Source organism: Melozone crissalis, unplaced genomic scaffold (genome assembly GCF_028551555.1).
Source record: "Melozone crissalis strain CALT ecotype California unplaced genomic scaffold, PUWL_Pcris_2 ptg000006l_1, whole genome shotgun sequence".
Classification (NCBI taxonomy): domain Eukaryota; kingdom Metazoa; phylum Chordata; class Aves; order Passeriformes; family Passerellidae; genus Melozone; species Melozone crissalis.
In genome coordinates, this window is record NW_026535784.1 from 54,322,525 (window position 1) to 54,381,609 (window position 59,085).

At 40.0% G+C, this 59,085-nt stretch overlaps 4 protein-coding genes across 10 annotated transcripts; 2 read left to right on the plus strand and 2 right to left on the minus strand.

Moving 5' to 3' along the window:
• Positions 1 to 9,642: 9,642 nt before the first annotated feature.
• On the minus strand, positions 9,643 to 30,628 carry LOC128949147 (glycerol-3-phosphate acyltransferase 3-like). Of its 3 annotated transcripts, XM_054293973.1 has the most exons (12): positions 30,454 to 30,628; positions 16,995 to 17,067; positions 15,219 to 15,489; positions 14,760 to 14,834; positions 14,366 to 14,455; positions 13,950 to 14,043; positions 13,548 to 13,663; positions 12,774 to 12,829; positions 12,344 to 12,429; positions 11,522 to 11,650; positions 11,032 to 11,111; positions 9,643 to 10,590 (listed from the first exon to the last, which is right to left on the minus strand). In XM_054293973.1, exons 2-12 carry the CDS (start codon positions 17,020 to 17,022, stop codon positions 10,476 to 10,478), a joined length of 1,140 nt encoding a protein of 379 aa, XP_054149948.1. In that variant the 5' UTR covers positions 17,023 to 17,067; positions 30,454 to 30,628; the 3' UTR covers positions 9,643 to 10,475. The 3 variants fall into 3 exon arrangements, with proteins under 3 accessions (XP_054149948.1, XP_054149965.1, XP_054149957.1); XM_054293990.1 differs by lacking the exon at positions 16,995 to 17,067; XM_054293982.1 differs by lacking the exon at positions 30,454 to 30,628 and having other exon boundaries at positions 16,995 to 18,147.
• A 507-nt stretch (positions 30,629 to 31,135) lies between these two features.
• Positions 31,136 to 37,039, plus strand: ABRAXAS1 (abraxas 1, BRCA1 A complex subunit). 3 transcript variants are annotated; one of them, XM_054295858.1, is made up of 9 exons: positions 31,136 to 31,239; positions 32,295 to 32,385; positions 33,275 to 33,311; positions 33,754 to 33,820; positions 34,468 to 34,661; positions 35,241 to 35,360; positions 35,676 to 35,760; positions 36,240 to 36,348; positions 36,493 to 37,039. In XM_054295858.1, exons 1-9 carry the CDS (start codon positions 31,153 to 31,155, stop codon positions 36,918 to 36,920), a joined length of 1,218 nt encoding a protein of 405 aa, XP_054151833.1. In that variant the 5' UTR covers positions 31,136 to 31,152; the 3' UTR covers positions 36,921 to 37,039. The 3 variants fall into 3 exon arrangements, with proteins under 3 accessions (XP_054151833.1, XP_054151835.1, XP_054151834.1); XM_054295860.1 differs by having other exon boundaries at positions 31,216 to 31,239; positions 32,299 to 32,385; XM_054295859.1 differs by lacking the exon at positions 31,136 to 31,239 and adding an exon at positions 31,898 to 32,039.
• Positions 37,040 to 37,619: 580 nt separating this feature from the next.
• Positions 37,620 to 40,006, minus strand: MRPS18C (mitochondrial ribosomal protein S18C). The gene is made up of 6 exons (XM_054295861.1): positions 39,942 to 40,006; positions 39,776 to 39,837; positions 38,660 to 38,743; positions 38,171 to 38,228; positions 37,800 to 37,859; positions 37,620 to 37,719 (listed from the first exon to the last, which is right to left on the minus strand). The coding sequence occupies exons 1-6, from the start codon at positions 39,991 to 39,993 to the stop codon at positions 37,643 to 37,645; spliced, it is 393 nt and encodes a 130-aa protein (XP_054151836.1). The 5' UTR covers positions 39,994 to 40,006; the 3' UTR covers positions 37,620 to 37,642.
• Positions 40,007 to 40,213: 207 nt separating this feature from the next.
• On the plus strand, positions 40,214 to 54,663 carry HELQ (helicase, POLQ like). Of its 3 annotated transcripts, none has more exons than XM_054295831.1 (18): positions 40,214 to 40,405; positions 40,766 to 41,504; positions 41,851 to 42,029; positions 42,575 to 42,775; positions 43,813 to 43,885; positions 44,379 to 44,476; positions 45,038 to 45,136; positions 45,805 to 45,950; positions 46,631 to 46,870; positions 47,544 to 47,685; positions 47,988 to 48,092; positions 48,599 to 48,818; positions 49,551 to 49,708; positions 50,082 to 50,180; positions 50,467 to 50,640; positions 51,154 to 51,267; positions 52,929 to 53,063; positions 54,471 to 54,663. In XM_054295831.1, exons 1-18 carry the CDS (start codon positions 40,253 to 40,255, stop codon positions 54,555 to 54,557), a joined length of 3,162 nt encoding a protein of 1,053 aa, XP_054151806.1. In that variant the 5' UTR covers positions 40,214 to 40,252; the 3' UTR covers positions 54,558 to 54,663. The 3 variants fall into 3 exon arrangements, with proteins under 3 accessions (XP_054151806.1, XP_054151807.1, XP_054151808.1); XM_054295832.1 differs by having other exon boundaries at positions 40,299 to 40,405; positions 40,771 to 41,504; XM_054295833.1 differs by lacking the exon at positions 40,214 to 40,405 and having other exon boundaries at positions 41,157 to 41,259.
• The last annotated feature ends 4,422 nt before the right edge of the window (positions 54,664 to 59,085 follow it).

Sequence of the window (59,085 nt, forward strand, 5' to 3'; positions counted from 1 at the left end):
AATCATAAAATACATGCATTTTTCAAAGAAACTTGGTGGCACCTGGCTGGAGGAGAGTTTGCCTGCCCGGCCTGTGCACAGCCTGTCCTACAGCACTTGGCGTGACGCAATCCAGGAAAGCGGTGTTAGCAGAAAAAGGCTGAAGAGGGATGTCAGCCCAAAGCATCCCAGGGAAAGGGAATAACATAGTCCTCCCAGAAAAAGGCAGTCAGCATATTTTCTGTGTGCATCTTTCATAACTGTTTCAATAGAAATGGGATGTTTGGTGTGCCTCTCCACATTTGAGCGATCAGAAATATATCTGAGAGCCAAGTGCTTAGGATTCAATGAAAAACCTGAACTAGAGTCCAAGGAGAGTTCCAGGAGAGTCATGTGGACAAGGGCATTGCTTTCTGGCTCCTGTTTTTGGCTCTGGTGTCTCTCCTCCTACTCTTTGCCTCATCTGGTTAAATAATTTCTCTGAGGCAGAAGCAGGATGATCCCTGATGAAGCCTCTAGACACAACAGCCACAACTGTCCAGCTAGATCTGACATTGCCGAACAGCACTTCAATGTCTTCATTCTTCTGAGTGTTTAGTTATGATCATGCCCAAAAGGCCCAGTAAGGATCAAGGCAATAACCTGTCAGTGCCATACATAGGATAATAAAGAGTTCTTACTATCTGCATTACAAGTGCTTTTTAAATATTACAAAGATGTGTGGATTCAAGTCAATTAAAAGTGCCCAAAGCCCACAACAGAAACCAATCAAAAGAATATTACTTTCCAGACTGGCTGATATTTATAACACACACATATTTTAATTTTGTATTTTGTCTGTTGCTTCCCAAGCAGAAAGTGATATAGGTTTTTTAGTACTTGCTTGTGAATTTTCATCTCGGGTGCAAATGACAGTGGCCAAAGGCTTGGTTAGTTTGTTTTCATCTCGTGTTAAGGAACAAAATGCTTCATCCAAATGACAGATGCAGCCCAAGCAGCAACAGTAGATGACGTCTAGATCCTGAGGAAAACAGTACTGTTCACAGTAATGGGTCGGTCATACAGTTTTGTATCTCGCTGATATTTCAGTACCTTATTTAGACAGCAACCAAAGGCATCTAATACTGCCATCTGAAGCAGGAATTGCAATATAGATAATCCTGTGCAAGGCAAGTGTTGCCTTGTGGGTTTGTTGAGAAAACAAACCTTCAAAACTGAAAATAGTTTGGCTTAGTCTATGTGCTTGTTAACTTCTGCTTTAGTGAAATGGCACACCTTTTGTCAAATTCCTGAGTCTCAGAAGGCTGGAATCCATCAGTGTATCTGGAGAAACAAAATAAGATTCTGGAGACCTCTCCTTGTAATAGTCATCACATGGAATTAAGGCACTGCTTTTTTTGGCTGCAATGCCTGGCTATTGGACCTGTTGGCACTGTTCTCAGGCTCCATAAACAAAGAGTAGGAAGGGAGCAGTCTCTACCAACATTTGTGTTTTAAGAGTAGGGGAAGGTGGCTGGGTTGACTCCTGCTCTCACTATGTAACAGTGGGGTAAAACGCTGTGAAAATGTATCATGACAGCAGGCAGTTTTAGGCACAGGCAGCCATCCTGTGTGAGCTAAACAGACCAAGACAGGTGAGACTTACACATAAACACATACTCTTATTTATTGCATTCAGGCTTCCCCTCCATGCTTGCATGAATAATTCACAAAATCATTAATGTTAAATGGGAAGGAAAAAAAATCAATTCTGTTACTGAGTTGCTTGAAAAATGACCTTCTCCACCTGGGACAGCAGGAAGAAAACCTGCCTGCTCATCCAATCGCCTCCTGGTGACGGTGCTGCTACCAAAGTCCTGTCATAACCACGCTGAAGTTTGTCCTTTGCACAAATCTTGCACTCCCATTGAAGAATAGTTGGCTGTTGACTGCAAAAACTATTGACTTATTTTAAAAAAGAAACAAACCCACTTGTTCTCTTTACTAAGTGGCCTTTGCCTTTTAAAGATAAAGCTGTTAAAAACTGCTGATCACCTATCTACTGACAATTTCATTTCAAATTGATTGCATCATCATATTTTATTTGTTTGCACTGTAATCTGTGAGGGCATAAAATTTCTCTGCCTCACTTTTACCAGTGAGCCTGTTTTCCTAAGAGAGAAGGGATTTTTTTTTTTGTTCAAGCACTAAGACCATACTTTCAGTATGGGTGAAACAGTATGATATACATTGAAGACAGAAAAAGTGCCAGTTTTAAAAATTTTCCATGCTTTAATTTTTTGAAGGCCTATTTCATGTAGAAAGGCTACAGTTAGTCATGTTTCTAATGGAGTATTTTTCAAAAAGAAACACCCCATGAGAATATACCAGCGTTGCTATACTTGAAAGAAAACATTTTCATATATCCTTCTTTTTCAATTTGTTTCACCAAGTACAGTGCATACCAAAAAAGTTGTGGTTGAAGTGATATGCTTCAAGTTTACCTAAATCAGGTGCTCCAAATGCATGCAAAAATTTTTGTTGGTTTTTTTCCTTTAACTTTGTGAGAAGTTTCTGAGATTCTTAATTTTTGTCCTATTAATACTAGCAATAGTGTATTTTTATGTCTGTAGCAAAAGTATGTTCATTGTCCAAATAAACATGACCCTCTGATGTAACACATGCTTTTAATGGGAATTGGATTGAATCAAAGACAGAGGAAAAGGATCAGTCTTACCACAATGCTTTTCTGAATTTTTTTGTCTTTTTTTGTTTTTGTTGTTGTTGTTTGTTTGTTTGTTTGGCCACACTTATTTTATCCCCCCTAACTATGAGCACCTCTCAAGTTTTGGTGGTATGGAACATGGCTACAAACTTGGTTTCCAAGGTGGGGGAAATCTTGTTAACCAAGCTGGGAAGAGAGCCTGTACCTCATGAGACAGTCTCAGGCTCCCTTTGCTAAGTTATTGCATGTGTTACTGCCTTCTGGTGGGTCAGACTAATAAAAAGTAGCATTTCATTTGTCTCTTGTCACTGGAGCTGGGCAGCTTCAGAATATCAAACAGTTTCATCTCATGTAAATATCAGCATTTTATTGCTAGTAAATAGGGTCAGGGTGGTTATCCCAGGGCTTGTTTTTATCTTGTGCAGTTGAGGAATGGCAGGTAGCCAGCAAACCACTCGGGGGAATTCTGCACTCTCTCATCTGTCTTCTGGCTGCAGGCACGGCATGCTTTCTCTCTAGCACTGTGTTTGCTATAACTCACTGTAAAAATTGATATCTTTTGTAAAAGGAGTCAGATCTTTTCAGCTTCACTTTGTATCCTAAGTGGAATTTTACTGCCTGCTGTCATGGACTTCCAATTCTTATTATACTGAAAATAAATAGAAGTAGTTTGGCTTCCACAGAGCCTTTGAGCCTGGCAACATGCCCTGATGGAGCTGCAGCCTTGTGTGTTGTCTCCAGCAACAGCAAGGGCTTGTAAGCACTGTGTGCTTCATGAGCACAGTACCCAGGTGTGCCCCATAGTTTAGAAATTTAGATTTCTAGGAATTAATCAATCCAACCCAATTAAAACCAACTGACCCAGCAGACATGATAGAATTCGTGACACCAATACAAGGAGCAGGCCACAAGGATGGTACCTCCTTTGGCTGTTCAGCATGACCTGGCAGCCTGGATTTCCACTGCATTGGGAGAGAGGAAACAGTGAATGAAAAAACGTGGAAGTATGAGTCCAGAACTCCATGATCTCCTTAATGGCCAAAACTTCCAGGGCAATAAAATTAACCACTTAAAAAGAAATTTTTTCCATTCACAGCAGGATTTTAAGGAAGGAAAAAACATGCTGATAGCCAGTAAGTTATCTTTACATCTTGATTTGTTTGCTTTCTTGTTTGTTTTTTTTTTTTTCCTTGAGTGATATTAAAGCTTGCATTTCCCAAAGGAGCATTAATAAGGTTGTAGTCCTCATGGCAGCTCAGACACACACACAGGGGTGCCACTTCCTAGGGCTGCTGCACAGTGTAATCCTTGAGCTCGATGCACCCACCAGATCCTTGTGTCACACGGACACTGCAACATGCAAAGAATAACTTAAAAGCCCAAACGTCTTAAGACAGCATCTGGATAAAAATCAGCCTCAGCTCAAATCTAACAAGAATGTTAATCCTTCTAATCCCTTGTAGGTGTATTTCAGAAAATTATATTAATAGAACACTGGACAGAGTGGTTATTTGAAGTGTAACAAACTTCAATTATTATTTCATTGAATGCATGTATATACATCTTATTAAAAGTCATAAATTATATGAGAAAAGGAGGCTGTCCATAGCCACATACGATGAGCATTTTAGGAGAAAAAATCAATTAAATAATTGATAAATGCAGTATTTAATGTATGAACTAATGAATGCTTGCAAAAAAGGCTGTTTAACAGATGTCTGTATAAACTTAAAAGATAGTTATTAGTAGCTATCCTTTATAAAAAGAAATATGTCTTTTCAAATTATTTAATAACCTACTTTTTAAAAGTTTGATATGCAAGGATATAGTACGTTTCCCAATTATACTCTAATTAATAGCCACAGTTTAGATATTGCACGTCTTTCATCACACGCATCTTTCATACTGTCAAATAGGAATTCTAGGGGACATCAACTGATATCAATAATCCACAACTGCACACAAATCATGACTACTGATTAGTAAAGCAATTATCATATTAAAAGAGTTCAACAGGGCTCAACATACTGTAAAATTAGAAATCAGTCAATACCACAGCCATTGTATAGAATAGCATTGATTGAATGTACTAAATGTGAGCCTTGATGACAATTGATCACAATGAACTCTGCTCACAGAGGAGTCTGGTACGCTAATTGAGGAGCCATCCTTAAATAGAACAATAAATAGAAGAGGAGGGGAGAGGAGAAATGGCTACAGAGCTAAGGTGCTGCCTGTCTGTGCAATGAAACAATAAAAAGCAAAGAACCAGGAAGGCCTCTGTATGCTGGATGTCCTCTAACTTCCAAGCCCCCTTTTCAAACACCAAATGAACCTGTCAACTCTCACAGGTCATCTCCACAATATGTGCCACAGCTGGGAAACCTGCTCAAAAGTGTCTGAACAACACCTCAGAAGGAGCATTTCCAGAAGCAAATCCCACAAAGAGGCCATAAACCCCAGAAATCTCATCTGTGACCAACCTCCATTGGTCTGTCTGAAATCAGGCCTCAGACTGCATGTGTAACCAAAATTTGTTCTTTAGAGTGAGCAGCTGCCTAGGCTGCTTTTACTGGGTTTGTTCACGGCAAGCTGAGCATGGAAGTGTTTGAAACACTGTGTTATTAAATTTGGCACTAACAGTTTGTAGTTCTCACTACAGCACAAGGAAATGTATGCCGGTAGAAAACAAGTTCTGAACATCTTCATTATCCTGAAAACTTATTCTGAAAGTGTCCCCAGCCCCAGATCAAGATCAAACAGTATCAAGGTACTGAAGAAACTCATCCCAGGAAAAGCAAATGTTGTACTGCCTCCAGGAACATCCCAGATTTGTTAACTCTACAGAGTGTTAAAATGCAAAAAAAAAAAAAAACCTCCAAAAAATCTCAGGGGCTAGACCCCTACCTGATTTTGAATGAACTAAAGGACAGAAGCAGTTCTGATTTTGGTTTGTGACATGGAAGAGATGGCCTGGAGAAACCCCACACAGCAAAGGCTGCTGACACTTCAAGCAAGCACAAGTTTTGCGGGTAGTAAACACTATCAATGTTTGAAAATGCAGTGTTCGGAGTGTGCAACGTTATTTCTACGTTTTCGTGGTTTCCTGGAAATGGGAGAGCAGGCTGTGCGAGGCAGTGTGCTGCCAGTGACTGGGCGCCACCAGAGGGCCCCCGATGCATATCTCTGCTAACGCTCAGCCACGCACCTTGCACAGCCAGCCGACGGGAAAAGTCAGAGATGAGCATTTAAACAATGTTCCCAAATGTAAGACAGCGGTAGAAAAAGACATTTGGAGCCAAGGGAATAAAGGATTTGAGCTACATCAATCAGTTTTGCAGGTATGGTACAGGGAAAGATCATTATAATAATGAGCACACTGCCCAAGTTTCAGCAAAGGAGAACTTTGTAAAATAGATCTGGTTTTCTATCCACACAGCTGTTAAAGCAGTGCTATCTTCAAGAATTAGAAGCAGCAGCTATTTTTGTTCTCTACCCCACCCACATAGCAGGAGGGAGTTATTTTATTCACTCATTCCAACCTGCATTTATTTTCAACTCATGGCTCATTTCCTTAGGCAGCTCAAGTTTGGGATGAATGCACCCTGGACCACTGTGGTTTGTTTCAGTTTCCTGATGTATTAGTGCCACAGCAAAAGTTAGCATCTCTCACATGCTTCATACAGAGGTACCAGCTAGCAACACCAAATTAAAAAGTAAGGCTACCTAGAATGTAGGTCTTCCCTGCATTTGTTAGCTGTACCATATTTAACTTGGGGATTAGGTCCTCCAGTCAATTAAAAGAACAAGGCTCCTTGGTTAAGGTGAAATATATTAAATGGTCAACAGTAGAGGAAATTTGTGCTCTGCAGGAAATCAGTGTTCACAGGCTTGTCCAAGATGATGATACATCTCGTCTATGTTGTTTGCACAGCTATCAGATAATAAATACATTAAAAAATATAACAAGCAAAAACATTACTTACACTGACAGGGTTTGTCCTAGGTTGATTATATGATGCTTTTTTCCCCAATCATCTTGTTCTGTTTATGCTGAGTAATAAATTTTGCACCTTTAAGACTTGTTCCAGAGAGTGAAGGGGGCAGAGAAGAAGCAGCAATTTGTTTTCAGACACTGCACTCACTCCTCCACATTCCTGCTCCTGGACTGTGTCGCCTGCAGATGGACAGACGGTGGGACGGAGGTCTCCTTTGCTTTTAGTTAGTTTAGCTAGCTGAGGCAAAGAAGTTCCCTGGACTGTGGGGTTTTTTTCCTTTTTCTTTGGACCTGTTCAAACCTGCTCTGGACTGAACACCAGCAGAGCACTGGCAGCGGCACCTGAGGCCCACCAGGCCAGGCCTGGGCCACGACATTTCCAGTGCCGGAGGGAGTGATCAGAGACTGAGTGAGCTGAGCTGCAACCCAGGGAGGGGACTCTCTCAGTTGGTCATCTCATTTGGAGCAGCAAGGGGTTTTATGATTAATAAACAGGTTTTTTCCACTTTTCCCCAAGGAGGTATTTTCTCCCAGACTGGTTGGGGGGAGGGACCGATTGAATCTGCTTTCCTAGAGGAGCCCCTTTGGGGGTTCTCTCCAAAATTTGCCCTGAACCAGGACAGGGGTTTTTTGGTTTTTTGGGGTTTTTTTCTTTGATTGGTTTTGTTTTGGGCATTAATTGCCTGGTCCACCCAAATACTCCACTTGCTTCCATTTCAGCCTATCATTTCTCACAAATGAGCACAAGACCATGCTGCATTTCATCCTGCAAAGGTACATGGTCAAAAAGAGGAGCTCTAATGATATAGTATTTCCTCTAGCCAGGTTTTATGAGCTCTCAGAGAAACATCACACTCGAGATAGCCCAGCTACCTCAGATGGCAGAAAAGCAGCAGAATGGCTTCTGTGGTAGTGTTGGAAACAGAAAAGTTTTAATAAAAGGCAAAATAACAAAGCTCTTTACAGAGAAAAACCGAGCCAAGTCCAAGAGGCTCTTACTCCTGGTATAAACACCCCACAAAAGCAATGACTTCCTTTGCTCTCTTCTTTTTCTAGTGAATTGCTTAAGTAGGACCTTTTGGCTTCTGTCCAGTTGGGTATCCTTAGGTTTGAGGTGAAGTCCTCAAGGTTCTATGAGGTGTCTTTTACAAAATGGAGGAGAGAAACTTCTGGGCTTTTTTCCTGTTTAAGGAGACAAAGGATCATTTGTTCACTCTGTCAACAGGGGCACATTCCTACACTCTAATAGTTTAGAAACCTGGTTCCTGCAAGACCAGTGAAAGATAAGAGGAGGAGTAACACAAGTGCAAGATCCTTGATTGTGAAAAATAAGCTGTTTGTCAGCTTCCCACTCATGTTGTTGTCATAAGAACATGTTCTTTTCTACTATCACCATGCCCTCCTAGTAGAGGAGGAAAACATACTTATCTGTGGAGACCTTCTGGATAATAATCAATTCCTCCATAACCTTGGCAGTCTAAGGGCAATATACAATTTCAGGTAAAAGCAATTGCCAAGGCCTCTGCTGATATATTCTGTATTTCATTTGCATTTCAAGAGAAAAGAAAGGAGGAGATGGAATGTAAGTAGAGAAAATAACACCAGAAAATAAAAATCAGAAACACTTAATTAAAGCAGGGCAAGACAAAGTAGTCTCTATTTCAAGTCAGACTGGCATTTTTACCAGCGGGTGACAAAGTACACTCCACTTGTAACTGGCAAGTTCTTGGGTTCATCACTTGGTTTTATTTCCCCATTCTATATGCAAGTACCCACTTCACAGAGGTTTCCGCTTGCTTTGTTAAGACAGCCAAAAAATGACTGAGAAAATACTGACAATCCCACAATCCTCTCACAAATGATACATAATACTCATACATTCAGAGGTCTGAGCTTTACTTTTACACAGCTTGGACTCATAACCATAATGAGGATCACACATTCTAAGACTCCTCTTGATGAGCTGGAGAAGTGTTGCAGGACAGGAAAAAAAGGCATATCAATCTCCTAATTTCTTATAGAAGCAGAAAATTTCTCTTCCAGCAGTTGTTCTTTATCTCCCCATATTTTCCTGTGTCTGGCACCTCTTTTTGCCTATTCAGTCTCCCATTTTACCTCTGAGAATAAAGAAAGTACAGAGTAGCGCAGGAAGAACACTCTCAACACTTCTCTTACTGCAGTCTCTGTTAGCAACTCTCAGAAATAAGTCACATAGAAAGACAATCTCCCAGTTTTAAACACTGAAAACATTTGAGAGTTATCAGGATTTCCAATCACATTTCTTCACATTTTTATACCTAGAAAATAAATCAACAGCTTAAACAGCCACAGAAGCACATCTTACTATAGTTGGGAGTAAGTAGACCTGTTCCAAATCAGGAGAGCCTGAAGCAATTTTCCTTACTGCCTGGTGGCTTTCCTTTTAGCCTGTGTGGCTAAAAGCTGTGCAAAAAGGCAGATTCTCCTACTGCTTACCCATGACACCAGCACTTAGACTGACTGATCCACCAAAGGAATTCACACAATGCCAGGCCTGGCCAGAGAAGAGGAGAGCTCAGTTCTGTGCTACTGTTAGCTCCTCCATGGGATATTGTTTTTCTAGACTCTCTAGGGCTAGGTAGAGTTGCATCTGTGCATCTGTCCCTCTGTAGGATGTATTTGTGCTCACCAAGACTGATCCTCTGTCTTTTCTGAGACTTCAGCCAATGGGCTGCTGTCATGTAAACATTATTAACTGTTCTTACCAAGGTCTGTCTTTAGAGCACCTTGGCCAAAACAGCAGCTATTTGTGTGTTTCATTAGGGACATTCAGATGGTCAAAGAAGACTGATCTTTTGATATGAGAGCTACTTAGCATGAGAGCAAATATTTTATACCAATAAATGCTATAGGAGACAGAAATATTCCCACTCCTTAAGTGCACTTGCTCTGTTCCTGGAGGGTGGGCTTGGGCTTGTCAGAGGCCAAATCCCCAGCCTTCACACCCAGTGGTAACACAAGCAGGTAGCTATCTAGAAATAACAGCGGCAGAGGACAGTGGATTTCACATCATAGGCTTTCTTTAATTTGTGTAATGCACACAAACAGACTCAAAAAGGGATCTAACAAAACCACAAGATATGATTTTAAAACACAGGATATTTTCTATTACACTGTCCTTGGCTGTGATTAATTTACCTCAGCTTCACACACCCAGACATCAGGGACATGATGCCCTGGACACTGTTCTGCTCTTTGTCATAGCAGAAAATATTCTACAATGCCATCCCTGGTTTTGTGACATGGAGGAGAAAGTCAGCATCTGCTTTTTCCCTCTGACATAAAACACTTCTTCTCCAACATGCAATTCAGAAAACATATTTTGGTGAAATGCTTCATGTCTTTTGACATCAGGAGATCTATCTCTAGAGCAACATGGTTACTGTGGCTCACAGGAGCATTGCTAGGCTAAGTCGCTGAGAGAGTCTAGCAGTACAGGGGTGATTTATTATAAGTAACCATTTAAGTCCTCAAGGTATTGCAAATATTTTAAAGTCATACTTTCATGAACACAATTAATTTTACTGTAGATTCTTCTCAGCATCAGGGAGAACTTTATTAGCATATTTTATGTTTTCCTATTTATAAAATTATAGTACTTTGCTTTAAATAAGGATATTTCTTCATTGTCTCCCTGCTGTGTCACATGCAAAATATCTTATGGGAACAGAAGGAAAACATGTTGGGCTTAATAAAAAGCCCGTCTATTTTCTGGTAGAAATAAGTCATGGAAAAATGAGATAAAATAAATAGCATTTAACAAACATTTCCGTTTCCCACAGATCCATTTTCTATTACTATCCGGCAATATTTTTTCTGTTGCTCTTCCTTGAAAGATTCTTTGACCTTTTTCCTTTTCAGTCCTCCATCCCTGAAAGATACAGAAAAGAAACAGCCTTAAACTCACTTCAGGGTCAAGGCAGAAAAACATTACTATATTTAGACTATGTAGTCAAAGCAGTTTCCACTCTTAATGTTGACATCTGTAAGACAATGCTAAGTGATTTATACTGCCAAGATTTACAACACCACAATGCCCTTCTTTTAACCCAGCATTTAACAGGCAAGTAATTAATTTTCACCTAATACTGCCTGCTGTCTAGATCCACCTGTCAGCTCTGTTTCTCTCTATCTACCATATTATTCTAATTATTCTAATGTAATTGTTCAAGTAATAAATAACATTTTCTGAATCAGAGTCAGTAAGGGTGGTGGACTACAGTGTAAACAAAGCAGGTTTTAAAGGATTCCATGCTAATATTTCAGAATACAGAGCGCCTTTAAAAACAATTCCAGAGGTGTTGCTTCTTACCAAGGAAGCACAGACATTCCTGCCCGAGCAGCAATGACAGCCTTGACTCTGTCAGCAAAGTGAACAGCATCTTCTTCTTCCTGAAATAAAAAAAAGCATTAATTGCTTTACAACAAACATTTTCTCTGGGCCTCACTTAAAAAGAGAGGTTTTGTCAGACAGCAGGCAGTAGGATTTATGCCTGACCCATGAGCCAAATGTAAGCAGTTCCAGCTGATCCTGGTTTGCCACTCTTTGGTGCCAAAAAGAACTACATGGGAGGCTCTCTGGTTTCTGGGACAGCCTCAAACAACACACAGCCTGAAGTCCCATGTCTGGCCAGAGCAAGGGATGCATCCTAGATAAATCCAAGACTTGGATTGTAGTGTTGCTTCCTAGCCTCTGTCCATTAAGTTATCAATAAGGATTCAGAGCACCTTGTGTAGTAATGCACACCTCCTTCCAGACAGCATTTCACAAGCACTTTCAAAACATACAAAAGTGTAAGAACCTCTTTGACCATCGGTGGCAGGTACCACACATTGCAGACAATAGCCCAGCTGGTTAACACATTAAAACCATAGGTCATAATGGAATGCTTTGTGCTGTTCCAGAAGGCATCTCCAAAGCGGGGGTCATACTGGAAGACAAGAAGAATAAGCTGCCTTGGTTTAAATCACATAAAAGATGCTCTTACTACAAAGGCCATCTTTTTTTTTTTTTTTTTTGGCCACAAAGTTACAATTCAACTTATTAAATAACAGGCAAATCTAATCACACCTCCTGAAAGCATCAGTAAATTCAGAGTAAAGTTCCAACATTCATGACAAGTTTCTAACTGTTAGCATTTACAAGCAATGCATGATGTAAAACTGTAACAGCAATGCATCATGTCAAACTGTAACTGCAACACAACTGTAGCAAAAGATTTATTCAAAATGTAAAATCTTGTCATCTGCATATATGCTGACTACAAAGGTTTCCTTGACAATGCTCACACCAGTTTTAAGAACTTCCATAAGATCAGGTAACATTATAGTGCCAGAAAAGTAACTAATATTTCCAGATCTAGAGTGACCTGGCTAAAGCTACTCAGAAAGACTTGAAAGTGCCAAGAAAACTGCCCTTATCCTCAGAGCACATAAGAGCCAGGACAGAAATTACACGTTTCCCATATTGCTCAAAACCACAAGTTTCTGTCTCTCAGGGCTTATTCAGTACTTTATGCACACCAAACATATCCCTTTTCAAGGTTTACACATGAACAGCTTCCCTGATGTGAGAAGCATTTGCAACCAATCCTTCCATGTTCAGAAAAGTGCAGTTACAGTACCTTGATTGCTACTGGATGGATGGTCCCTCCTACCTCAAAGCTTCCCTTCTTAAACATCATTACAGATGTGTTGTTAATGCAGGTGCCTGGTCAGAATTAAAATAGATGAAGGGCTTAATCCACTCTGAGAAAAGTATCAGGAAATTAATCCTAAACTGTCTTAAGGAGACTTAGTTCTTAAAGAAGAAAGTAAGCTTTAGTTCTGGAACATAATCCCAGAGCCCTGTATGTCTTCATTCTCTTATATGCTAAAGCAAATAAACTGTCATAAAACTGTTGTAAAATACTAGAACCTGACCTTTAATATCTCGTAAGAACTAATTAATTCTACAGACTAAAAACAACCACAGTTCTAAAGGCTGGATATCATAAACTGCACTCAATGGCAAGAAGTGAGATGAGCAAAAAAATCAATACAGTTGATTCTTACCTTCTGGGAAAATTAAAATGGGTAACTTGGCCTTATCTGCAATGTGTTCTCTAAGTCTGTGGGGAGAAAACAAAATTTCAATGTATACTTCATATTTGTTTTGTTCAAGAGTCTAAACATTCATTACCTCTCACATAGGACAAGAAAAGCCCTTGCCCAATTGCCTTTCACCCAGTCAGTTGCCTCATCTGGAATATGTTCTGGTTTCAGGCCTGTATCTCAGTATCTCTTGAATTAAAAAAGTAGATTTTCTACAAAGCTCTATGAAGTTCCATTTTAACCAGAGAATGGTGGTTCTTGAAGCATGTGAAAATAACTTCCCAGATTCCAGCTATGAATGCAGTCAAACTTTTTTTTAGACTGAAAGATATTCCAAATTTCTAGTTTTCATGCTTTCTAGGTTCCCAACATCAGTTTTACATGTATTTAAGGATTCCCCACATTTATTTGACAGATCACTATCTTACTACATTTGCTGCATCACTTAAAACCACAAATATCACCACTAAGCAGATTACTGACACTAAGATCAGTCATTTTCCAAGACAACTGTCTTTCGTACAACTCAAAAGCATGGAGCTCCTCTTTGGCCTGCATTGAAGGACAAAATCAAACCACCATACATTAAAAAAAAACAACCAAAAAACCAAAACCAAAACAAAACCAAACCAAACCAACAACAACAACAAAAAAAGACGATGACAAAAAATGTCAACACTGATGACATATTACCACACCTGACCAGACAATGAAGCAAACACCTCACTACCTTACTTTTTCCTCACCAGGTGACGGTCTTTCATTTCCGAGCGTTCAAACAAGACATGCTGAGAGGTTCTCATGCAGGATTTTTGAATAAGTCCCATAAGCCCTCCATGTACCTGGCCAACCTGCAAGTCCAAAAGAAACTTGTTACAAAGCAAACACACACACACACTTAAATTATTAAATTCTAAACACAAATGCAACCATTTCTAAGCTTATTGAAAAATTATACCAATCCCCTTGGTCATGCATGTGCGCACACCTGCTTGCATCTAGTTTTTTGCAGTTCAGACTGTGAGTTTGAATGCCGTCAAATCCCAAATATTCTATGAGGAAGTTCACCCTCTTACCCAATGCTACATCTATGGACATCTCAACATTACTGATATTTACCAACTGTCTTGCTCATACCAAGGAATAGCATCCATCACTGGCCAGGATTAGGACATCCAATGGAGATGTGTGGTTGGCTACACAGATGCCTCCTTTCTGTGGTTTGTTTTCCCTGCAATGACAACCATAAAAGCAATTAATGTTTATTTTCCAGTCTACAATTCCAATCAGGTGGCAAGCACTGAAAAATATCTAAGTGTCTGAAGAGTACTACATCATCTACGCACACCCTGCCAATACACAGCAGGAAACACAGGAGGGCATGTGAACATCCTGAGAGAGTCTGGATGATCCAAACAGCTTTTTGGATCAAGTTGTACCATCACCAAGTATCCAGGCAATAATGGAATAAGAATCCTGCTCCGAAACTTGAGATGTTAAATACTGCAAGAAACAAACTCCAGACTAATAAAGGGCAAGGTGGCAGCACTCACCTGTTATGGAAATGAACAAGGCCACTCAGACATCGGACACCTAAGGTGGCACATATCATCTGGACCTGGTTGCTCAGCCAGCCTTTAACTCTAAAACAAATGAAGTCATAGATACATTTCTAGTTCTATGGAGCCACACATGCAATGTAAACTCTCTGAGTTATCCCAAATTGCTCTTACTACAAAGACCATACTAAGGTTCACACTGCATGTCTGCTTTCAGATGCCATTGCCATAACTTTCTCTCACAACACTCTATAATTTTACAGGAGAGAAAAAGTCACCCCATGATAGTCCACATCAATCCTCTGGACTTCAGCAGACTGTTCCAACTACTAGTTCAAATCCTTAAAGAAATACAGAAGAACTGAAAGAGCCCTCAGCAAATACCCACCTGCCATTTGGAAACTGTCCCACTACAGTAGTGGCCAATACCAGCAACAGGACGCTGAAAACAGACAAGCAGATGCTACAAAGTAAAACAATCTTAATTAAATGGCAAGAAGCAAAACTGGAGGAGTAAGCAAGAAGGTTTTCTTACTTGGCTCTTTAATCCACTTCACAATGCTTCCTTCCAGCATTTAATAGCATCTAACTAGCAACAAACTACTAGCTAACCAGCACACAAACCCCTTAATCCAGCTTTGCTGGATTTTAAAAGCAAAAGAATTACTAATAAAACATATGGAACACAAGAAATTCACTTTTTTTTTTAAGGGATATTTGAGTTTAGATGGCTTCTTGGAAAGGTCATGCCAGATTCTCCTTCCTCCACCAGCCAAGAGTATATTATTTCATACCTTCTGTAAAAAGTACCGTGAAATAGGATCCCAGCAAACCCTGTGTGGCTCACCGGAAAGGCAGCAGGAGGCAATACCGAATTAGGATGCCGGTGACCCACACAGCAGCCAGTTTCCAGCTGACATGATGCAGGTTGGCATTGGTTCTGCTGAGGAGATTCCAGGACAGCAGCTCCTCAGAGGAGAACCGTCGAGTGACTTCATCCTCCGCAACTGCCTCACAGCCCTTCTTGGAGAAGTACATGACATCAGCAAGGCTGAAACATCCTCGGCATCGGCCCACAACCTCCTTTTCCATGGGAGTCTCATCTCTCTGGATGATGCCTGCATGAGGAAATGAGCCTTCCTTCCACAAGGTGAAACGAACAACATGGATTCCAAAGAGAATATCAAGAAATACATATGCTTTTTAGAAACAGCTCTCCTACTCAAGCACAATAATGCATTGCTATGCCTCATTTATGTACTGACAGTTCATTCCACAAGTTACTTCTCTAATCCTATGCCATATATCGCCCCTAAGTTGCTGAGGAAGAAGAAAAGGATTCTGATCAAGCTGCAAATAAAACCTTGAGCACAGCGCCTACTTCATTATTATTTACCAAACAACATAGGCACTCAGACCTAGAAATGTCATATATACACTGCCAAGACAGCAGATCCCTCCTGGTGCCTTGACTCAAATTCAGGCAGAGTTTGTATGATTGTTCTTGCTGATGTTGATTAGCTTTATTGTTTCCCAGCTGTAAAAAACACTTTCCTCTGCATTTTTTTTCTTGGAACCTTCTATCTCCCCCCATCCCTTCTCTGCTTAGAGTCGCTTCCCTACCAAAAAACTTGAAAGTGCCTGAGTTTCTCCCCTCCCAGACATACAAAGCATTACATAGACACATTGTGCAGGAAGAATAACAACACATTCTTGCTCTGCTATTTGTAAAATCACACCCCACAGGACAGCAATGCAGCAAGTCTGCTGAGGTCACTCCGAGACCAGATTCTTATCTGGCTGGTTACAGTGACTAAAATTCTGTTGGTTCATACCAGCTAACACTTGGCTTTTTTGTTTGCCTCCCCCACCTCTTTTTTTTTTTTTTTCTTTTTGATGGGGTATATTGGATGACATTAAATATGCACTATAAAAATACATTAATTTATCTTGATTAACCTACCTCCCCCTGAACAGAATCACAAAGTTTTCTTCCATCTGCACTTCAGTAAAACCTTCAACTCCCAGGAAATCATCAGAACAGAAAATTATTAGCTGACAAACCAAGCAGCCTACATGACTAATCACTAAAAATGGCACTACAAGTAAAAAGCTAACTATGAGAACTTAACTCTTTGATCAAAGAAGGAGGGAAAAGTAGTTGGGGAAAAAATTATTTGGATTTTATCCTCACGTCTAGAAAAGAGTACAAATTCTATCTGTGATCCATGGGATGCTGTAACTCTTATTTGCGAGCTTGGATTTTTTAGGTGCTAGGAGTTACAAGAAGCAAAAGATAACTATGCAGAGCCATGTCAAGCACAAAGAACACTAATTTATCCCAATCCAGTAAAGAGAGAGCTGATGGAGCCCAAAAGCAAAAAACACTTATGAAAACAGGGATGCTTCCCAAATGCTTATCAGCAATGTCTTTCTTATCCACACTAGTCTCTAATTCCTTTTATTTACAAAACTCAGAGATTAGATATTTTATAATATGCTTATGTAGGTTTATAGCTTCAATGGATATTTGCTCATCAAACTCCTTTCTAAGTAAGATTGTTAAATAGCTGCCTTTTTACATGATAAATAGTGCTGTGGCCCCTTCATCCAGAGATCTTACCAGTGGAGATTAAATTTTCAAGTGCCATCGCCTTCTGCTTTTTTACTCCCTCCTCAATCTGCAGGGTGGCCCACTGTTCCCAAAACAAGAAAAGTAGATGATGATGGTTTGCATTTCATCATTTCCAGACATTCTGCAATTACCTCAGGTGAATTGTCTGAGCCTCTTTTACCCCTGCCAGGTCTAGGATTTTCATTTTTCAAACTCAGTCTGAAGGGTGCCCTGCAGGCCTCCTGTTTCATTTGTTACACAGACTACCTTCTGCCATTTCCAGGAAAAATTGTTTGGCTCAAACTTCTTTTCAGGACACAGGCAGTTGGTTTTTTTTCTTTTCTGTAGGTCCAACAAATTACTGAGCTACCTATGAGACTCTATAAGATCCAACATACCCAAAACTCTATCTTCTCTAGTTAGCTTCAGGCAATAAGATTATACAAAATAATATCACTGACATTAGAGGTATGCCAGAAAAATAGAACTGAAAATTTGATTTTAAAGAATAAAAGAGATGAATTCATTTTGAGGGCATTCAAGTGGTTTCTGTTGATGGAAAACAGAGCTGGCAACATTGTGTATCAATAGTATTTCAGAAGAGCAGCTGTGGTAACGAGCTTTCACCCTTCCCTGTATTCATTTTTTTGGGCTAAACCATTTCTTCTCCTTGCATAGAGCATCATAAAACTCTCCATTAGCAAAATCAAATATAAAATTATGCCTGATTTTTGAAGTTTTCCTAGTTTTGAATGTTTTCATCATACATACATAGACATATAAATAGTAGCTCCCATGAGTACTAAAATCTGGCTGTATTTCTGTCAAGGTACCTGCCCTAACAAAGGGCATAGGAGGCTTGAGTATAGGCTCTGCTCATTATTAAAGGCTCAGTGACCCACTCAGTTTATGCCTTCACCTGCTATTAAGGGTTCCCATCTACAATAGATAAGGATCCATCTGTTTCATATAAACTCTTGCTAAACAGTGTATTTCCCTCTAGCTATGTGCAGCCACGCAAGTCACCACAAGGCTGATCTCAAACAGTCTTCACTACATTACAACATGTCTCATGTGCAAACATCAACCAGCTTTTTGCCACCCTTAAGTTTTGCATGCTCTTTCTGTAGCTATCAAAGTTAAGTCAGTAACAAAATCAAAATGGACACTTTGCCTTTACATATCTAGGATATTTTAGTTACCTATAGCTGACCTTTTTTTTTTTTTTTACCAGCCATCATAAAAGAAAAGAAAAAAGTGAAGGCAGAATAGGCTTTAATGTAGTATTTTAAACTCCATACAAATCTTCTTTAGTAACACCATAAAGCAAACAACCTCCCCAAAAAAAACCTGCACCACAGAGCATCATCTTGTCTATACTTCCCAATTATTCTCCTGAAAAGGTCAACAGGTACATCATCCCTCAATCTTTTGCAACACAAGGAGAGTCATTCAGAATGGTGGAGCCAGGTGGAACCAGGGGATGTCATGAAAACAGCAGCCCACACACTGAGAAATGAAAGAACATACAGAACAGGTACAGGAACGTTGCAAAAGAGAGTAAGCAATGGCAAATTTACCCTCTTTACAAAATACTGCTGGTCCTCATCTCTTCCCAACATCCTTTAGGATAGTTCCATGGCATTAGGGAAGAAAAAATATAAAACATAAAATATTTGAGACTGACAAATAAAGCCTTCTGCCTTAGTCTGTGCTTTCCTGTTTCCTGTCTACCACCCTTATCTTGCCTATCATTGTCCTCCTACATAAAAACCACCTGTCAGCTGGCCAGGACTGCCAGAAATGAGCTTGCTCATACTGTCTTGAAGGATCTGGAATACCTCCAGGAGGCTGGCTTTTGATGCCCAGACAGAAAAAGGGTGACAGCCACTGACCAAGCTGGCTCCAAAAATACATGTTAACTAATCTAAATGAGCAAGACATGTCAAAACCCACAAAAATTTATAAAGCTCACCAGTAAATTATAAAATCTTGCCTCCTAGCACAGAGAAAGAGTGAGGCAAAAGTGGCAGACTTAAACTAAATAGTCAAGGCTACAAAGGCAGCGTCCCAGAAAGATGAAGAAGAGCTTTCAAAGGCTGAACAGTTACACAGGGCTCATTAGCTTGGGAAAGCTGGCTGAGATGACTGAGACAGGCATCTGCAAAGTCTGGACTGGCACGGAGCAGTTGCTTAAGGAGCACTTATCCATTTTCTCTTCTACTACAAGAACTGAAGCTTACCATGGGAAAGCTTTGGGCAGAGTATGTGAGCAAGAAAAAAGGCAATATATTTCCACAAGCCATCATGGGACATGAAATTCTCCTAACTCATGGCTTGGCATGGGAGACTGAAGAACAAGCAGCGAGGAGGGAATACAGCTGTAGAGTCACCCAGGCCTTAGGCTTTCAGTCCAGCCATTGAATTGACACCTGCCAAAGCCATCTGTCTGGGTCAAACTCTGGACTGACTGACTCTGCAGTGGCTACTGTGCTGTTCTGCCTTTGGTAGCATCCGTATGCAGAATTTGTTTTCCAAAATGAAGTAAGGCTTTGTGATCACCTTTGTATTGCACAGTATTGAGACAGAGCTGTCACGCTGGTCTCTGTTGCAAAACAGTAATGAAAGGATGTTTTAAATAGCTTACAAAAAACCCCACAGATGTTGCAACTAACACAGAATTTAAGTATTAAATGTAGCAACTTCATTCCTACACCTGCTGACTGAATGATAACTCTCATGTTGTGCTTTTCCTCACTCCCATTTCTGAAGTGATGAGGATACCAGAAGTCCAAACACCCAATGGTTGTTCCTACCTGAAATACTGAATACTTGACAGCTTAACTCCAACAGTGCAACAGTCATTTGTTTGAGCTTCCTGTAATTACATTCTAAATAAAATTAGGGTGCCTAATACTGGTTTATGTTAATTACTGTCTTCACAGGACATGACATGAAAGACAATGTGGAATGTTCATTTCCTGAAATCTCATATCTTGCACGATTTTTCCTCCTTTTTTGCTTTTGTATTGAGTACAGCTCAATACTCCATCTTTCCATACTAAGTAATAATTCAGTTTTGCCTCTCTTCCCATATTTTACTACCTCTTCTCCCATATTCTCACAAAAGGTTTTTCTAATCACTCATTACATGAACTTTTCTCAATCTTTTCCTCATGTGTGACAAAAGCTCAGGGGCAATTCCTCCATGTAAAGTCTTCCACTACAGTGTCAAAGAGAAGTTTGCTGGGTTTTCAGCATGAACTAAAATCACCATCTAAGATCAAGCACTTGTGACCTCTTCACTCAACAGTGGTTTCTGCCTGGCATTATTTCCCCTTGCCCATTACAAACATGAACACAGATCAAATAGTGTGAGTGTTACACTCAGTGTCTGAGATGATGTGACTGTCCACCCTCAGGCTGAGAAAAGGACTCACAAATCTCCTGGCTGCTCCATGGGGACTGATGAAATGGGTTGAGAAGGGGTTGTTTGGGATAAAAGCACTGATATAATTTGTTTGGGTTTTGATGGAGAGGCCAGCTAAGGATAGCCATGTATTTAAAAGCACAGCAGTGCAAGTTTTCACCAGCTGAAGTGTCAGCAACATCCGCCATGCTCCAGTAGGAGTTCACAGCATACGAGCTACCTCCATGTACAAGTGAGCTCTCAATGCAAAAACTACTCACAACTTTTAGATGGCTGATTTCTTTTTCTCATGAAGCAGCAATGCTCCAATTTCATACAGAAGTTCAGATCTTGTAGAACTCTAGAACATTTCTTGGCAAATAGAGCTACAGCTGTTACACGTGTTTCTTTGACTCTTCACAGGGCTCTGAGAGCATGGCATAGATTTCATCCTAGCAAATGCATCTTCTTTTGCAAACACTAGAGTAACATTCCTGGAACAGCTTTGCTAATATCCTCATTTCCAACAAACCCCAGGATGGACAAAGCTCAGAGAAAAGATATTATTTACAAATAAAAGTTTACAAGCATATGTGAAAGAATAACCCTAATGACACGCAAACCAAGTTCACCTTTATAATTTCTATAAATACTTGAAGGATAATTTAAGGGTAATAATAAGAAGAATTATGGGCTAATATATATGCAATTGAGAAATTACTGTATTGGAGGTCTTTTGCAGTTATATTGTCCATATATCCTAAAAAAAAAAAACCAAAACCCAACAAAATCCAAACAAAAACCCAAACACAAAAAGCACCTGCAAACAAAAACAGTCACCCCAAATTTTCAAACCTTGAATCTTGCTTTTATAAAATGATTTATTTTCTTTCTAAAATAACAAGTATCTAGATTCCTTGATGGAAAAGCAGCAGAAGGTAAAAATTATTTCCATGCATGATTACATTTTCCCCATTTATTCCAAGCACCACTCATAGTGCTATAACACTTCAGTGAAGTCAACAAATCAAAGCTACTTATCTCATCACATGCCACCATTACTCATTGCTTAGTGATAGATCTGAACATTTGAGTTTTATTCTGAAACACCTTTTTTGCTCCCAACAAATTAAGTAAGGTCTAAAGATACATTTTCTTTGAAAACAAAATTTTAATTTTTTTTTTTTTACTTTGAAGTCCTTGATTTCAGTCTCCACTCTTCTATTTTTCTCAAGTTGCCAAACATGGAGGAAAATAAAACATGCTTTTCCTCTGCTCAGCTGTAAGAAACAGATATAAAGAAACTCCTCAGGCGAGAAGGTTTCTATTGATTTTGCTGGTCTACATAACAGACTAAGTCAAATGCAACACAATGGAGTGACCAACCATAGTGCTCAAGGTTGGATTTTTGCTGCAGCATCACCCAGTTCTTTGGCACTCCCTCGAGCAGTGATATTCCTGCAATATAGACAGCAGTGTGCTAATACATGACTAAGCATCTTCAGCATTTCCAGCTCAGCTCTCTGGGAAGGCATCCTGTTGCACCATTCCAGAGGACAACAGGAACCACAGATGGTCTCTGTGCATTATCCCATTAGCAATATTGCAGGAACACAACACCACATCTAGAAACCAGCCAAGACCTCTCCAGGGTTTCAATGTCAGGTTTTTCTTATCTCAAACAAGCCTGTCTCAAAGCTGACTTCTCCCAAGCTGCAATTTTAGCTGTATTCTGGTGAAAAAGCCCCAGGACTTCAAGAATAGGCTCAGCAGTTCCATGCACAAGCTTTAACCCAGAGTTTTCCAGTCCTACCCTTTCTTCCTAAGAGCCTAGTGGGCCACATTACAAGCAAAGGAGACCTAACACCCCCTCCATTCTTTTTCCCTCCCATTTTCCACCAAGATAGCTCTTAACTACTTTTGTGGCACAATGAGAAGCATTTGACAATACTTCAAAGAAAACCACTGGAATTAATTGTAAGATGAAAACAGCAGAAACTCCTTTTTTTTTGCCCACAGGACAATTAGGGAACAACTTTGAACAAAAGAACAAAATGAGCCAGCCTAAATAGCAGCGCATGGAGTTTTGCTGTTCCTGTTATTAGCTGCTGTGGCAACAGGGAACAAGACACAAAAGGCTGTAGCTGATCACATAACAATTAACTTATTTATTTTTCAGTACATTGATCCTCCACATTGTGAGCACAGAATTATCACTAATAACCTGTTACAAGAACTGTGGAGAGAAAAATACTTCAAGTGCTTTACCAAAGAGAAGTACCTTCCTACATAAAACACACACTGAGTGGGTCAAACATCTCTTGGAGTTGGGAAATGCACAGGGAAAAAAGAAATCCAGAAATTATTTTGATGCCCACCAACTGCAGCAGCGAAGTTGTCTAAAGACAGGTTTGATATTAGAGAAGCTCTTAATTAGGGATTTAATTAGCGTACTACTGTCTGATTAAAAAATATTTCACATATAAAGGCCAATATTACATACATCCACCACAGGCAGTCACTGCCCACTGACATCAGCATCTGAAAAAAATAACTAACCCCTAAATTTTGCAGTCATCTGCACTTATGCTAAATGATGTTCATACAGCTGAAGACAGACACTGCTCAAGAGCTCCTAATCAGTATTAAAACAAACAAACAACCCCCCCAAACAACAACAAACAAAAGAGAACATAAGAAGGATAAGACAGAACTGGCAAAGTAAGATGGTCATGATATTAACTGTATCACACTGCTACAGACATGTTCTACTGCAAAATTACTGCAGACTACTCCAAGGGCTTAATAATAATAGCAAAAATAATAGTAACATGTTTTCCACCACAAGTAGAAAGTATATTCACAGAAAGCAGGTTTATGCCAGAAGCACAAAGTCAATCTACTGGAAAATGGAAGTGTTTACTGTTCAATATGATGAATTCACAGCACCTACTTCTGGCTAATAATGGATATGAAACACCAAACTTGAAAAACTAAACGAGATTCTGGCTCACAAAAAGCCCCAGAAACCTTTTATTGATAAAAGCAGGATCAGAATCTTAGCCATTATCTGTTTATCTCTAGAAAAATTCCACTTTTAGAAAGTTGCACACAGATTCCTTTAAGTCATCAGAACAAGTACAGCAGAACTTGTAACTGCTGGATCCCCCAGATTTATAACTGCATGAAGCAAACACACAGAATCAGTGTTCTTACCTGGAATACTAATTCCATGCAATTAAAACAATCCAAACAAAACCACTGAAACTTCCATACATCTAAAATACACATTTTTATTACTTACCAACTCCACAAACTAATAGATCTTTTTTTTTATACTTCACTTGTCACAAGTATTCTACTTGCATGAAGCATTCTAACAAGCATGAACTAGAAGAAAATACCATGGAATCTTTACTTTAACCCCAAAAAACCTCAAACCAGAAGCAATGATAAGCCAGCACATAACCAGATACCATTAAAGATGCCCCTCAAAAGATTATCATATGAAATAAAGCTGCAAATAACACATGCAAGTTAATGGATTTGGTTCTCTTCTGAGTTTTATGGCATTTGATATAAATGCCATAAAAGTCAGAAGAAAAGGTATGTGTTTGCTACAGAACATGCTTAATAAAAATTTTATTTTTATTTTTTATTAAACATGTCCTGTAGCAAACATACACCTTTTGAACTCACATCTCAACTTACCTCTAACATTTTAATTACAATTTTCACATAGCAATGACAAATCCCCAGTGACACTCGAAATATCGAAGGCAACAAAACGAATGCCACAAACAAAATCATCCAGACAGACAAAATCTTGCCTTCTGCAAGGCCATGACCTTCTCTATTTTCTTCCATGTTTGCCCTTCCAAAATGACAATCAGCTGCCTTTCTGAGAATATATGCTCATCTGTAGTGGAGAATCTAGCAAGCTTCAAGAGACAGAGGCAAAGGAAAATGACACAATCTAAGAGCCAGAGCTGTCTCTAGGGGAAGGCTGTTGCTCACTGAAGACTGACACTACTGATACTCTCAATGATAAAAGTAATTTCTACCCTTTGTCCCGCCCTAACTCCACCCACTTCCTTGTAATTGATAAGCGTTTGCTCACCAGGTGAGAAGAAAGAAAAAAACATGATAAGTAATAATATATGTTAGATAATTAGATGCTGCCAATAAGGAACCTTGTCAATGTGACAACTGGTTTTCACAGGGTGTCCTGCCAATAAATTACAATACAGAACTAGGTGGGTGTGTTTTTCAAACTGCCTAAAATCTTCTCTTATTAATACACATGAAGCATTTCTCCAACTGATGTTTGCACAAATCTGTGACTTATTCACTCAGATTTTCTATTTCATGGTGAGATAACTGGCTTGTTTTGGTATTTGAACAAATGAATGAAAGAGAAGCTTGACATGCAAGTCAGGCTTTTTCTATTTTATTTTGTTTTTTAATAACACATTTGAAATGAAGATGCAAGTTTCAGCAGGCAAGGACTGACAAGACAATAAACCTGCTCCCTCCACTCTATCAGAAATTCACAAAAAAAGCCTGTATTACAGGGTTACAAAATACACTGTGGTGAAGTAACAAGTCATCTATCTTTGCACGTATTCAACTACAGAATTGAAATGCAATAGACAATCCTGTTTTTCCTTCTAGCCTATCAAATTTCAATAATTTAATTCAGTATTTTTTAGAAATACCCAGCTCAACCCCTTACAGCCACCCTTCTCTTGCCTTTTTGCATGGATCACAGATGATATAAAGGTGAATAACTCCAGAACCTCAGGGGACCCCACCAGCTTCTTGTTTATAATCTTCCCACAAAATAAATTAACCAGCCTTGGTGGAAAGAGGATTTAGGGCACAACTTCCAAGACAGTGACGTGCTGGTCCACAAAAGATTTTCCCTTTGCCAATACATTGGTGTGTTTGTCTGAAGCCGGGGCTGTCCTTTTGAAATATTCCCATCCCCAAGCACCGTTGCTTGGTTTGTGTTGTGAAGCAGCTAGATTCCTTACAAATGGAAGCAGATGCAAAGATCCTGTGTAAAATGTGCATCCAACACTCTCCAGGCAGTAAGAGAAGCACAGATGTCAGAGGGGGCTGCACCACCTCTAATTTACACCACACACCCAGGCACCAGACTCCTGACACTCACAAGCCCATGTGAATCCATGGCACACTTCTTGTACCACATAGTGAGTCTAGTACCTTCTGTACCTCCAGATTTGCCGCTGCATGACATCCCTCAGGTCTTTCAAATCACATTGCAATCTTTTCCAGAAATATAACTTCTCTTTTGCATCTTTTCATTCCTTAGCTTCCTCACCATTCTCTCCCCTTGCTGGCCGCCTTCTGAGCCTTCTGGATCCTCTACAAAACCTCACTGGTTTGTTTTTTAAGTGTTTCTGCCTTCCCAGTGCTCTTTCTCCCAGTGACAACGTTAAGCCCCTCACTCTCCACCCTGCTGCTGCCAGGTACACCATTCACCACTATTTCTTACCTGCCCTGCGAAAAGGCTTCTCTAGGAACAAAGCTCCACTGTAAAACAGCTTAGGTCACCCATTTCTCTTTAGCTACTATTCCTTATTCTCCTTTCTGGTCTCTTCCTCAAGTGGCTTGCCCACCTCACACACATTCCCTAGCTGGGCCTGTGGAGAGCTGGAGGAGAGGGCGTTGATCCACCTGGCAGCACTTGTGAACAGCTGCCATCAGCCTCGGCACAGGGCATCGGTATGCACAGAGCCGAGGTGCTAAAAACCCCGTGGGCGGGAGGGTGGAGGTAATTCCTGGGACCTGATTTGAAGCAGGAAAGGGGGGCAAAATGAAGTATTGCAAGGAACAGGAAGATGTGGCGACTCACTTGGTGGGATGCCTCAGCAGCAAGTTTAGGCACACACAAGACAGATAATTTCTTAAAAGCATAGAGGGAAAGACAGACTTGCCTAGCCTGGTGGGAGGAAGAAATTTCCTCTCCTGGATAAGGTAGAGTTGTTTTTCATTCTGTGAAACCTTATAAAGAAAGAACTGAAGAGTTTCTATTTGCCTCTATTGAGGTGGACAAACCATCCAGCCCAAAGGTACTACAAGATCCATATGGCCGAGGCTCTTCTTACAATTACTCTTTGCTTTATCCACTTTGTACCTCCTGAAATAATAAAAACCATTTTGATGTTCTTACTACTCTGTTGCCATTGATGTCACATGGTTTGGAGAGAAAAAGAAGCAAACACACAAACAAAGAAACTGCACCTCAACCATCCAAATTGGGAATGACATCAAAATCAAGGAGATTCTGCATGTCTACCTAGTAACAGTATGGAATAAAAATTGTAATTCAATGGAAAATTGTCCCAAAACCCACTACAGAATAAATCTGAGTACTAGAACTTGTCCAATCATGACCAAGGAGTTTAATTTTGTTAAATTTCTGCTAAAAATGGCTGCTGAAGCTTCTAAAGCATCCTTCTGCTCTTGAGACCATAAGCATAAAAACAACTGAGACAGGATGATCTAAGCACTGTATGTCTTAATCCAAAACACTTAAGACTGCTATAGAAGTGAATATGGATTTGAATTTTATCTCTGCTCTGAATGAAGGTAATGAACTTGCTCATGATGTGAAGAAGAAAGGAAATTCTTTATTTCTTCAGGCAATTCATAACATAGTTTCCTATTTTGGGTCAGAAATTTGGCATAGCTTTTTGTACCCTATCCCAGTAATTGATTATGATGATATTGTTTATATTATTGTTGTTGTTGTTGTTGTTGTTGTTGATATTAATTCAGAAGAGCCATGGAATGTCATTTTTATCAAATTCCAATGTGAATAGATATGCATCCAACACTAAGCTGAATAACCACATTTGTAATGTGGCTACATAAATTTCCCCAGCAAAATAATTTCTTTCAGAATTAGTTCTGCCATCCACTGACTAAACAGAGATTCTGCATGTCATTCTTCTGCCCTTTTTATCCCTCTTACCAAGAGCTAGCCTGCTGCAATCACATCAGTTTAGAAGCTGTGAGAGAGGCTTTATCCAGAAGAGGGAAAGTATTGCAAATAATGAAATAAACATGCAGCAACACAATGTAGCACTGATTTGTAAGGTCCAGTAAATAACAGGTGATGAATTTATACCAAATAACCACAAGCACTTTTTTATTATGAAGTACCCTATATGTTAGGAAAAGCCACCAGAAAACATGCAAAACTCCCTGTCCATTTGGAAGAATGGAACCCAGCTTACAAGAAAGTAATGTGGGTGACACAGGAAGAATCCAAGAGCGAAGCTCCCTTTAATTTAATGAATCTCAAATTGACACCCACAAGCATAACAAATTCACTTGAAACAATTTCTGGTCTCCTAGGGAAATGACAAGGAGATGGAATGGGCATCAGCTGACTACTCCAGGTTCTAGATCCCTTGAGGTCATCCTACTAATTTCATATTGCAAAACATTGCCTATTGCCTAACTGCCAATTGTAGTCAGGGGAACTGGAATTATGACCCATTTATTTTTCCAGTGCAAGAAGAAGCAAACACAGCACTGACCTGTGTCTATTTGTAGTGCCTCACATGGAAGGGTTAAATCAGGTATAGACAGCCCTTTCCTGCACAGCAGACAGCTTTTAAGCAGGTTCAAATATACTGCAACCAGATTAAAAACTGCAGTGGGAAGTGATAGCTTTCAAGGAGTGCTACTATGGTTTTGCCTTCCCTCTGATACACAAGGGGAACACAGCCTGGAAATAACACTTGCCATGGTCTTCAAAAAGAAGGAATCACATAGTCACATAAATTTTGGCAACCACTCTTTCCACTTCCTTCCTGTCCAACACTAACCATTGCAATGACTCCAAAGGGATGTCAGGGGAGAGTTTTCAGCCTGCCTTTCTTGTAACGCCTTTCTCATCAGAGCAGCCAAACATCACATGTCCCCAGCAGATACTGCTCCAAAGCAGCACTGGCACATTAGCTCCAGCCAGATGCTGCTTCAGATGCTGAAGGAACACACTCCTTAAAGATTAACAAAGAGGTATTTGTACCTGAGGCAAATGACAATGATCATGACTGTCAATCAAGGTCAACCTTCTATCACTTGATCCTTTTTGTTAGGAAATATGCAGGGTATAATTTTTACCATTTGGAGTAGCAACATTGTCCAAAGCTGCTTGCAGCCAGTATACAGAAATACATCCTGACATTGCCATTAGGCATGGAAAGATGGCATTATTGCTAAAATTATTCTTCTGACACCAGTTGTAGGGCTCCCTGGTATTTCTCTGTGAGTTTTGCCATGCTACAAAGCAGACTGATCTATTTAGAAAAGCCTTGTAAGCCGATGACACAGAGTCAGACAGCAAACCTGGGCTGATTTACCAGCATCACTTAACATCCAAGGACACCAGGATCATGTTTTTCAGGATAAGGAAGTGTTCAAACAGGACTGATCAGAACATTCTACACCCCAGTAATTCTGCTGAGTGTACTCAGAATGAAAACTACTAAGAACATCTCTTTTTTCAACTAAACTTTAACCAGCTATAACAACAACAAAAAGCCTTTATTAGTTTTGCTTATGTCTTCTCAATGTTTCAACCCCACATTCATCAAACTCCTTACCTGATTGCTACTCCAGGGTGAAATAATCTCTGGTAGTTTTGTTTTGATATTTATCAAGACTGAAGTTCATGCTTTACATGTGGAAAATTCTCCAAAAGGCCAGAATAACCTTAGAGGTAACTATTGCATAGCAAGCAGTGTCAGGTGCAATATTTATTAATGGAAAACACACTGTCTTCATGCACTGAAGTGAAAATATGTGCTCTTCTGCATTCTCACTCTGAGCTATGTCTGCTACTTTTTAGGTCTCTGTAGATTCCATCTATGCCACCAAACAGGAGCATGTTTATATCTGACCACAGTAATGCTAGTTATGCTTTATCTTTGGCCATCAACAGATTAATTATGAAAACACTGAAGAAGTATCTTTAGGTACTGTATCACTCACACTAGGATGACTGTAACAAATTTAGCTCTGACTACAGAAGCATTATTGTTTCCATACAAGATAAATTCAGCAATTACAGAAAGTAATTGTATCCTGTGGCTTACAACAGGCTTGAGTCTTTGCATCTCAAAAGAGGGAAATCCACTACTGTTCTGGTTACATTTGTATGCCTCAGCAATGTATAAATACCCACAGATGTGTAGGCACTGCATGGCTGTCAATACCTACCTCATGTATTGTCCATATTAATCTTGTATGTGGTTTGTGTTTAATTGACACTGAATGCAATAAAATAATTTGTCAATGCCTAAAACTTATTGCACTGATTAAATGCATACAACTTTCTCCCAGCTCTGGCTTAGGAGTGAGAGCAAGCACAACACAGGGTCCTTTGGGAGAATTCCTGAACTGAGTGAGTATTTTGTGTCCACTTTCAACGTTTTCTCCCCAAACAGCTATAGAAGTTTGTTGCAACATCTGTTTTTGTTGCCTCTACCACAGCAACATAGTCTATAATGGAATCTTTTGTTGTAATATATCCCTTTAGATGTGTTGTACTTGTTACCCATTTGTTCAGTACCACATGGTCTGCATTGCAAGAAATGCATGCTAGCTCCTCCCCATCAACTTTGCCCATCATTCTGTACTATCTACATCCCCTAATTCAGAGATCTAGATCATTTATGACTGTGCTGAGAAATGAATGTCTTACCTGGTCCCTCTCTCTACTGTAACAATAGTTAAGAATCATAACAGTTTTCCCTTCTAAACACTAGCATCATTCACGTATATTTCAATTAATATTAAAGAATTTTATTTATATATAAATATGCCCAAATTCCTTCTAAATCTTGCAAAAAAAATTAAGGGAAAAGAAACTGCACTGAAAATATTAATTTTATAGGCAACAGAAAAAAATATGTGCGAGACCTAAAAAGCATGGAAATACCTCTCGAAAGACCACAGGTCCATACATCCTATTTCAAGAGTCAGGAAATTAACGTCTAAGGCTAAGATTGTGTTTACCTATAGTCCTGATGAGTGATGAAATCAAACACTTGCTCTCCTGAAGTAAAGGAGTAAAACCCCTGCAGCCTTTAGACCAGACCTCTGATCACATTTCAAAGAATGTTGTCACTTATAACGCTCTCTTCCTGAAATTGTTTTCTAGGGCTTTCTGCTGGCTGATATGTCAGGAACACCTGCTATAATGGGGGAAAAAATGTTAGTACGAGGATTAAAGTAAGTAAAATGTGACAACTCAAAATACAAAACATGCATTCTGCAAACAGTCTACATCTGAGGAAGAAGTGGTACAATTTGCTGCTGTCAGACCATTATTTAGCATTATCATTTTATTACCTCTTTATCACATTTTATTAGGTCATTAACTCAGAAGACTCTCCCCACATTCTCAAAGAGCGCAGTGCATAGACATGGAGCTGTATGTTCTGTTTCGAAAGGCACAGCCTTGGTATTAAATCTACCTTCTTGCTGACTAGGCTTGAAAGCAGACAAAGATCAAACCTCAGGGAACATCTTCTCTCAAGAACCTTTTCCCAGCTCGACATTTTGCAGCAGAGGAGCGATGCCGGGCCCTGCCGCGGGGCCGCGCTCCCTGAGGCTCGGGCTGAGGCGGCCGGGCCCGGGCCCGGCGCTGCCGCCGGCCGCCGCTGGGGGCTCCCGCCCGCCCGCCCGCCCGCGGCCCGTCCCGCCATTGCTGGCATGGAAGGCGAGAGCACCTCGGCCCTGCTCTCGGGCTTCGTGTTCGGCGCCCTCACCTTCCAGCACCTCAGCACCGACTCGGACACGGTGGGTGCCGAGGGAGGGCCGGTCCGGGTCGGTGGGAGAGGAGGGAGGGGCGGGCCGCCCCCGCCGCGCTGCCGCCGGGCCTCCCCCGCCCGGCCCTGCCGGGAGAGCGCCCGGCGGTCTTTTTGTGTGCGAGCGGCGGAGAAACGCGGGTGTTCCGTGCTCGAACGGGGCGAGGGGCGGCTGCAGCGCCATGTCCGCCCCGGCTGGGGCCCAGCGGAGCGCTGGCCGGGCCGCCCGGCCCCAGCTCGGCGGGCAGCACCGCCCGGCCGCGGACTGCCCGGGAGCACCGCAAACCGACCGGGACACAGGACTGCCTCGCTGAGGATTCCTTCCTAACTGCGGGCCAGTACTGAAAAATGAGCGAGAACCCACTCTGTTAAAATTAAAAAATAGAAAAAAGTTCGTTTTGACAGCATTTTTCCTCTCCTGAAGACAGCACTCACACTTGCTATTAAAGAAAATCATGATAGAATATGCTGAGTTGGAAGGGACCTACAAGGATCATGTAGTCCAACTTTTGGCCCCGCACAGGACACTAAGAATCCCACCAGGTGCCTGTGAGAGTGCTGTCCGAATGCTTCTGGAACTCTGCTAGGCTGTAGTGCTGCTCATTTCCCTTGGGAGCCCGTTCCACTGTTCAAACACCTTCTGGGGGAAAAGCCTTTTTCTGATATCCCACCTAAACCTTCCCCAGCTCAGCTTCATACCGTTCCCTCCGGTCCTGTCACCGCCGACAGAGGGAAGAAATCGGGGTCTGAAGCTCCACTTCTCCTCTTGAGGCAGCTGTGGAATGCAATGAGGTCTCCCCCCACTCTCCTCCAGGCTGAACAGACGACGTGACCTCGGCCACTCCTGCTCTGGCTTCCCCTCTGGACCCTCCACTATCTTTGCAGCCCTCCCTTGGACACGTTCTAATAGCTTTGTACTTTTCTTCCATTGTGGCACCCAAAACTGCACACAGGACAGGGGGTGAGGCCACACCAGCACCACGAGCAAGAGTGTCTGTTCAATGTTACTGTTAATGAGGTGTTTTTTCTCTCTCTTCCCCTCTAAAGGAAGGTTTTCTCCTTGGAGATGTGAAAGGTGAAGCCAAGAACAGCATCACAGACTCACAAATGGATGATGTTGAAGTTGTTTATACAATCGGTTAGTATGTCCACATTTTTCATAGCCTGCTTGGTTTTGGGCAGTAAATGACAGCTTTCAGTTTTGAGGGACAGTAATCTACAGCAAGATCAAAGCTCCAAGATCCTACATGCTTGGCTGATATATAAAAAAAAAAAAAAAACCAAAAAAAACCCCAAACTGAAAACACACGGAAGGGTTATTTTGTAACATTTTAACTACTAAAAAGATTACAATTTTATTGCAGAAAACACAGTAATTTAAAAGAAATAATAGTTCCTAGTTCCTTGGATGGCTATTCTTTGCCAAATATCTTGTTACATTAAACATAACTTAGGGTTTACACCCTTGTCTTGGCTACATCACAAACTCTTCTGGACGACTGTTGCCCTGGAAAAGCTTTGTCTATCAGTGGTGTGAACTGAAATGTATTAGCATCTATTACCTCATGTGGAGCTTATAAAATTGAGTGTGTGAAGGCTGCAAGCTCTTTAGTAATTTCACTAAGCAGATGCCAGATGTATTTTTTGTTATCATCTTGATGTGATTGGTGTTGATGTGCATTGAATAACTCAAGTGAAATCCTTCATACTACATATTTCTCCTTCACTCAGCAGAAGGAGATAAATACAAAGCACCCAGCTTGATTTTTCAGTTGGCATAATAGAAAAGTATACAAAAAATACAGTTTATGAGTGGGTCCCTATACTTTTGACAAAATTAATTAGAATATATTTTTTTAATATTTTCTTTCTTCACCTTATTTAATTTTATGTTAATACATTCAATTTTAAGAAATTATGTAAAATTATTTCTTGGTTCTTCTATGAGTTTCATGCTGATCATAGCATGCAGAAGAATATACATCTTGAGCTGATGAACCCAGAGTAATGTTACTTTCTCTTTCCAGACATACAGAAGCATATTCCATGCTACCAGTTGTTCAGGTAAGAATCTCAAGGAAACAGATATTGAAAAGTTAAAATTAACCCTAACCTGAACTCTTCACGTGTTCAACTTACATCGTCTAAGAAAATCACCCAGCTGTAACTATAGTAGCCATATCAACCTCTTGGAATTACAGATGCAAAATGCCTTATGATATTCCTATTTTGGTTCTTTATATCTTTTTTTTTTTTTTTTTAATGTTTGTCTATGCATATAGAAATAGAGATAAAGCATATTGCACCTTCTGATGATCTATGATACCATATAAACTACAGAACAATGTCAACACACTGAAAAAAAAAAACCATTCCATACATTCTAACCCCTCACCCTTAATAGTATTAATTTAATTTTTTTTTTAAAGTGAGATGATTCTCAGCATGCTAAAGTTATTTTTCCAGTCTAATTTCTTCCCCTCTAATTGTCTTAATTTTCTTATAGCTTTTATAATTCTGCAGGAGAACTGAATGAACTTGCCCTGAAGAAAATATTATCAGGCTGTAAGAAGGTATTTTATTCTTAAATTTAAACCATACTGAGGAGCTCACTCAAATTTTGGAGGCTGTTCCTAACCTCTTGCATCAAGGTTTTTTCTTTTCTCATTTTAAACCTTTTATAGTCCCACATGCTGCTGGTCAAGGCAGCTACATCCTTTTCCTCCATAAAAAAACAGTTTAGCTTATCTTTGACTAGGATTTGCCTACATATGTGTCACAACTTTATTTTGAATTATTAATTTCTCAAGTGAACACTTCAAGGATCCCAAAGGAATTGCACCAGTTTCCACCTTAAGATCAGTTGAGGTCAACTCACAAGTGGTTAAGGACCACTACATCAAAAAGAACTAAACTTTTTTCCACAGAACAGTTTTACAAGGGGAAAGTAGAAGCTGAAAAGAAACAGCGAAACAGAAGAAAGCTTGCAGTTTCACCTTGAACTAAGGCTATGAAACAGACAAATTCAACACGTGGCTTTGAGGGAAAGAAGATGGGAAATAGGCTTAGAAGTTTTAAAGGTTTCAAGTTAACTAATTGCTTGACTATGCACCTACTAGCAAACAATTCAGACATGACTTTGCACTGGATGAAACTTGCTGCAGTGACACACAGGGACATCATGATTCAACAGTAACTGTGAATTTTCTTCTGCCTGCAGAGTGTAATAGGATGGTACAAATTCAGACGTAACACAGACCAGACCATGACATTCCGGGAGAGAGTTCTTCATAAAAACCTGCAGTCACACCTATCAAATCAGGGGCTTGTATTCCTCCTTTTAACCTCTAGTGTGATGACAGAAAGCTGTTCTACTTACAGATTGGAACACGCTCTGCATCGGCCTCAGGAAGGGTAATGTCTACAGCATGTGCTAAAACTTGAAAGTTTCTCTACTTTGTTGCAATTGACTCAGTAACACTGTATATTTTACCTTTGAAACTTACACTTTTAATAAGATTGTTCCTTATGTTGCCACAGCCCAGTTGAAAGTTTACCCTGGAATTCTATTCTGGGACTGCCCTTTTTATCTACAGTGCCAGCCTCACCAAGCAGACACTGTCAGTTTATTTATACAAATAAGCTACACCTGATCAAATTGCTTTGTGCACAGGACCTCAACCATACATGGTGTTCATCAAAATATTTAAATTGGTGTTAACTTTATCTTCAGAGAGATTCTGCTCGCAGGCTAGGCTTAGCAAACAAATGTTGAATTAGTGTGTGCTGTAGTCAGAAAGAGGGGGAATTATGGGCATTGCTCAGCTCTTGGAGTTTGCCTTTAGCCTTATCTGTACATGATGTAATACATTTAGCAAGGATTAACCATACTGTAACCCTTCCATTGGATCCTGAATGGCCAAAAATATTTAACTTTCAATGAAACATCTTTGGATGTTAATAGATCATGTTTTCATACTTATGCATTTTAAGACTTTTCCAGAAAGTTCCTTTGGTGGTTACCAACCTGGGCATGGCAGAACAGCAAGGTTACAGAACAGTGTCCGGTTCCTGTGTATCCTCTGGTTTTGTGAGAGCCATGAGACAACACAGGTACAATACATGTTGTATTTACTGACACCTGTAGCTTCCCATGACCATAACTGCACTTACTTTTTATTAAAAGCATTTAAGTGCTTTTGCAAATGTTATAGCCATACTCTGTTTCACTTGACCTGTTTTCTACAGTTACTTACCATTCCAGCGTACTGGGAAATTAATTCAGTCCCATATTTTGCCAGGAGCTGTCTGTCTCAACACAGGCATCTGGCATTGAAACACAAAATGCTTCTTTACTCACTAAAGCTCCTACTAAGTAAGCACTGGAATCACTAGCTTGCAATTGTGCTGTTCTACTCCTGGTCACAGGTCAGAATTCTTCCATGAAGATGGGTCCCTACAGGAGGTTCATAAGATAAATGAGATGTACGCCACCTTGCAGGAGGAACTGAAGGTAAGCCAGGCAGGCCTGCCTGCCTTCATCAGTTCCACAAAACCAAGGCAGCCAAGGGCTACACATTTTGCACTGCATGAGAAAACAAAGCTAATCTGAAAGGTCAGCAAGTTCTACTTACTGCACTGCACACTACATTCTCAAAGCTGAGGATTTAAGTTCCCATTTGAGTATAGTACAACGTTTAATCTTCAAGTCCGTGAAAAAATTCTCACAAGAGGATTATTTTGAAGGAGTACTCTCTGTAGTTTGTTAGATCTCCTTCGCCTAGATGGGATCAAATAAAACATCTTGCACCTAGTTCAACACAAGGTTTAAGTTATCTGACAGATCCACCTCTAAATCATTACTTAAGCTTTTTACTCTATGTCCAACTTAACCATGAGTACCTTCAAGGATTGTTGAACAATCCTTGTTCAATTTTAAAGTCAGCTACTGTGAATACTGTTAATCTGATCAACATGCTCTTCTCCTTGCAGAAAATATGCATTACAGTAGAAGTCAGTGAACGATCTGTAGAGAAACTCTTAGCAGAGGTGAGCCAATTAAAAGAAGAAATAAAGAGGAAAAAGCAACAAAATTGTTCAGGTAAGTCAACCGAATGTGATGCAAGCCTTGCCCTTCCAAGTTGACTCAAGTGGCAGAAGCAGAAAACACCTCTGAACCTGAGGCAGCCAAAACAGCAGAGGTGCAAGAGGTTCTGCACTCTGACTTTGATTTTTTTTTCCTCAGGAGAAGACAAAAACCACCCAGTGGAGCCAAAGGAGAATGTTCTCCTTTGCCAGGCACTACAAACATTTTTCCCCAATTCCAGATTTCAGACATGCATTGTTTCTTTCAAAGGCCAACAGATATCCAAGAACTGCTGTAACACAGACCATCACATTAATGTCATGGACAAACTGACTCTCATGGTAGAGGAAAGAGACTTCACTGAAGCTGAAACAAGGCATCTAAACAAGCGTAAGGGCAGGGAGACCACATCAGTTTCAAAGTCATTCAAGAAGTCCAGATCATTGCAGCTTCACCAAGAACCACTTCAAGACCAAGAGGACAGTGACCAGGAAAGGAAACTTACACTGAGTAGCACTGAAACAGATGAGGATGTGTTTGAAAAAAACAGAGATGCAAAGGAATACCCACACTCTCCTACTTTCTGATCTGTCAGATGACTTCATGCCAAAAGCTACTGCTGGTGTACTCCAGTGATGTATCAATCTCTAGCACTGCAAGGATGGATGTAACAGGGCATTTTTGCAGGTTGTTTTTTTTCTGTTTTGTTTTTGGTGGGGTTTTTTTCCCCAGTGCACAAATCCTGTTCAGCATAAAGATAAATCCAAGATGACATTCCCTCACTTTGCCTTCCAGAGTTCCATGTGTCTTCTCTCTCTCAGGCTTCAAAGCCTATGCTACAGGATGCTATCAGTGAGACAAGCATGTCATGTGCTGCCTCAAAGTGATACAACTTCAAGCTGCTGGTGAAGAAACAGTGCTACCCACCCTCCTGATGCAGGGAGCATCAAATGAACACGTTACAGAATTGGCTGTCTACACGAACTGCCACCATTTAAATACATTAATTTATCCTCAGGAAACCAGTGCTTGTTTACTTCTGCACACCTTACAACCCAGCAAGGGGAAAAACAGCCACGTGAACTTTAGCAAGACTGGTGAGCAGAGGAAGGGGTCCATAGAGCTGTCAGTTTCTATTATTGCTTTAATCTTCCTTCAGACAGTAACTTTCAGAGACTTCATGAAGAAAAATAGAGGAATGACTGACATCCACCCCTCAGTCAACCACACATTATGCTAGCAAACCACATTTCCAGCAAACAAGTACATGAACATGAAAAAGTTTTATTGTTTATTTCTGTACAGTATATCACTCTGGATACTTGATGTTACATAGCTTGGGGTCTGTGAGAAATTGGGGGTTCTTAAACATAACTGGCATAAATCCTGTTAAAAAAAAAGATGGAGGTGTTCTTAGTAGAAAAGTAGTCTTGAGTTAGAAAATTCAAAAGCAAAATCATACTTACCAAATACATGAGCTCTTTTAATGGCTTTTGTAATTTCCTTCTGCTTCTTGTTGCACAAGCCTAAAGAGATGAATTATTTTCAACACTCAGCAAGTCATTAGAGTGTGAAAAGCATGTTAGTGACAATTCCCTCTAGCTTTGATTAAGTCCTTCTAGAAAAATCATGTGTGCTTTTACTGTTAAATACAAAATGCATACAATTAAAGGATATTTTAATTCCTTGATGCAGGCTACTAAGTCAGGGAAATACCCTTAAAAATGTATGGAGGTGGGACTGGTTACTTTCAGAAAGACTGTTGATGCACAGCTACTTAGACTCATAAAAATATTACTATTGCCCTGTATATGATTTAATTTGATACTTCACATACCTGTGATATGCCTGCCATAAATGGAGCCAGTATATGGAGAAACAAACTGGGAAAGAAGCTAGTTAAATTAAGAAAAATCAAAGTCAGTTAAAGAACGTTTTGTTTTTGGAGCTTTATATTACTACTTGTACTCTATTTTTCATTTTTTCATCTGTTTTTTTCAAAATTCAGTTCTACCTGAAGAAAAAGTACAGCTTGGAGCTAGACAGTATTTTCTATGCTACCATGCTTTGTGGCAGCTGAATTGTAACCAAGGACTCTACTTGTTAACAGCAAAGTTGTCACACACAGTTAGTAGATTAAGCATCTTAGCATAACAACATTATTTGGCCCTTGACCTACACACATTCTTACTCATAAGTTTTAAACCCCTCCATGTATGAATGGATTTTATAATTATTTTTCTTAATCACTTTGGACTTACTATATACACATTTAAAAACAGTAAACCAGTTCCCTTCATCCAAAGACAGCAATTTTAAAACTCACCTGCACATTCTTATAGTCCACATTTATTCCACATAGGACACATCTCTTTGGAGGGTCTTTGTAGGGGTTCTCCATTTGTATGGGCTGAAATCAGAGAATGATTAACTTCTGTAAGCTTCACATGAAAACAGAGAACATTTGTTACTTTTAATCCTTTAATCAATATTTGTCTTGAAACCAGAAGAGATATTTAGTGCACCACTGAACTTTCCAATAACTTTACAAACTCACTTCTTGGTACCCTGCAACTTCAAAGACTTCTCACAAGTAAACAGCCTTTTATATTTTAGTAATAACAACACTAGCAACTCTATTAAATCATTCAGTAAGACAGTGCTTACACCTCCACTTGAAGTCAAAATCTGCAGAAGCTGGTAAAAATATAGTTCTGTCTGACAAGTCACAAGAATCTTTTTCTAAAAAATAATTTCATGGCAAATGGCCTGAGGAAGCTTCCATGTGCATACACATTTTAAAGAGAGAGATTCAGAAACATCTCCCAAGGAGCCTCCTTGGGAGGTATTTCTGAATAGCCTCCTCAAGCTTCAGAATACACCCAGCACCAAATTCTTGCAAGATATGAAAGGTGATTTTTCACTTTGCACAGAGTCACAGAACAGTCAGTGTTGGAAGGGACCTGTGGAGATCATCCAGTACAACCCCCTGCCAGGGCAGGGTCACCTGGAGCAGGTGACACAGGAACACCTCCAGCTGGGGTTGGATTGTCTCTATAGAGAGGGAGTCCGTGCCCTCAGTGGGCAGCCTGTTCCAGGCTCTGCTGCCCTCAGTGTAGAGAAGTTTTCCTTCATGCTGAGGTGAAACTTCTTGTGGTTTTAGTTCATGGCCACTGGTCCTTGTCCTGTCGCCGGCTCCACGTCCGAGCTACTGAGCTATCAGGTTTAACAGGCTGTCATTAAGATACTGAAATACACATTCGTGGGGCCTGAACTCCCAGCGCCTGATGACTTCCCCTGCGCTACGCTCCCCACAATGCACTCGGGTTCTGATGAGCCCCGAGCTACACAGCGACCAGAGCAAAGCGTTCCCAGCACCGCTGGTGTCTTGCGGAGGGGGAGCAGCGGGACAGCAGGGCGGGACAGGTCGGGGAAGCCTCACCTGGTCCGAGCGCTCAGGCTGCCCTTCATGCTGCAGGCGGCGCGGTCGCACCCACAGCTCCGCTGCAAGGGAGAGCGACAAGGTTAGCGACGGCACGGCGCGACAGCCCGCACACGCGAAAGGCCCCGCGGCCGCCCGACACAGAGGGGGAGCAGGAGGGACGCACCGAGAGCCAGGCGCGGCCAGCGCCCCCGCGCCGCCACAGCCTGCGCCGCCATGACACCCCCACCGCGCCGCCGCTTCCGCCCGCGCGTCACTGCCCCCGGCCCCGCCCCCGCTGGCCAATAGCAGCGCGGTCTGCCCGACTCGGGGCAGGCGATTGGCGGCAGCCCGGCCACGTGCTTCCCGCGGCGGGTTGTTACCCGCAGTCTCCGCTCCCGCCATGGTGGCCGTGCCCCCGTGGGGCGGCCCCGCGGTCCCGCTCCGTGCCCCGCCGGGGCCGTGAGGGTCCCACGCAGCCCCCGCGCAGCCCCGGCCATGGCGGAGCCTCGGCTCGCCGTGCGCAGGAAGAGCCGCTCCAGCTCGGAGCGCAAGCGGAGCCGGGCCCCGGCGCAGCCTGTTGCCGCTAGCTCGCCGGTGGCTCGCAAGAGACCGAGCTCCGATGGCGAGGGACCCCCGGCGGAGGCGCTGGTAGGGGATGGCGGGATCCTGGGGCTGGTGGCGAGGCGGGGCAGCTCCGCTGGGAGGATGGTGTGCGTCGGGAAGGGTCGTGTTTTGTGCGAGAGGATATGCTGCCGTTTGGCGTTAGCTTAAAAAAATCATCTCTCTGTGCACATATTCTCCTACTTGTAGGTTAGCTGTTTCACTTAATCAAGGCATTTCTTCAGAACCTAAGCTGGGTTTTCCTCACAGACGACATCACACAAAATGCTTTTGTGTTAAGCTGGGGCAGACTTAAGCGCCTTGGCTCTGATGTTTGCGCTCTGCGTGTTATTCTGCCTTCTGCGGCGTCCCCTCGGGGTGTCAATGACTCCTGTTTCGTTTTTGCAGTGCAGCAATGACAGCGAGGAGGATATGTTTGGTGACTACGACAGCTTCTATGGAAACGATTCCTTGATCGCTCAAGTGGATGATGTTGAACACAAGTACCTGCAGGATGAAAATATGGATGTGAAGGCAGCTGGAGAGGTTGTACTTGGGAACCTTCAGTCAGGAGTTCACCAGAAGGAGCAGGATAACTTCTCTGCTTCACAAAATGTGGTTGTCCTTAAAAGTGACAAAGAGGGTGCCTGCCAAATGCAGGACAGTGACCCAGTTGATGGTGATCAAAAATTAACTGAGTCCATTTTAGATGACTTGCCATCGTCACAACTCCTGTATTTTGAAAAAATGGATGAACTTTCTTCTGCTTCCAGAACATCTCCACTCCCAAAAGGGAGAGATGAACGTGTGGATTCTTTCTCGGACAAAATCAGAGACCCATTGTCTTTTTGTGCTGGTGCTGAACACAGGAACAGACCTATCAATTCTTCCTCACTCTCCAAGTGTGTTTTATTTAAATCTGAGAGTCTCAAAGATCACCTGAAAAGTGCTATGACTGGAAATGCCAGAGCCCAGACTCTGCAGGTCTCCAAGACCAAGCAGCTCAAACAAGCTGTTTTATCTGAAGAGATTTTTGTGGCTAGGAAAGCTATTGAATCTTCTTCTCTTGATATAGGCCCTTTTTATGGATTACCTAGCAAGGTTAAAGATTTATTCAGACAACTTCGAGGGATTGAAACACTTTATGGTAGTGTAACCATTGGTCTGTTGGAAAAAAAAAAAAGAGAACTGCTAGTGGAGTATTGTCTGTTTCACCCATTATACTGTAAAAATATTTAAGGTAATGCTTAACATAAACCACATTGGAAAGTAGTTGTTCTGTTTTAGGAAGTGGCTGTTTTGGTGTTTTGGATGGATGGTATCCATCTGGATTACAGAATAGTTTAGAAGTCACCATCACTGAAAGCTTTAAGTGCTTTTTTGAGGAAAAGCTCTCAAGGGCTGGGCTCATTGTGTTCTGAATGAAACACAGGCATTTTCATGTTAACTAACATTCCCCTGGGATTGCTGATAGTTCCATTTTCATTTTGCAGAGTGGCAGCATGATTGCCTAATGTTAGAATCCCTACAGCAAAGGAAGAACTTGATATACTCATTGCCAACTGGTGGTGGAAAAACTCTTGTAGCTGAAATAATAATTCTCCAGGAATTGCTCTGCAGGCAGAAGGATGTTCTGATGATCCTGCCATATGTTGCCATTGTCCAAGAAAAGGTCTGGATACAGTGTTTCTGGCACTGCTTTTTTTGATATAAGTCTTTCATGATAGCTTTGTTTACTTGCTCACTGCCTGGTTTGCAGTAAGGTTTTTATGAATATATGGTGGGAAGGGAGTGACCTCTTCTAAATGCTGCTCTGAGGGTCAGTAATTTTGTGTTGGAACAGACACAAATTATGAGGTGAAAATATTGAGTTATGAAGTAAAGGGTGATGAATTTTGAAATAATGGCTTTTTGGGATGTTTTCTTTAGTTTGTGCAGCCTAAGAACTGTGCTGCCCGACTTGCTAAAGAAGTGATCTTGAAATAAAAATGTATTTTGGTATAAAGGGAAAGTTATTTTTAGAGAACAGGTGAAACCCAGCTATAATATGTGTAGACAGTTGAATTTTGTAGCTGGAGTAGATAATCTTAGCTAAGATGTTTCACTAATTCAAGCAGCTGATTGTGGTATGGCTTGGCTTTTCTGTTGAGTTGTTGAGGCAGACCTGCAATCCAAAATGAGCATGAATTTGTTCTCTAATTGATTTTTCTTTTATAGGTTAGGGGTTTATCGAGTTTTGGGATAGAATTGGGTTTCCTGGTTGAAGAATATGCAGGAAGTAAAGGAAGATTTCCACCAATCAAAAGGAGAGTAAAGAAATCTCTTTATATTGCTACTATAGAAAAAGGACATGCTCTGGTGAACTCCTTAATTGAAACAGAAAGAATTGATGACCTCGGCCTGGTTGTGGTGGATGAGGTAGGCCACAAGATGTGCTCCAGTTTATCAGGTGCAAGTTCTTCTAGGGTTCTAATAAGTTCTAATTATTTAGGAAGGAGCAATTCTTTGCCTGTTTGGTTTTGCTTAGAGTATTCATCACGAAAATTACTTTTATTTTCTGTGTTCTGAATTGGCCCATAATTCTATTATTTTGAAAATTGTTGTTTGCTCTTTTCTTAATGAAGCATTTATTGCTTTTTCAGAGTAATAGATTTATATTGAGAAATCTACTATGGTAGTGGTTGATGGTGAATTCCTGCATAACTGCTTGTCATTTAGAAGTTTCCAATGGGTTGAAATAAAGCATAAATAATTTTAATTTTATGGAATGTACTTTACGAAGCCTAGACCTAAACTCGTAGATGTGAAGCCATGCAACTTTGTGTCTGGTAGTAATGACCCAGTGAAACATTGACAAAAATGAAAAATACCAAGTAACATTTGGCTGTGAGAGTTGCCTTTGCAGTGCTGGGGCTGAGTTGCACTACCCAGGGTTTATTGTGAGGCTGAGTAAGGTGTGTAACGTCTAACGGGGATTTTAATTCCTGGAGTTCTTCAGCCTGACTGGCCATACTTTAGCACTGTGGCTTCTAAACAGAGGGCAGCTGAAGCACAAACTTCTGTTTATTCTAGAAGCTGGCTGCTAGGAATGTTTTTACTTTAAGTGTTGCTTAAACCACATTTTGTTTAAAATTGCGTCAGGCTGGTGAATACAAAGATCTCCACACTGACTGTTTACTGTCAGGAGTTAACTGTGTCAGTTGTGGTCTAATTAAATGGAAGGTAAATCTTGTTGTCTATATTTCCCCATGAGTCTGTTGTTCTGTGATCCTTAAATGCTTTTTAAGTGAGGTAATACATCTGAACCTAACAATCCAAATTTAAACAAGGGATATCTTTGGGAAGTCCAACAAAAACAGTTCTGTAGTATTTCCTTATATATTTTGGTGGGTTTTTTTAGAAATACTCTCAACTCATTAGCATCCTTGCCTTTTCTTTTTCCCTTCTGTCCACAGCTGCATATGCTCGGGGCGGGAAGTCGAGGAGCAGTACTGGAGATTACTCTGGCGAAAATTCTTTACACCAGTAGTAAGACATGGCTACAGTTAATGTCATTAACATTTTGTAGTTGTGGCCTCCTAGAGAAGTGACTCTCTCTTTCTGGATTTGTGCTGTTTTGGCTGCTTTTGAAAAACATGGCATGACTCTGTGTATTAACAGCATTTATTTACTGAAGCATTAATTGACCCTCTAACAATGTTAGGGTGTTTTTGAAGCTCTTTTGATACTTCTCTGTGAAATCCTGGGTGTTGTCAAATGTCTTCCATTTATTTGTAGGAGCCCTTTAGTCATCCAATTAAATGCTTCTTTTTTTACATTTAAGTCTCAGTTACTATTTTGAAACTTTAATATTATTTCTTAGTTAGTTAGTATTTCTTTAGTAGTGGCCTTTCCCTTCCAACCTGCTACTTTGGCATTTTGGAAAGATTGATGGTGAAGGAGTCTCATGACTTAGATACTGAACAGAAGTGTTATAAATTGGCAATGTGACAATAAATTCACTTCAACTTCTGTTTTACAGAAAAGACACAGATCATTGGCATGAGTGCAACGTTAAATAATGTTGGAGACCTGCAGAAGTTCCTGCAAGCAGAGTACTACACAAATAATTTTAGACCGGTCAGTATACAAGATACCAGGAACTAGTAAAGAAGATATTTGCCTTTAAAATCATAGTAAATCTGTTTAGAATTGTATCATACCTTTTGTGCTTAATTGTGCAGTATAATATGAGGCCTGCTATTGCTCTCTAATTGCTAACAATGCAGTAAATTGCACCATGCACTTCTAAATACACAAATGCAATAACCTTTATAATGCTGTGCTAAGGCATTTGCTTCTTTTTAACTTAAGCAATTCCTAAATTACAGCAACTGTGCTGAGTCCATTTGGTATAACTAGAATATGTAGTGCTGGTTCCTGTATGCTGTCAGGACAACATGGTTTATAAATAGTTCATGGGATACAATTTTGACATTCTTCAATATGATTCCATGGTTTATCAAGGCAAATAATCAGAACAATTAAGTTCTCTTAAAAATTCTAAAGTGTATGCTTATGTGCAAGTATGTGTATGACATGTGATGCTTAGAGAAAAGCTGTATCTGTACATCAGTAATAGCTTTAGAGAAAACTGAGTAATTTAACTAAAGTTTCTCTTTGTGGTTTCTGCCTTGCTAGGTGGAATTAAAGGAGTACATAAAGATACGAGACACCATTTATGCAGTTGACAGCAAAACAGAAAATGGCTTTACTTTTTCACATCTCCTTAATTTCAAGGTAAAAACAAAGTGCTTATAGTTTCTTAGAACTGTTGTGAAATGCATTCTTTACAATGATTTGCTTACAGGGCTTTTACTAGAGAAATTACTTAAACATGATAATTCAGTTGTAGTACCCATGAGAAAGAAGGGGTAGGCTTTGGGAATGAAAAAACAGCCTTAAAATACTGCATGCTTAACTTGATTTGCACTTCTTTTTGACTCTTCAAGGTAGAGGTTTCTTCAGTATTTTGGCCTGCAAAAAGTAATATGTTTGAGTATTCCAGATACTCAATGGTTTTTGTTTGGGGGTACAGTTGATCACTCTTGGACAAAACTGAAAGAAGATACTTTTTGGGAGTTTTTCCAGCTTACTACTGCCTTATAGGGATTCTTCTAAGCTTTACAAAGGAAAATGTGTCTAATGGTAGACTGTATTTCAAGTCTTGCTAAAAGAAAATGAAGTATTAAGGGAAAAATCGAAGAATTTGATTTGTACATCCATGCATCTCTCAAGTTAGTTGTCTTTCAAGTGAGGATTGGGAGAAAAGCTTATCCTACAACTTCTTGGAATTATGTCACATTAAATCCAATGGGAGTATTCAAGCAATGGTTGAGAACAAGTGTTGAATATTTAGGTTACTTAATTCCTAGGTTTAAATATTTGTCAATCTGTGCTTATTACAGTATTCTAGTAATTTGGAGAAAGCAGATCCTGACCACATCATTGCACTTGTTACTGAAGTTATTCCTAAATATTCCTGTCTAATCTTTTGTCCCACTAAAAAGAATTGTGAAAATGTGGCTTCAATGGTATGCAAGTACCTCAAGAAGTAAGTTTCTATTTTTTTTTTTTTAATTATATGTGAAACAATTGCTTACAACTTAGGGTTTGTCATCTAGCTTGCAAGTGGTTTTCCCTGGTGATTAGAACTAAATGCTTTGAACATGGAGTCATATAAAGTTGCTAATTGCATAAGTAATAGCAAACTGCAAAATACTTATTAAATAATTTTTTTTTAAAGTTCTTACTTTTGTACCAAAACAGTTGAAAAAGGTGATTGCCAGAGGGAAAAAAAAAAAACTAAAGAAAAGAATGAAAAACATACTAAATTAATCTAACTTTATGTCCCTTTGGCACTGGTTTCTGGAAGCTTAGAAAACAAACATTTTTCTCTTAGAAAACAAACATTTGGTATTTGGTCATGTGCTTTGGTAGTCAGTTGAATATCTCTGTTCCCATACCCACTTTGGAAATCTGAGTTGTAAAATCTAAAGCAGCCAGTATTTGATCTCTTCTGTGTCTGTGTTTCCAAACAAGGAAGGCTCTATTGCAACTAAATCAGCCTCCTGTGTATTGCTGGAAAGTTACTGGAAATAACTATTTCTTCAATTTAGATGTTAGAGAAATGAATGATGAGCAGAATGAGGCAGTAAGCATGTCTCTTGGGTTTTATTTTCTTTTTGGTTAATGATTGGTCAAAGTCTAAAGAAATGCTTTTCCTCCTCCAAGAGAATTTAGAGCTCACAAGGAGAAAGAAAAACAAGATCTCATCAAGAACCTGAAGAGTATAGGAAATGGAACTGTCTGTCCTGTTTTGAAGCAAACAATCCCTTTTGGTATTGCCTATCACCATAGTGGCCTTACAAATGATGAAAGAAAAAGCATAGAGGAAGCTTATTCTGCAGGTGTCCTGTGTCTGCTTGCTTGCACAGCCACTCTAGCTGCTGGAGTGAACCTACCAGCTAGGAGGTTAGTAGCCAAAAGTTTTGCATTGATTTTTGCTTTGTAAAAAAAAAAAAAAATCTTTAGTAAGTTGGAAATCTTAGCGCTGTTTAAAGTGTGTTTGTGCTTTTACCAGCAAATTGGAAATATAAAGGATGTTGTGTTCAATTTGGGACACAAGACTGCAGCATTCATGTAGGAAATGTGAATCAGTAGGAAGTACCTCAGAGTATATCACTGAAGAGCACTTGTGTAAATGGATTAAGGAAGTTTTAATAAACTGAAAAATGTTTTAATACTTTTAGTAATGTTATTCAAAAGAACAGTGATTTCTTTAGATACTCTCCTAGGAGTAGTGTTTAAATGGTAAAATAAACCTTTTCTGAGGATTTGCAGTTGGAATGTATTTTAAAACAAAAATGTGTTATCTTTTCATATGCAAGTTCTGATGATAGGGCTGCTGTACTCTGTGTGACCAAGGATTGCTTGCTAAGAATCCACTTCTGTGTGCACATTTGATACACCTTAAATAGTGTAAGGCTTTAGAATTGATTTACACATCTGTCCAAAGAGCTGCATTTGATTTTTATTAGTTATGAGGTAAGGGGCCTATATAAACAATGAATTTGAATTTATAACATTTTATTGCTGCTTTAGTAATTTGAATGTAAAGCATAACTTATTCAAGATGTCTTTGCAGGGTGATTCTCAGAGCTCCTTATGTTGGCAATGACTTCCTGAAGAAGAGCCAGTATAAGCAAATGATTGGCAGAGCTGGTCGAGCTGGTATTGACAGTGCTGGAGAAAGCATTCTCATAGTGCAAGAAAAAGACAAACACTTGGTAATTTTTACAAAGCTGTTGGTAACTGAAATTGCTGAGTTAAGATGGTGGAATAAACAAGAGGAGCCAAGCTGCCTAGCTTAATTTTTGTTCACCTCTTAAAGTTTTAAGTATTTGATTTATGTAATAATACCTTTAAACTTCCTTTATGTGGCTTGTTTTCAGATGGGAACTGTAAACTTTTGATGTTTACCCTTATTTTCTTTATAAGGTGAATCATGCATGTCAGATTGATTTTTTTGAAAGTATAAAATTAATGCATGACTATTCCTCTGTACTAATGTATTCCTTGCCCCTTTTAGGTTCAGGATTTAGTTCACAGTCCTTTGGAGAACTGTTACAGCAATCTTCTGCTGGAGCTGACCAAGGGAATCCAGAGCCTGTTGTTGTCTTTGGTTGGACTGAAGGTATCAGTTAACTCTTCTCTGTGAGTAACTTAAGTGCTTGGAAATGCTAAGAAAATATCACCTGTTGATCCTGTAGGAAAAGACAGACTGCTTAAACATTCAGGCTTGCAAGTTCAGAAAAGCTTTAATCAAATTTTTGTCCTTATCTGATTAGATCTTCTCATTTAACTCAATAAGTAATCATCTAACACAACGATTACCTTGTGTGTAAAAGTAAAAATTATATCTATCTTATTATACAATAGAATATTAATATTTCTATTTCTGATACTTGGTTCAAAATACAAATAGAAACAGTGGAAACAAGTTAACATGATGCAGTTGCTAGAATAATAGAGCAGATGGAGATCCATCAGATCTGCCACTGTGAATCTATCATTCTATTTGTTGGGATATATTCTATAGAAACACAAGCTCTTTCCTTATTCAGTAATTTTTTCTTATGTCTTATTAAACATGTGAAGTTATACCTTTAAATATGCTAATCATTTCCCAAACTGCTGCAGATAGCAGTTACCTGTGAGGAAGTGGACAATTTTATGTGCTGTACATTGCTGCGTGTTCAGCAGCAGCTGCTGTCTAAAGAGAAGAGCCTCTCAGAGATAATTCAAGATGGGCTGGAAAATCTAATAGAAAAAGGACTCCTAAAAGGAAGAATATCTGAGAAAGACCACAATTCCAAATCTACACTGACAATCACACCCTTGGGTAAAGCTGCATATAAGGGTATGGCTTTTTTTATTGTTATTATTAAACTGCAATGAAAAATAAGTTGTCAAGAAGGAGTTTTACTGCATGATGTAGGCTGAAAATGGGAGTGAAGTAGCACATGACTGAAAGTGATGTGAATGAAGTGTGATAATATTGATCCCACTGGGAGCAAAACCAGAACTGTACCCCTAAAAAAAAAAACCCACTTAAATAATTCATTTAGTGTTCTAATTGAAGTGGCTCAGGGCCTTGTTTTACAATTAATTGTTATGAACAGGTTATTGTAAACAGAAGGATTTCTTGGAAAGCTTAAGAGGGAAAGGGAGCATATGACATGTACACCAATTGTAACAAAAATAAATATATCAGGAAGTTCTGTTTTCCTATTGTATCATAAATATTTTGGGGTGTGGAATGTAGTTGAAATAGGATGACTCTGAAGGGTTCCTTCAATCTACAAAATTATTGTAGGATTTCAGTAAAGCCAAGACATTTCACAAGCACTCCAAAACCACACAGAATGAACATACATGGAAATAAGTGATTGCCTTTCCTCAGCTTTGCTTCACTAGTCATGTTAGGTTAGAACAGTAATTCAGGTTACAGATATTTCTCTCCAGTTCAGATGGCATAACAAGCTTTTGTGGAAGGCAAAGACAATACTGATTCTGTGTTAAAATGTACCTTATTTAACTCTGTGTGCCTGTTTATAAATGTGATTATTCTTACCCTGTGTCCTTATTCTAGGCTCAATAGACTTGGCATACTGCAATATTCTGTACCAAGACTTGAAAAAGGGTTTGCAGGGGCTGGTTCTTGAGAGCAATCTTCATCTCCTGTATCTGTCAACTCCCTATGATATGACTTCTACTTGTAGCCCAGATTGGATGATATACTTGAGACAGGTGAGAAATTGCTAGCAAACATCCATTGGGGCATTCAGTAATCCTGGGTATTAAATTTGCAGGGGGTTTGTACACATAGGACATGAAGTGAGGTAACAATCTGATAGCAAATATGCTGGGTTTTTTTACTGGGGGTGCACTAAAATCTGTTTAATTCTGTTAAAATGAGGCATTCAGAGATGGACAGTTACAGATAAATCAGACAAGTAGGCAAAGAACCTCAAAGCTGCCTGTGACTGGTGACTGTAGTACTACTCTACTGATTCTATAGAGATATTGAAAAACATTGTTGCACCGTGAACAATGTACTTGAGTTTTCTATGATATTAGAAGAACTAAATATCTGAAAATTCTTTATAAAATTTTATTTTAGTTTAACCAGCTAAGTGCAGCAGAGCAAAAAATAGCAGATATTGTGGGAGTACCTGAAAGCTTTATTACAAAAAAGGCTTCTGGTCAAGCCGTCAGAAAGGTAGGTTGGCAATTTCTCATACCTAAGATGACAGTTTAGTAATTTCATTTGATTATTTGCAAATTCCAGATTATTTTTCTGTTAGTGTTATTTATTGCTGTTCTGATTATTAAAGTTCTTTTAATCTCATTGGTTTGTTTTCTTAATGTTTTTGATGTCTTTGTGCATAGTATAGAAATGTTTTAAAGCTGTGAGGGGAGTAGAGATGAAGAGATTTGCCTTGTTGTACTAACAGAACATCTGCAGTGTGATACTGGCTCTGAATTCTAGCTTGTCTTATTCCTAGAATGTGGACAATGCTGTGGTGAACAGGTTCTACCTGACATTTGTCCTTTATTCACTACTGAAAGAGACCAATGTATGGAGTGTTTCAGAGAAATTTAACTTGTCCCGGGGATATGTGCAAAATCTCCTCAGTTCTGCAGCCTCCTTTGCATCCTGCCTTCTGCATTTCTGTGAGGTACTGTGTCAAAAGAATGTAAATAAATTTTGTGGCTTGGTTTTGCAAAATCTAGAGTTTTGTTATTTTACTTTAGAACTGAATAGAGATGTGGTATTCCACCTTTCCTGTGCAAAAATGTTTCTTCACCTTTCCTGTTCTATGTTATTTTTTCTGTTGAGTAAAGCTTGACGTTGTCATACAATGACATTTCTGATAGTAAAAGCAAGCTTTATGCGCTGAGAATGTGAAAATATACAAATTGTACAGGGCATTGATCACTCCTAGTGCTATTGGTGAAATAACTGAAATAATTTATTGCTTAGCCTTCAGAATTGCCCCATCTTTGGGATGTTCAGCTGAAGAATGCTGAATACACCTCTGCAGCTCTCTGAAAGGATGACTTTGAGAGATAATAGTGCTTCCCTCATCTAAAAGGCAAATAGATACTTTTTGCCTTAGTAGAGTTTTGTCAGTCATATTTCCCAAATACAGAACTTTGGAGCTGATTTTTAGCAATCTTTGTCTCTGCAGGAATTGGAAGAATTCTGGGTTTATAAAGCCCTGCTGACAGAGCTTACCAAGCAGTTGACATACTGTGTTAAGACAGAACTCATCCCTCTGATGGAGGTAGCAGGGGTTCTAGAGGTTAGTAAACCTGGCTCGATTCAACTTTTCAAGTTAACTTGTGTGCTAAATGTTACTGTGCCTTTCAAGTGTATCTGGAAAACCAAGTAATTTGTTACTGGGAATTCAGCATAATGCAGGTGTTACACAACAGTCTGGAGGTTGGGGGGAAAGTGATCTGTTTAGGAAATGGGAGCTGGGACCTATGGTTTTCTTCTGGCTTCTGCCACAGCAACTATGAAAATGCTGTATTTGGACAATAATTTAGCTGTACACTCAGTTGAAAGCTGGAGTCCTGTGTTTTGGCCACAATAACCCCCTGCACTGTTATAGGCTGGGAACAGAGTGGCTGGACAGTGCCCAGGCAGAAAGGGACCTGGGGGTACTGGTCCACAATAGACTGAACATGAGCCAGCTCTGAGGGCCAAGGGCATCCTGGCCTGTGTCAGGAACAGTGTGGCCAGCAGGAGCAGGGAGGTGATTCCTCCTCTGCACTTGGCACTAGTGAGGCCACACCCTGAGTGCTGTGTCCAGTTCAGGCCCCTCAGTTTGGGAAGGACATTGAGATGCTTGAGTGCATCCAGAAGAGGCAACAAGGCTGGAGTGGGGCTGGGAACACAAACCGTGTGAGGAACGACTGAGGGAGCTGAGCGTGTTTAGCCTGGAGAAAAGGAGACTCAGAGGTGACCTTATCACTCTCTACAACTCCTGAAAGGTGGCTGTGCTCAGGTGGGGTTGGTCTCTTTCTCCAGGCAGCACTGACAGAACGAGAGGATGCAGTCTCAAGCTGCACCAAGGGAAATACAGGCTGGATATTAGGAAGAAGTTTTTTGCAGAAAGGGTGATAAAGTTCTGGAATGATCTGTCCAGGGAGGTGGTGGAGGCACCATCCCTGGATATGTTTAAGAAAAGACTGGATGTGGCGCTCAGTGCCATGGTTTAATTGAGGTGTTAGGGCATGGGTTGGATTTGATGATCTTTAAGGTCTCTTCCAACCTAGTTATTCTGTGAATTCTGTGGAAAAGAGAGTCCAGGTTTCTCTTGTGGTAAGGATTCTTCAGTTCCTGGGAGTAAGGAGGAATAAGAATTTACATATTTAAGTTAGGAGATCCTTACAGAAATACACAAAGTCATGTTGGGACTGCATGTATTTTAAATAAGAAATTTAACTAGTCTCTGAATCAAAGACTCCTATTAAAACAAAAGCTCTTTTGGGGACTTCAGTCCAAGGTTCTACTCCTCACAAAATGATTTAACTTACTTATCCAGTTTATTGTAGAATCAGTTTGTCAGAAAACCACTGAATTTAGGGCAGTGAGGTTTTAATCTGAGAAGCCAAACAAGACAGACGCCTCCAAAGAATGTGGGACTGTCGCTCCTGTCAGTGACAGTGAATGCAGAAAACATGGCCACAAGAGAGGACAGCAGCATTGGTATAATCTAGGCTCAGAGGAAATAAAGGCAAATGGATTCGTAAGAGGTGGATAAGATTGCTAGGGTGGTAAATCTTAGGGACAAACCTGTGCTTTTAGGCTATAAAGATTCTCAGTGAGTATTCAGGTTAGAAAAAGAGAATTGGATTGATATGCAGAATGAAATGTTGGAGATTGGTGCAGAGATTGGCACTTACCAGTAATTCCTATTTCCTGTTCTGATAATCTAACACAATTTTGTACTTTCAGGCACGAGCAAAACAGCTTTACAACGCAGGGTACAAAACTTTAGCACACTTGGCTAATGCAAATCCAGAAACTTTGGTGAGGATGATTGAGCACTTGTCACGACGTCAAGCCAAACAAATAATTTCATCTGCAAAGGTGAGTTAGAAACAAAGCTGTAAAAACCTGCTTCAGAACTCCAGTATGTCAAAAATGGATTTTGAACGACATTAAAAGGGAAGGATTCAGTTTAGTAGTAAAGGCATTAGTGGACATTTGTGATCCAAATGCTGATAGGTACTAAGAACAATCTGTTGTGTACAGCCAAGTGCTGCTTTTCAGAGGGGAAGCCAAGGGCAAGAATGTGTGACAGCTTGTCTGATACTTGAAATGCTCTGTGCTGCCAATATCTCAGGACTTACCTTACAGAAGTTCTAGTGGTAATTGTGACAAAAGAATAGGATTTGTAGGGTTGTAGAAATGGAAATCAACAAGGTGCAGGATTAACTTCCCCTATTTAGGTTGCTTTTGTCAGGCCCTTTTATTCTTTCCTGTCTTTTCCATTTTGAATATGCAAGTTCTGTAACAAACACTGAGTTGTGTCTAAACAAAAACTGCAGGAAGTACTTTATCAAGGGATGGTATTCTTTCTCTATCTCCATTCACCATCTGCTATTGCAATGGTATTGGCTTCATGTTTGACTCTTTTAGAAGAGCAAGCTCATGGTGAAGTAAGGGAATGTCCAGAATAAAAGGATGAGTGATTGGTGTAAAAATAAGGCAGTCAATTAGAAAGTTTTGGTTTGCACATTCTCATGAAGTAAATGTACCAGCTTTGGGGGTTGTGTACTTTAAAGGTCATATTCAGATAATGTTGTAGGCTTCTTGCTGCTTTTTTCCTTTTTTTGTTTGCTGCTGTGGGAGCCAAAAGAAAGGGATATATGCAGATTGCTTATCTACATCAAGGACAAATCTAGCAATCTACCTTACTTTCCTGCTCAGATACTAAATTCATGGAGTTTTCTCTAACTGGGAACTTAGAAGTGTGCTTTACTGGGGTCCTGTTCCTCTCCATGCCAGCAACAAACAGTTCAGGGCAGTGGATTTAACAACTGCTAATATTGGGAGTCCCGTGTGTCTGGTGTAAAATGCTGTAGTAAGAAATCTCAAATAAAGGAAGAAGTCAACTCAGCAGGCACAACCTAAAAATGTTTATTCTGACATGGAAAATGAATGTCTAAGGTTAAAAATGTTCCTTAACAGTTCCAGACAAAACTGTTCATATTCTGTAAAATTGGTGTGTTATGTGGTGGCAGAATCCAGAAAACCATCTGTGTGCTGTATGAATTTTTGTGGGACTGCTTTCTATATGGGTGTAAACTAATCGACAAAAAAATGCTGGCTCCTTGAGGCAAAGCTGCTGCTGTCCTGGGAGCAGCAGCAGCAGTCTTTTACAGACCCAGGTGCAAGTTTGGAGGGAGATGTTGGTGTTTTAATCTAAGAGTTATAGCTATTACTTGTATTTGTTTTCTAATTTTTGTTTTTCTCTGTGTTTTCTTGTTGTAGATGCTGCTGAGTGAAAGAGCTGAGGCTTTACAGGAAGAAGTCGAAGAACTCTTAAAAGTGCCAACGGATATCCCAGGGACCCACTGATTGTCATGGAAAAACTAACTAATCCAAAATTCAGATATTTTTATAGTTTTTAACTCTCCTGTTTAAAGCTGCTGTAATTTAATAAATATCTAATATCTTTTGTATACCACAATTTTGAGTGATTTCTGAATTCAGAAGTTGACTGTTGTAAACAAGGTGCCCTGACGAGGGCAGGAATGATGCATCTGACTCCATCTTACCAGAAGGCTAATTTATTACTTTATTCTACTATATTATATTAAAGAATACTATAGTATACTAAAGATTACAGAAAGGATACTTACTGAATGCTAAAAAGATAATAATAAAAACTTGTGACTCTTTCCAGAGTCCCAACACAGCTTGGCCCTGATTGGCCAAGGAGTCAAAATAACTCACACCAGAATCCAATCAGGCAATCACCTTTGGGTAAACCATCTCCAAACACATTCCACAGAGCACAGCATAGAAGCAGCAAATGAAATAAGAATTCTTTTCCTTTTCTCTGAGGCCTCTTAGCTGCCTTTCAGCTTCCCAGGAGAAAAACCTTGGGCGAAGGAATTTTTTCAGAGAATGTGAATGCCACAGTTGACTTCATTCCAAGGTTTGGATTGTGAACTTCTTGAGCAATAGGACAGAATCATCTTCATTCCTGGTTTTAGATAAAGCCCTAGGAGTGCTTTGGGCATTGGACTGACTACTTTGTGTGTACTTCTGCTGGGAGCTTATGCTCACAGCTGACTTAAATAATATCTTTAGATATTCCCTTTAGGACACCTGCATTTGAGTGAGCTACCCAGAAATGCCTGCTTGCAGGATTCTCTGTACTCTAAGTGTAGCTAATGGAAGGAGCTGCAATTCGTAACAAAGAAGTTGTCCCAGAGTTGTGCAGGGATGGTAAATGATGCCTAGTTTAAGCTTTTTAAAAAATGCAAATATCAAATTCATATTCAGCCTCTGGCTATTTCCTGAGATAATTCTTTCAGGATGCCTTTGAAGCAGTCTTCTAAACAGAAGGTTTACTTTTTTAAAATGTTTTTAATTTCTTGCTTAAATGTGAAGTCTAAATAAAGATGAGGTCTTAAAGAACTGATGTTTGAGAAGCCCTGTCGAGTTCTGAGAGTCCATGGGCATGTGTCAGTCACCCTAGTCAGGATTTTTAAAGGCATCTGAACCCGATTTGCTCCAGCAAAATGTTAAGCTTCATTAAAGTAGTTTGGAACCTACTTTAGAACCTACAGTAGCCTGAACCTTCCTCAGTTGTGACATGGCAAACTTCTAAGCTGCTGTGTAGCACTTGACAATGGCCTGCACATTAAGACAGACTTGAAAGCTGGGGCAGCCTGATGTGGTCAATTACAGAATCATAGACTGATTTGGGTTGGAAGAAACCTTAAAGATCATCTCATTCCAAACCCTCTGCCATGGGCAGGGACACTTCCACTAGACCAGGTTGTTGAAAGCCTCATCCAGCCTGGCCTTGAATACAGGCACGGGGCATCCACAGCTTCCTTGGGCACCGAGTGCCAGTGCTTCATCACCCTCACAGTAAGGAACTTCTTCCTAATATCCAATCTAAATATCTCTTCTTCTGGTTTAAATCTATTCCATCTTGTCCCATCACTATCTACCTCTCTAAAAAGTCTCCCTCATTTATTGTAACACCTGGAGTCTTCTCTGTACTGAACAACCCCAGCTCTCTCAGCCTGTGTTCACAGGAGAGGTCCTCCACCCCTCTGAGCATATCCATGGGTTACCTCTGAAAACAGTGTCCATGGCTTTCTTGTGCTGAGAACCCCAGATCTGGATGCAGTGTTCCAGGTGGGTCTCATGAGGGCATGAAAGTAGTTTTGAATCATGGTAACTAGTGCAGCAGCACACCTAAACATGGCATTTCTGTGTAAAATTTGGTCTCTTCTCAGTAAAGGAAAAGTAAGATAAACCTTAGTTAAACTGGGGGCTTGATAGGTTAATTATGTTATGTTGCTTTAGAAATAAGCAGAAAGGTTTTTAAATCCAGTGAGGATGTTAGATGTTGAATGCTTGATATAAAGTGGGTATGGTGAAAAACTGTTGAAAATGCTAGTAGTCTACCACTCATTCTGGTTTTGCATTAGAGAAATCATAGGTAAAACTGAGTAAATTCTTTATAAACCTTTATTTGGCATAAACATGCCTCTAAACCCATACTTGTGATATTTCATAGTGGCTTGCATGGTTTAGATAAATGCAATATTTGACTGCATTCAGTATTAAACTAGGTCAGGAATTTAAAACCAGCACTTGTTAGAGGGAATGTGATTCATTTCCACTGGTACACTGAGTGCCCACAGGGGAATCCTGTTACTGATATTGGATTTGGAAACATGAAAAAATGTGAAGTTGGTCCTCAAGGGCAGAAGCAATATTTGCCATGACTTCAGGCTATATCTAAGTCTATCTCTTAATTACTTGTCTTTTAATTAAGATCTATTTTTGACCAAATGATAGGTAACATTAAATTCTCTATTGGTTTGTGTTACATTCAAAAGACAGATGATACTCAGTCTAGCATAACAGTGAATACATATCTAAGCAGGAGATGTAGTACCCACATAAGAAAACAAAACTGCCTTAGAGGTTTATTGGTACTTGATGGTGCTTTTCCAAAGTTTGGTGCAGTTTTGTGCAGATTTGATGGGGGAAAGAACCCTAGGAAGTTACTATAAAATTATTCACTCTGAGTACTGAGTTACTGCAATAACAGATGTTATGGAAATAATCCATTAATTGCTGCATCTATTACAGAATAGTTAATGAGCCAGTAACATCTGTCACAATTCTTTGCATATTTGTACTTGTGTGCTAACTAAAGTGTACATTTTATGTATTTACATAGCAGAGGGTAACAGCAGCAAAATATTATTCCTGCCACTTGCTAAGTGCACCCTCACACTATACATGACTGTACTGCCCAGCACTGCTACAAGATCAGGTTTTGATGAGATACACATTTAGAAAAAAAGTCAAATATTCCCTACAAATGCCAGAGCTCCTGTGAAAATGGTAGGAAAAGCAGGTTTGAAACAAGAGAGTGGTTTTAAATCTGCATAAAGCTGGTCTGGAAAGAAAAAGAAGTTGGCACTTGTTGTCTCTGCTGTTCTCTTCACACAGACTGTGCTCTGCCTTGATGGATGAGTGCAATTCCCTTAAGGCTTTATCTGTGACCTTAGAGAGGATCAGAAATTAAATGAAGCTGCACTAATTTGCACTGAAACTTTGCTATATGTAACTTGTCTTATTTTCCTGAAATCAAGCTTATCAGGCAAAGCAGTACATGTATTTCATACTGCTTGTTTTAATGTGATTAAATACTTTTCATATAGAGCTTTCTTATGTGGGCTTTTCCCCTGGGTGGAGATGGGAGAAGAGAAAAAAGGGTAAAATACAACAGATGCTGCTCATGGTATTTTTGTACTGCCAGATGATGCTCAGTGCTTCAGTGAGCTGATTTATATAACACTCAGGTGTTGGAATCAATATGCATTAGTTTGGTAAATGTCTGTTATGGGGGAATGTGCTATGGGAAAACTTATGCTGAGGATGGATTCAAGATATTTTGGAAAGCAAGTATTTTTCCCTTGCTTCAATGGGATGTTTTTATCCTAAGGCCTGTGTTAAAGGAAAAGAAGCAATATTGATGAATTTATCTTATTTCCATGTGATATAATGGTACATGCTTCAAAGCTAAGTAGGTCATAAAAATATGCTCTGTTGGATGTTCCTGCCAATGTCTTCATAACCCACAGTAAATTGTATGAGAGCTATTGTGTGTGCAAGTCTGTTCAGGTGCAGAGAAATGTTCTGACCTAAAACCTCAGAGCATATTTCTTAGCCTTTATTTCTATTCACTCCACTTTCCAGCTTGCCCACATAGACCAGTTCTTGTGTTTGTGTGATTCCCTTTCTTCCTCTGAGTCATGATTCTGTGGACCTCTGTACATAACTTACTGAAAACTGTCTCCCTGGAAGGACTAGTAAGAGAGTCAGGCTTAGGATAAGGTTTAGCTGTTAATTTTCATAGTGTGAATGAGACCTATTGTGTTCCTATGTTCTGAAAAGCCATTTCCACATGAGTTAGTCCTGCCTAGCTCTCACTTTGTCCTTCCTTTTAAAGCTTCATTTCATCTCTGTGTGCATATCAAAGAAAACTGCTAAAATTCTAGACCCAAGGTGTCATTTCCATCTCTGAATAAACAGGGCATGCCATCTCAGACTCCCATAACCATCTGGGTTCAGAAATAAAACCAGCAGGGAGTACTGAGAGCTGCATTCTGTGTCAGGACAAGGTCTGGCTGCAGGCTTGGGGCAGGGAGGAAGGATAGCTCACAAAACCACTCTGATAGGCATCTGTTTTTACAGTTTCCATGCTTTCTTGGCATCAGCTTAGCCTTAATTTCAACTTCCTGAGGCTTCTTACATAGAAACAGAGCAGCATCCTGACACAGGTCAGCTCTGTGACATCTTGTGTCACAAGAATTTTTTGCCTTTTGCAAAGGCAGCTCTTCCC

What these genes read in the sequence shown, in the direction of transcription:
- MRPS18C (XM_054295861.1), bottom strand. Translation starts at nt 39,993, where the DNA reads ATGGCGGCGCAGGCTGTGGCGGCGCGGGGGCGCTGGCCGCGCCTGGCT. An exon ending in CTGGCCGCGCCTGGCTCTCG is followed by an intron (nt 39,838 to 39,941) that starts GTGCGTCCCTCC and finishes TCTCCCTTGCAG; the next exon opens with CGGAGCTGTGGGTGCGACCG. An exon ending in TTATGGCAGGCATATCACAG is followed by an intron (nt 37,860 to 38,170) that starts GTATGTGAAGTA and finishes TCATCTCTTTAG; the next exon opens with GCTTGTGCAACAAGAAGCAG.
- LOC128949147 (XM_054293973.1), bottom strand. Translation starts at nt 17,022, where the DNA reads ATGGCACTTGAAAATTTAATCTCCACTG. An exon ending in CATTTTAATTTTCCCAGAAG is followed by an intron (nt 12,430 to 12,773) that starts GTAAGAATCAAC and finishes AATTCTGACCAG; the next exon opens with GCACCTGCATTAACAACACA. An exon ending in GGAATGTCTGTGCTTCCTTG is followed by an intron (nt 10,591 to 11,031) that starts GTAAGAAGCAAC and finishes TGTATCTTTCAG; the next exon opens with GGATGGAGGACTGAAAAGGA.
- HELQ (XM_054295831.1), top strand. Translation starts at nt 40,253, where the DNA reads ATGGCGGAGCCTCGGCTCGCCGTGCGCAGGAAGAGCCGCTCCAGCTCG. An exon ending in GAAAATTCTTTACACCAGTA is followed by an intron (nt 43,886 to 44,378) that starts GTAAGACATGGC and finishes TCTGTTTTACAG; the next exon opens with AAAAGACACAGATCATTGGC. An exon ending in GGGTAAAGCTGCATATAAGG is followed by an intron (nt 48,819 to 49,550) that starts GTATGGCTTTTT and finishes TCCTTATTCTAG; the next exon opens with GCTCAATAGACTTGGCATAC.
- ABRAXAS1 (XM_054295858.1), top strand. Translation starts at nt 31,153, where the DNA reads ATGGAAGGCGAGAGCACCTCGGCCCTGCTCTCGGGCTTCGTGTTCGGC. An exon ending in CCATGCTACCAGTTGTTCAG is followed by an intron (nt 33,312 to 33,753) that starts GTAAGAATCTCA and finishes ATTTTCTTATAG; the next exon opens with CTTTTATAATTCTGCAGGAG. An exon ending in AAAGCAACAAAATTGTTCAG is followed by an intron (nt 36,349 to 36,492) that starts GTAAGTCAACCG and finishes TTTTTTCCTCAG; the next exon opens with GAGAAGACAAAAACCACCCA.